This window comes from Phyllobates terribilis, unplaced genomic scaffold (genome assembly GCF_046119375.1).
Source record: "Phyllobates terribilis strain yellow unplaced genomic scaffold, ASM4611937v1 Scaffold_9__5_contigs__length_417890890, whole genome shotgun sequence".
Classification (NCBI taxonomy): Eukaryota; Metazoa; Chordata; class Amphibia; order Anura; family Dendrobatidae; genus Phyllobates; species Phyllobates terribilis.
In genome coordinates, this window is record NW_027362769.1 from 311000638 (window position 1) to 311072726 (window position 72089).

Here is a 72089-nt window from a genome sequence, read left to right on the forward strand (position 1 = left end):
AAAAAGTGAAATTTTCAAAAATCCAAAATATTGGCTGAAAACGACTAAATATGAAGGACTCAATGGGCGAATCGCTCTGGAACTGAAATCGGAATGCTCACTGACCTTTGCCCTATCTGAAAGTCTGATAAACGCCGGAAAAATGACTAAGTCCCAAAAATTTTTTTTCAACTTTTTTCAATTTTACCCGCGTGGGATATATTTTCTACCCACACACATTTGGAACTCTCCTGGGGTACCCTCACACATATTATTCCCTCATTTAGTGGATATTTTCACAAAAAAGTGAAATTTTCAAAAATCCAAAATAGTGGCTGAAAGCGACTAAATATCAAGGACTCATTGGGCGAATCGCTCTGGAACTGAAATCGGCATGCTCACTGCCATTTGCCCTATCTGAATGTCTGATAAACGCCGGAAAAATGACTAAGTCCAAAAAAAATTTTTTTTCAACTTTTTTCAATTTTACCCCCGTGGGATATAAATTCTACCCACACACATTTGGAACTCTCTTGGGGTACCCTCACACATATTATTCCCTCATTTAGTGGATATTTTCACAAAAAAGTGAAATTTTCAAAAATCCAAAATATTGGCTGAAAACGACTAAATATCAAGGACTCATTGGGCGAATCGCTCTGGAACTGAAATCGGAACGCTCACTGACCTTTGCCCTATCTGAAAGTCTGATAAACGCCGGAAAAATGACTAAGTCCCAAAAATTTTTTTTCAACTTTTTTCAATTTTACCCGCATGGGATATATATTCTACCCACACACATTTGGAACTCCTGGGGTACCCTCACACATATTATTCCCTCATTTAGTGGATATTTTCACAAAAAAGTGAAATTTTCAAAAATCCAAAATATTGGCTGAAAACGACTAAATATCAAGGACTCATTGGGCGAATCGCTCTGGAACTGAAATCAGAGCGCTCACTGACATTTGCCCTATCTGAAAGTCTGATAAATGCCGGAAAAATGACTAAGTCCCAAAAATTTTTTTTCAACTTTTTTCAATTTTACCCGCGTGGGATATATATTCTACCCACACACATTTGGAACTCTCCTGGGGTACCCTCACACATATTATTCCCTCATTTAGTGGATATTTTCACAAAAAAGTGAAATTTTCAAAAATCCAAAATAGTGGCTGAAAACGAATAAATATCAAGGACTCATTGGGCGAATCGCTCTGGAACTGAAATCGGAATGCTCACTGACATTTGCCCTATCTGAAAGTCTGATAAACGCCGGAAAAATGACTAAGTACAAAAAAATTTTTTTCAACTTTTTTCAATTTTACCCCCGTGGGATATATATTTTACCCACACACATTTGGAACCCTCCTGGGGTACCCTCACACATATTATTCCCTCATTTAGTGGATATTTTCACAAAAAAGTGAATTTTTCAAAAATCCAGAAAATTGGCTGAAAACGACTAAATATCAAGGACTCATTGGGCGAATCGCTCTGGAACTGAAATCGGAACGCTCAGTGACATTTGCCCTATCTGAAAGTCTGATAAATGCCGGAAAAATGACTAAGTCCCAAAAAAAATTTTTTTCAACTTTTTTCGATTTTACCCCCGTGGGATATATATTCTACCCACACACATTTGGAACTCTCCTGGGGTACCCTCACACATATTATTCCCTCATTTAGTGGATATTTTCACAAAAAAGTGAATTTTTCAAAAATACAGAAAATTGGCTGAAAACGAATAAATATCAAGGACTCATTGGGCGAATCGCTCTGGAACTGAAATCGGAACGCTCACTGACATTTGCCCTATCTGAAAGTCTGATAAACGCCGGAAAAATGACTAAGTCCAAAAAAAAAATTTTTCAACTTTTTTCAATTTTACCCCCGTGGGATATTCTACCCACACACATTTGGAACTCTCCTGGGGTACCCTCACACAAATTATTTCCTCATTTAATGGATATTTTCACAAAAAAGTGAAATTTTCAAAAATCCAAAATATTGGCTGAAAACGACTAAATATGAAGGACTCAATGGGCGAATCGCTCTGGAACTGAAATCGGAATGCTCACTGACCTTTGCCCTATCTGAAAGTCTGATAAACGCCGGAAAAATGACTAAGTCCCAAAAATTTTTTTTCAACTTTTTTCAATTTTACCCGCGTGGGATATATTTTCTACCCACACACATTTGGAACTCTCCTGGGGTACCCTCACACATATTATTCCCTCATTTAGTGGATATTTTCACAAAAAAGTGAAATTTTCAAAAATCCAAAATAGTGGCTGAAAGCGACTAAATATCAAGGACTCATTGGGCGAATCGCTCTGGAACTGAAATCGGCATGCTCACTGCCATTTGCCCTATCTGAATGTCTGATAAACGCCGGAAAAATGACTAAGTCCAAAAAAAATTTTTTTTCAACTTTTTTCAATTTTACCCCCGTGGGATATAAATTCTACCCACACACATTTGGAACTCTCTTGGGGTACCCTCACACATATTATTCCCTCATTTAGTGGATATTTTCACAAAAAAGTGAAATTTTCAAAAATCCAAAATATTGGCTGAAAACGACTAAATATCAAGGACTCATTGGGCGAATCGCTCTGGAACTGAAATCGGAACGCTCACTGACCTTTGCCCTATCTGAAAGTCTGATAAACGCCGGAAAAATGACTAAGTCCCAAAAATTTTTTTTCAACTTTTTTCAATTTTACCCGCATGGGATATATATTCTACCCACACACATTTGGAACTCCTGGGGTACCCTCACACATATTATTCCCTCATTTAGTGGATATTTTCACAAAAAAGTGAAATTTTCAAAAATCCAAAATATTGGCTGAAAACGACTAAATATCAAGGACTCATTGGGCGAATCGCTCTGGAACTGAAATCAGAGCGCTCACTGACATTTGCCCTATCTGAAAGTCTGATAAATGCCGGAAAAATGACTAAGTCCCAAAAATTTTTTTTCAACTTTTTTCAATTTTACCCGCGTGGGATATATATTCTACCCACACACATTTGGAACTCTCCTGGGGTACCCTCACACATATTATTCCCTCATTTAGTGGATATTTTCACAAAAAAGTGAAATTTTCAAAAATCCAAAATAGTGGCTGAAAACGAATAAATATCAAGGACTCATTGGGCGAATCGCTCTGGAACTGAAATCGGAATGCTCACTGACATTTGCCCTATCTGAAAGTCTGATAAACGCCGGAAAAATGACTAAGTACAAAAAAATTTTTTTCAACTTTTTTCAATTTTACCCCCGTGGGATATATATTTTACCCACACACATTTGGAACTCTCCTGGGGTACCCTCACACATATTATTCCCTCATTTAGTGGATATTTTCACAAAAAAGTGAATTTTTCAAAAATCCAGAAAATTGGCTGAAAACGACTAAATATCAAGGACTCATTGGGCGAATCGCTCTGGAACTGAAATCGGAACGCTCAGTGACATTTGCCCTATCTGAAAGTCTGATAAATGCCGGAAAAATGACTAAGTCCCAAAAAAAATTTTTTTCAACTTTTTTCGATTTTACCCCCGTGGGATATATATTCTACCCACACACATTTGGAACTCTCCTGGGGTACCCTCACACATATTATTCCCTCATTTAGTGGATATTTTCACAAAAAAGTGAATTTTTCAAAAATACAGAAAATTGGCTGAAAACGAATAAATATCAAGGACTCATTGGGCGAATCGCTCTGGAACTGAAATCGGAACGCTCACTGACATTTGCCCTATCTGAAAGTCTGATAAACGCCGGAAAAATGACTAAGTACAAAAAAATTTTTTTCAACTTTTTTCAATTTTACCCCCGTGGGATATATATTCTACCCACACACATTTGGAACTCTCCTGGGGTACCCTCACACATATTATTCCCTCATTTAGTGGATATTTTCACAAAAAAGTGAAATTTTCAAAAATCCAAAATAGTGGCTGAAAGCGACTAAATATCAAGGACTCATTGGGCGAATCGCTCTGGAACTGAAATCGGCACGCTCACTGACATTTGCCCTATCTGAAAGTCTGATAAACGCCGGAAAAATGACTAAGTCCAAAAAAAAATTTTTTTCAACTTTTTTCAATTTTACCCCCATGGGATATAAATTCTACCCACACACATTTGGAACTCTCTTGGGGTACCCTCACACATATTATTCCCTCATTTAGTGGATATTTTCACAAAAAAGTGAAATTTTCAAAAATCCAGAAAATTGGCTGAAAATGACTAAATATCAAGGACTCATTGGGCGAATCGCTCTGGAACTGAAATCGGAACGCTCACTGACATTTGCCCTATCTGAAAGTCTGATAAGCGCCGGAAAAATGACTAAGTCCAAAAAAAAAATTTTTTCAACTTTTTTCGATTTTACCCCCGTGGGATATATATTCTACCCACACACATTTGGAACTCTTCTGGGGTACCCTCACACATATTATTCCCTCATTTAGTGGATATTTTCACAAAAAAGTGAAATTTTCAAAAATCCAGAAAATTGGCTGAAAACGAATAAATATCAAGGACTCATTGGGCGAATTGCTCTGGAACTGAAATCAGAGCGCTCACTGACATTTGCCCTATCTGAAAGTCTGATAAATGCCAGAAAAATGACTAAGTCCAAAAAAAAATTTTTTTAAACTTTTTTCGATTTTACCCCCGTGGGATATATATTTTACCCACACACATTTGGAACTCTCCTGGGGTACCCTCACACATATTATTCCCTCATTTAGTGGATATTTTCACAAAAAAGTGAATTTTTCAAAAATACAGAAAATTGGCTGAAAACGAATAAATATCAAGGACTCATTGGGCGAATCGCTCTGGAACTGAAATCGGAACGCTCACTGACATTTGCCCTATCTGAAAGTCTGATAAACGCCGGAAAAATGACTAAGTCCAAAAAAAAAATTTTTCAACTTTTTTCAATTTTACCCCCGTGGGATATTCTACCCACACACATTTGGAACTCTCCTGGGGTACCCTCACACAAATTATTTCCTCATTTAATGGATATTTTCACAAAAAAGTGAAATTTTCAAAAATCCAAAATATTGGCTGAAAACGACTAAATATGAAGGACTCAATGGGCGAATCGCTCTGGAACTGAAATCGGAATGCTCACTGACCTTTGCCCTATCTGAAAGTCTGATAAACGCCGGAAAAATGACTAAGTCCCAAAAATTTTTTTTCAACTTTTTTCAATTTTACCCGCGTGGGATATATTTTCTACCCACACACATTTGGAACTCTCCTGGGGTACCCTCACACATATTATTCCCTCATTTAGTGGATATTTTCACAAAAAAGTGAAATTTTCAAAAATCCAAAATAGTGGCTGAAAGCGACTAAATATCAAGGACTCATTGGGCGAATCGCTCTGGAACTGAAATCGGCATGCTCACTGCCATTTGCCCTATCTGAATGTCTGATAAACGCCGGAAAAATGACTAAGTCCAAAAAAAATTTTTTTTCAACTTTTTTCAATTTTACCCCCGTGGGATATAAATTCTACCCACACACATTTGGAACTCTCTTGGGGTACCCTCACACATATTATTCCCTCATTTAGTGGATATTTTCACAAAAAAGTGAAATTTTCAAAAATCCAAAATATTGGCTGAAAACGACTAAATATCAAGGACTCATTGGGCGAATCGCTCTGGAACTGAAATCGGAACGCTCACTGACCTTTGCCCTATCTGAAAGTCTGATAAACGCCGGAAAAATGACTAAGTCCCAAAAATTTTTTTTCAACTTTTTTCAATTTTACCCGCATGGGATATATATTCTACCCACACACATTTGGAACTCCTGGGGTACCCTCACACATATTATTCCCTCATTTAGTGGATATTTTCACAAAAAAGTGAAATTTTCAAAAATCCAAAATATTGGCTGAAAACGACTAAATATCAAGGACTCATTGGGCGAATCGCTCTGGAACTGAAATCAGAGCGCTCACTGACATTTGCCCTATCTGAAAGTCTGATAAATGCCGGAAAAATGACTAAGTCCCCAAAATTTTTTTTCAACTTTTTTCAATTTTACCCGCGTGGGATATATATTCTACCCACACACATTTGGAACTCTCCTGGGGTACCCTCACACATATTATTCCCTCATTTAGTGGATATTTTCACAAAAAAGTGAAATTTTCAAAAATCCAAAATAGTGGCTGAAAACGAATAAATATCAAGGACTCATTGGGCGAATCGCTCTGGAACTGAAATCGGAATGCTCACTGACATTTGCCCTATCTGAAAGTCTGATAAACGCCGGAAAAATGACTAAGTACAAAAAAATTTTTTTCAACTTTTTTCAATTTTACCCCCGTGGGATATATATTCTACCCACACACATTTGGAACTCTCCTGGGGTACCCTCACACAAATTATTTCCTCATTTAGTGGATATTTTCACAAAAAAGTGAAATTTTCAAAAATCTAAAATATTGGCTGAAAACGACTAAATATGAAGGACTCAATGGGCGAATCGCTCTGGAACTGAAATCGGAATGCTCACTGACCTTTGCCCTATCTGAAAGTCTGATAAACGCCGGAAAAATGACTAAGTCCCAAAAATTTTTTTTCAACTTTTTTCAATTTTACCCGCGTGGGATATATATTCTACCCACACACATTTGGAACTCTCCTGGGGTACCCTCACACATATTATTCCCTCATTTAGTGGATATTTTCACAAAAAAGTGAAATTTTCAAAAATCCAAAATAGTGGCTGAAAGCGACTAAATATCAAGGACTCATTGGGCGAATCGCTCTGGAAATGAAATCGGCACGCTCACTGACATTTGCCCTATCTGAAAGTCTGATAAACGCCGGAAAAATGACTAAGTCCAAAAAAAAATTTTTTTCAACTTTTTTCAATTTTACCCCCATGGGATATAAATTCTACCCACACACATTTGGAACTCTCTTGGGGTACCCTCACACATATTATTCCCTCATTTAGTGGATATTTTCACAAAAAAGTGAAATTTTCAAAAATCCAGAAAATTGGCTGAAAATGACTAAATATCAAGGACTCATTGGGCGAATCGCTCTGGAACTGAAATCGGAACGCTCACTGACATTTGCCCTATCTGAAAGTCTGATAAACGCCGGAAAAATGACTAAGTCCAAAAAAAAAATTTTTTCAACTTTTTTCGATTTTACCCCCGTGGGATATATATTCTACCCACACACATTTGGAACTCTTCTGGGGTATCCTCACACATATTATTCCCTCATTTAGTGGATATTTTCACAAAAAAGTGAAATTTTCAAAAATCCAGAAAATTGGCTGAAAACGAATAAATATCAAGGACTCATTGGGCGAATTGCTCTGGAACTGAAATCAGAGCGCTCACTGACATTTGCCCTATCTGAAAGTCTGATAAATGCCAGAAAAATGACTAAGTCCAAAAAAAAATTTTTTTAAACTTTTTTCGATTTTACCCCCGTGGGATATATATTTTACCCACACACATTTGGAACTCTCCTGGGGTACCCTCACACATATTATTCCCTCATTTAGTGGATATTTTCACAAAAAAGTGAATTTTTCAAAAATACAGAAAATTGGCTGAAAACGAATAAATATCAAGGACTCATTGGGCGAATCGCTCTGGAACTGAAATCGGAACGCTCACTGACATTTGCCCTATCTGAAAGTCTGATAAACGCCGGAAAAATGACTAAGTCCAAAAAAAAAATTTTTCAACTTTTTTCAATTTTACCCCCGTGGGATATATATTCTACCCACACACATTTGGAACTCTCCTGGGGTACCCTCACACATATTATTCCCTCATTTAGTGGATATTTTCACAAAAAAGTGAAATTTTCAAAAATCCAAAATAGTGGCTGAAAGCGACTAAATATCAAGGACTCATTGGGCGAATCGCTCTGGAACTGAAATCGGCATGCTCACTGCCATTTGCCCTATCTGAATGTCTGATAAACGCCGGAAAAATGACTAAGTCCCAAAAATTTTTTTTCAACTTTTTTCAATTTTACCCGCATGGGATATATATTCTACCCACACACATTTGGAACTCCTGGGGTACCCTCACACATATTATTCCCTCATTTAGTGGATATTTTCACAAAAAAGTGAAATTTTCAAAAATCCAAAATATTGGCTGAAAACGACTAAATATCAAGGACTCATTGGGCGAATCGCTCTGGAACTGAAATCAGAGCGCTCACTGACATTTGCCCTATCTGAAAGTCTGATAAACGCCGGAAAAATGACTAAGTCCAAAAAAAAAATTTTTCAACTTTTTTCAATTTTACCCCCGTGGGATATATATTCTACCTACACACATTTGGAACTCTCCTGGGGTACCCTCACACATATTATTCCCTCATTTAGTGGATATTTTCACAAAAAAGTGAATTTTTCAAAAATACAGAAAATTGGCTGAAAACGAATAAATATCAAGGACTCATTGGGCGAATCGCTCTGGAACTGAAATCGGCATGCTCACTGCCATTTGCCCTATCTGAAAGTCTGATAAATGCCGGAAAAATGACTAAGTCCAAAAAAAATTTTTTTTCAACTTTTTTCAATTTTACCCCCGTGGGATATAAATTCTACCCACACACATTTGGAACTCTCTTGGGGTACCCTCACACATATTATTCCCTCATTTAGTGGATATTTTCACAAAAAAGTGAAATTTTCAAAAATCCAAAATATTGGCTGAAAACGACTAAATATGAAGGACTCAATGGGCGAATCGCTCTGGAACTGAAATCGGAATGCTCACTGACCTTTGCCCTATCTGAAAGTCTGATAAACGCCGGAAAAATGACTAAGTCCCAAAAATTTTTTTTCAACTTTTTTCAATTTTACCCGCGTGGGATATATATTCTACCCACACACATTTGGAACTCTCCTGGGGTACCCTCACACATATTATTCCCTCATTTAGTGGATATTTTCACAAAAATGTGAAATTTTCAAAAATCCAAAATAGTGGCTGAAAGCGACTAAATATCAAGGACTCATTGGGCGAATCGCTCTGGAACTGAAATCGGCATGCTCACTGCCATTTGCCCTATCTGAAAGTCTGATAAACGTCGGAAAAATGACTAAGTCCAAAAAAAATTTTTTTTCAACTTTTTTCAATTTTACCCCCGTGGGATATATATTCTACCCACACACATTTGGAACTCTCCTGGGGTACCCTCACACATATTATTCCCTCATTTAGTGGATATTTTCACAAAAAAGTGAAATTTTCAAAAATCCAAAATATTGGCTGAAAACAACTAAATATGAAGGAATCAATGGGCGAATCGCTCTGGAACTGAAATCGGAATGCTCACTGACCGTTGCCCTATCTGAAAGTCTGATAAACGCCGGAAAAATGACTAAGTCCAAAAAAAATTTTTTTTCAACTTTTTGCAATTTTACCCCCGTGGGATATAAATTCTACCCACACACATTTGGAACTCTCTTGGGGTACCCTCACACATATTATTCCCTCATTTAGTGGATATTTTCACAAAAAAGTGAAATTTTCAAAAATCCAAAATATTGGCTGAAAACGACTAAATATCAAGGACTCATTGGGCGAATCGCTCTGGAACTGAAATCGGAACGCTCACTGACCTTTGCCCTATCTGAAAGTCTGATAAACGCCGGAAAAATGACTAAGTCCCAAAAAATTTTTTTCAACTTTTATCAATTTTACCCGCGTGGGATATATATTCTACCCACACACATTTGGAACTCTCCTGGGGTACCCTCACACATATTATTCCCTCATTTAGTGGATATTTTCACAAAAAAGTGAAATTTTCAAAAATCCAAAATATTGGCTGAAAACGACTAAATATGAAGGACTCAATGGGCGAATCGCTCTGGAACTGAAATCGGAATGCTCACTGACATTTGCCCTATCTGAAAGTCTGATAAACGCCGGAAAAATTACTAAGTCCCAAAAATTTTTTTTCAACTTTTTTCAATTTTACCCGCGTGGGATATATATTCTACCCACACACATTTGGAACTCTCCTGGGGTACCCTCACACATATTATTCCCTCATTTAGTGGATATTTTCACAAAAAAGTAAAATTTTCAAAAATCCAAAATAGTGGCTGAAAGCGACTAAATATCAAGGACTCATTGGGCGAATCGCTTTGGAACTGAAATCGGCACGCTCACTGACATTTGCCCTATCTGAAAGTCTGATAAACGCCGGAAAAATGACTAAGTCCAAAAAAAAATTTTTTTCAACTTTTTTCAATTTTACCCCCATGGGATATATATTCTACCCACACACATTTGGAACTCTTCTGGGGTACCCTCACACATATTATTCCCTCATTTAGTGGATATTTTCACAAAAAAGTGACATTTTCAAAAATCCAGAAAATTGGCTGAAAACGAATAAATATCAAGGACTCATTGGGCGAATTGCTCTGGAACTGAAATCAGAGCGCTCACTGACACTTGCCCTATCTGAAAGTCTGATAAATGCCGGAAAAATGACTAAGTCCCAAAAAAAATTTTTTTCAACTTTTTTCGATTTTACCCCCGTGGGATATATATTCTACCCACACACATTTGGAACTCTCCTGGGGTACCCTCACACATATTATTCCCTCATTTAGTGGATATTTTCACAAAAAAGTGAATTTTTCAAAAATACAGAAAATTGGCTGAAAACGAATAAATATCAAGGACTCATTGGGCGAATCGCTCTGGAACTGAAATCGGCATGCTCACTGCCATTTGCCCTATCTGAAAGTCTGATAAATGCCGGAAAAATGACTAAGTCCAAAAAAAATTTTTTTTCAACTTTTTTCAATTTTACCCCCGTGGGATATAAATTCTACCCACACACATTTGGAACTCTCTTGGGGTACCCTCACACATATTATTCCCTCATTTAGTGGATATTTTCACAAAAAAGTGAAATTTTCAAAAATCCAAAATATTGGCTGAAAACGACTAAATATGAAGGACTCAATGGGCGAATCGCTCTGGAACTGAAATCGGAATGCTCACTGACCTTTGCCCTATCTGAAAGTCTGATAAACGCCGGAAAAATGACTAAGTCCCAAAAATTTTTTTTCAACTTTTTTCAATTTTACCCGCGTGGGATATATATTCTACCCACACACATTTGGAACTCTCCTGGGGTACCCTCACACATATTATTCCCTCATTTAGTGGATATTTTCACAAAAATGTGAAATTTTCAAAAATCCAAAATAGTGGCTGAAAGCGACTAAATATCAAGGACTCATTGGGCGAATCGCTCTGGAACTGAAATCGGCATGCTCACTGCCATTTGCCCTATCTGAAAGTCTGATAAACGTCGGAAAAATGACTAAGTCCAAAAAAAATTTTTTTTCAACTTTTTTCAATTTTACCCCCGTGGGATATATATTCTACCCACACACATTTGGAACTCTCCTGGGGTACCCTCACACATATTATTCCCTCATTTAGTGGATATTTTCACAAAAAAGTGAAATTTTCAAAAATCCAAAATATTGGCTGAAAACAACTAAATATGAAGGAATCAATGGGCGAATCGCTCTGGAACTGAAATCGGAATGCTCACTGACCGTTGCCCTATCTGAAAGTCTGATAAACGCCGGAAAAATGACTAAGTCCAAAAAAAATTTTTTTTCAACTTTTTGCAATTTTACCCCCGTGGGATATAAATTCTACCCACACACATTTGGAACTCTCTTGGGGTACCCTCACACATATTATTCCCTCATTTAGTGGATATTTTCACAAAAAAGTGAAATTTTCAAAAATCCAAAATATTGGCTGAAAACGACTAAATATCAAGGACTCATTGGGCGAATCGCTCTGGAACTGAAATCGGAACGCTCACTGACCTTTGCCCTATCTGAAAGTCTGATAAACGCCGGAAAAATGACTAAGTCCCAAAAAATTTTTTTCAACTTTTATCAATTTTACCCGCGTGGGATATATATTCTACCCACACACATTTGGAACTCTCCTGGGGTACCCTCACACATATTATTCCCTCATTTAGTGGATATTTTCACAAAAAAGTGAAATTTTCAAAAATCCAAAATATTGGCTGAAAACGACTAAATATGAAGGACTCAATGGGCGAATCGCTCTGGAACTGAAATCGGAATGCTCACTGACATTTGCCCTATCTGAAAGTCTGATAAACGCCGGAAAAATTACTAAGTCCCAAAAATTTTTTTTCAACTTTTTTCAATTTTACCCGCGTGGGATATATATTCTACCCACACACATTTGGAACTCTCCTGGGGTACCCTCACACATATTATTCCCTCATTTAGTGGATATTTTCACAAAAAAGTAAAATTTTCAAAAATCCAAAATAGTGGCTGAAAGCGACTAAATATCAAGGACTCATTGGGCGAATCGCTTTGGAACTGAAATCGGCACGCTCACTGACATTTGCCCTATCTGAAAGTCTGATAAACGCCGGAAAAATGACTAAGTCCAAAAAAAAATTTTTTTCAACTTTTTTCAATTTTACCCCCATGGGATATATATTCTACCCACACACATTTGGAACTCTTCTGGGGTACCCTCACACATATTATTCCCTCATTTAGTGGATATTTTCACAAAAAAGTGAATTTTTCAAAAATACAGAAAATTGGCTGAAAATGAATAAATATCAAGGACTCATTGGGCGAATCGCTCTGGAACTGAAATCGGAACGCTCACTGACATTTGCCCTATCTGAAAGTCTGATAAACGCCGGAAAAATGACTAAGTCCAAAAAAAAAATTTTTCAACTTTTTTCAATTTTACCCCCGTGGGATATATATTCTACCCACACACATTTGGAACTCTCCTGGGGTACCCTCACACATATTATTCCCTCATTTAGTGGATATTTTCACAAAAAAGTGAATTTTTCAAAAATACAGAAAATTGGCTGAAAACGAATAAATATCAAGGACTCATTGGGCGAATCGCTCTGGAACTGAAATCGGAACGCTCACTGACATTTGCCCTATCTGAAAGTCTGATAAATGCCGGAAAAATGACTAAGTCCAAATAAATTTTTTTCAACTTTTTTCAATTTTACCCACGTGGGATATATATTCTACCCACACACATTTGGAACTCTCCTGGGGTACCCTCACACATATTATTCCCTCATTTAGTGGATATTTTCACAAAAAAGTGAAATTTTCAAAAATCCAAAATATTGGCTGAAAACGACTAAATATGAAGGACTCAATGGGCGAATCACTCTGGAACTGAAATCGGAATGCTCACTGACCTTTGCCCTATGTGAAAGTCTGATAAATGCCGGAAAAATGACTAAGTCCCAAAAATTTTTTTTCAACTTTTTTCAATTTTACCCGCGTGGGATATATATTCTACCCACACACATTTGGAACTCTCCTGGGGTACCCTCACACATATTATTCCCTCATTTAGTGGATATTTTCACAAAAAAGTGAAATTTTCAAAAATCCAAAATAGTGGCTGAAAGTGACTAAATATCAAGGACTCATTGGGCGAATCGCTCTGGAACTGAAATCGGCATGCTCACTGCCATTTGCCCTATCTGAAAGTCTGATAAACGCCGGAAAAATGACTAAGTCCAAAAAAAATTTTTTTTCAACTTTTTTCAATTTTACCCCCGTGGGATATAAATTCTACCCACACACATTTGGAACTCTCTTGGGGTACCCTCACACATATTATTCCCTCATTTAGTGGATATTTTCACAAAAAAGTGAAATTTTTAAAAATCCAAAATATTGGCTGAAAACGACTAAATATCAAGGACTCAATGGGCGAATCGCTCTGGAACTGAAATCGGAACGCTCACTGACCTGTGCCCTATCTGAAAGTCTGATAAACGCCGGAAAAATGACTAAGTCCCAAAAATTGTTTTTCAACTTTTTTCAATTTTACCCGCGTGGGATATATATTCTACCCACACACATTTGGAACTCTCCTGGGGTACCCTCACACATATTATTCCCTCATTTAGTGGATATTTTCACAAAAAAGTGAATTTTTCAAAAATCCAGAAAATTGGCTGAAAACGAATAAATATCAAGGACTCATTGGGCGAATCGCTCTGGAACTGAAATCGGAACGCTCACTGACATTTGCCCTATCTGAAAGTCTGATAAATGCCGGAAAAATGACTAAGTCCAAAAAAATTTTTTTCAACTTTTTTCAATTTTACCCCCGTGGGATATATATTCTACCCACACACATTTGGAACTCTCCTGGGGTACCCTCACACAAATTATTTCCTCATTTAGTGGATATTTTCACAAAAAAGTGAAATTTTCAAAAATCCAAAATATTGGCTGAAAACGACTAAATATGAAGGACTCAATGGGCAAATCGCTCTGGAACTGAAATCGGAATGCTCACTGACCTTTGCCCTATCTGAAAGTCTGATAAACGCCGGAAAAATTACTAAGTCCCAAAAAATTTTTTTCAACTTTTTTCAATTTTACCCGCGTGAGATATATATTCTACCCACACACATTTGGAACTCTCCTGGGGTACCCTCACACATATTATTCCCTCATTTAGTGGATATTTTCACAAAAAAGTGAAATTTTCAAAAATCCAAAATAGTGGCTGAAAGCGACTAAATATCAAGGACTCATTGGGCGAATCGCTCTGGAACTGAAATCGGCACGCTCACTGACATTTGCCCTATCTGAAAGTCTGATAAACGCCGGAAAAATGACTAAGTCCAAAAAAAAAATTTTTTCAACTTTTTTCAATTTTACCCCCATGGGATATAAATTCTACCCACACACATTTGGAACTCTCTTGGGGTACCCTCACACATATTATTCCCTCATTTAGTGGATATTTTCACAAAAAAGTGAAATTTTCAAAAATCCAGAAAATTGGCTGAAAATGACTAAATATCAAGGACTCATTGGGCGAATCGCTCAGGAACTGAAATCGGAACGCTCACTGACATTTGCCCTATCTGAAAGTCTGATAAACGCCGGAAAAATGACTAAGTCCAAAAAAAAAATTTTTTCAACTTTTTTCGATTTTACCCCCGTGGGATATATATTCTACCCACACACATTTGGAACTCTTCTGGGGTACCCTCACACATATTATTCCCTCATTTAGTGGATATTTTCACAAAAAAGTGAAATTTTCAAAAATCCAGAAAATTGGCTGAAAACGAATAAATATCAAGGACTCATTGGGCGAATTGCTCTGGAACTGAAATCAGAGCGCTCACTGACATTTGCCCTATCTGAAAGTCTGATAAATGCCGGAAAAATGACTACGTACAAAAAAAAAATTTTTCAACTTTTTTCAATTTTACCCCCGTGGGATATATATTGTACCCACACACATTTGGAACTCTCCTGGGGTACCCTCACACATATTATTCCCTCATTTAGTGGATATTTTCACAAAAAAGTTAATTTTTCAAAAATCCAGAAAATTGGCTGAAAATGACTAAATATCAAGGACTCATTGGGCGAATAGCTGTGGAGCTGAAATCGGAATGCTCACTGACATTTGCCCTATCTGAAAGTCTGATAAACGCCGGAAAAATGACTAAGTCCCCAAAAAAATTTTTTAAAACTTTTTTTAATTTTATCTCCGTGGGATATATATTCTTCCCCCTTACATTTGGAACTCTCCTGGGGTACCCTCACACATATTATTCCCTCATTTAGTGGATATTTTCACAAAAAAGTGAAATTTTCAAAAATCTAAAATATTGGCTGAAAACGACTAAATATGAAGGACTCAATGGGCGAATCGCTCTGGAACTGAAATCGGAATGCTCACTGACCTTTGCCCTATCTGAAAGTCTGATAAACGCCGGAAAAATGACTAAGTCCCAAAAATTTTTTTTCAACTTTTTTTGATTTTACCCCCGTGGGATATATATTCTACCCACACACATTTGGAACTCTTCTGGGGTACCCTCACACATATTATTCCCTCATTTAGTGGATATTTTCACAAAAAAGTGAAATTTTCAAAAATCCAGAAAATTGGCTGAAAACTAATAAATATCAAGGACTCATTGGGCGAATTGCTCTGGAACTGAAATCAGAGCGCTCACTGACATTTGCCCTATCTGAAAGTCTGATAAATGCCGGAAAAATGACTACGTACAAAAAAAAAAATTTTTCAACTTTTTTCAATTTTACCCCCGTGGGATATATATTCTACCCACACACATTTGGAACTCTCCTGGGGTACCCTCACACATATTATTCCCTCATTTAGTGGATATTTTCACAAAAAAGTGAATTTTTCAAAAATCCAGAAAATTGGCTGAAAACGAATAAATATCAAGGACTCATTGGGCGATTTGCTCTGGAACTGAAATCAGAGCGCTCACTGACATTTGCCTTATCTGAAAGTCTGATAAACGCCGGAAAAATGACTAAGTCCAAAAAAAAAATTTTTCAACTTTTTTCAATTTTACCCCCGTGGGATATATATTCTACCCACACACATTTGGAACTCTCCTGGGGTACCCTCACACATATTATTACCTCATTTAGTGGATATTTTCACAAAAAAGTGAATTTTTCAAAAATACAGAAAATTGGCTGAAAACGAATAAATATCAAGGACTCATTGGGCGAATCGCTCTGGAACTGAAATCGGAACGCTCACTGACATTTGCCCTATCTGAAAGTCTGATAAATGCCGGAAAAATGACTAAGTCCAAAAAAATTTTTTTCAACTTTTTTCAATTTTACCCCCGTGGGATATATATTCTACCCACACACATTTGGAACTCTCCTGGGGTACCCTCACACAAATTATTTCCTCATTTAGTGGATATTTTCACAAAAAAGTGAAATTTTCAAAAATCTAAAATATTGGCTGAAAACGACTAAATATGAAGGACTCAATGGGCGAATCGCTCTGGAACTGAAATCGCAATGCTCACTGACCTTTGCCCTATCTGAAAGTCTGATAAACGCCGGAAAAATGACTAAGTCCCAAAAATTTTTTTTCAACTTTTTTCAATTTTACCCGCGTGGGATATATATTCTACCCACACACATTTGGAACTCTCCTGGGGTACCCTCACACATATTATTCCCTCATTTAGTGGATATTTTCATAAAAAAGTGAAATTTTCAAAAATCCAAAATAGTGGCTGAAAGCGACTAAATATCAAGGACTCATTGGGCGAATCGCTCTGGAACTGAAATCGGCACGCTCACTGACATTTGCCCTATCTGAAAGTCTGATAAACGCCGGAAAAATGACTAAGTCCAAAAAAAAATTTTTTTCAACTTTTTTCAATTTTACCCCCATGGGATATAAATTCTACCCACACACATTTGGAACTCTCTTGGGGTACCCTCACACATATTATTCCCTCATTTAGTCGATATTTTCACAAAAAAGTGAAATTTTCAAAAATCCAGAAAATTGGCTGAAAATGACTAAATATCAAGGACTCATTGGGCGAATCGCTCTGGAACTGAAATCGGAACGCTCACTGACATTTGCCCTATCTGAAAGTCTGATAAATGCCGGAAAAATGACTAAGTCCCAAAAAATTTTTTTCAACTTTTTTCAATTTTACCCCCGTGGGATATATATTCTACCCACACACATTTGGAACTCTCCTGGGGTACCCTCACACATATTATTCCCTCATTTAGTGGATATTTTCACAAAAAAGTGAAATTTTCAAAAATCCAAAATAGTGGCTGAAAGCGACTAAATATCAAGGACTCATTGGGCGAATCGCTCTGGAACTGAAATCGGAACGCTCACTGACATTTGCCCTATCTGAAAGTCTGATAAACGGCGGAAAAATGACTAAGTCCAAAAAAAATTTTTTTTCAACTTTTTTCGATTTTACCCCCGTGGGATATATATTCTACCCACACACATTTGGAACTCTCCTGGGGTACCCTCACACATATTATTCCCTCATTTAGTGGATATTTTCACAAAAAAGTGAATTTTTCAAAAATACAGAAAATTGGCTGAAAACGAATAAATATCAAGGATTCACTGGGCGAATCGCTCTGGAACTGAAATAGGAATGCTGACTGACCTTTGCCCTATCTGAAAGTCTGATAAACGCCGGAAAAATGACTAAGTCCCCAAAAAAATTTTTTTAAACTTTTTTTAATTTTATCTCCGTGGGATATATATTCTTCCCCCTTACATTTGGAACTCTCCTGGGGTACCCTCACACATATTATTCCCTCATTTAGTGGATATTTTCACAAAAAAGTGAAATTTTCAAAAATCCAAAATATTGGCTGAAAACGACTAAATATCAAGGACTCAATGGGCGAATCGCTCTGGAACTGAAATCGGAACGCTCACTGACCTTTGCCCTATCTGAAAGTCTGATAAACGGCGGAAAAATGGCTAAGTCCAAAAAAAAATTTTTTTCAACTTTTTTCACTTTTACCCACGTGGGATATATATATTACCCACACACATTTGGAACTCTCCTGGGGTACCCTCACACATATTATTCCCTCATTTAGTGGATATTTTCACAAAAGAGTGAAATTTTAAAAAATCCAGAAAATTGGCTGAAAACGACTAAATATCAAGGACTCATTGGACGAATCGCTCTGGACCTGAAATTGCAACGTTCACTGACCTTTCTCCTATCTGAAAGTCTGATAAACGCCGGAAAAATGACTAAGTCCAAAAAAAATTTTTTTTCAATTTTACCCCCGTGGGATATATATTCTACCCACACACATTTGGAACTCTCCTGGGGTACCCTCACACATATTATTCCCTCATTTAGTGGATATTTTCACAAAAAAGTGAAATTTTCAAAAATCCAGAACATTGGCTGAAAACGACTAAATATCAAGGACTCATTGGGCGAATCGCTCTGGAACTGAAATCGAAACGCTCACTGACATTTGCCCTATCTGAAAGTCTGATAAACGCCGGAAAAATGGCTAAGTCCAAAAAAAAATTTTTTTCAACTTTTTTCAATTTTACCCCCGTGGGATATATATTTTACCCACACACATTTGGAACTCTCCTGGGGTACCCTCACACATATTATTCCCTCATTTAGTGGATATTTTCACAAAAAAGTGAATTTTTCAAAAATCCAGAAAATTGGCTGAAAATGACTAAATATCAAGGACTCATTGGGCGAATAGCTGTGGAGCTGAAATCGGAATGCTCACTGACATTTGCCCTATCTGAAAGTCTGATAAACGCCGGAAAAATGACTAAGTCCCCAAAAAAATTTTTTAAAACTTTTTTTAATTTTATCTCCGTGGGATATATATTCTTCCCCCTTACATTTGGAACTCTCCTGGGGTACCCTCACACATATTATTCCCTCATTTAGTGGATATTTTCACAAAAAAGTGAAATTTTCAAAAATCTAAAATATTGGCTGAAAACGACTAAATATGAAGGACTCAATGGGCGAATCGCTCTGGAACTGAAATCGGAATGCTCACTGACCTTTGCCCTATCTGAAAGTCTGATAAACGCCGGAAAAATGACTAAGTCCCAAAAATTTTTTTTCAACTTTTTTTGATTTTACCCCCGTGGGATATATATTCTACCCACACACATTTGGAACTCTTCTGGGGTACCCTCACACATATTATTCCCTCATTTAGTGGATATTTTCACAAAAAAGTGAAATTTTCAAAAATCCAGAAAATTGGCTGAAAACTAATAAATATCAAGGACTCATTGGGCGAATTGCTCTGGAACTGAAATCAGAGCGCTCACTGACATTTGCCCTATCTGAAAGTCTGATAAATGCCGGAAAAATGACTACGTACAAAAAAAAAAATTTTTCAACTTTTTTCAATTTTACCCCCGTGGGATATATATTCTACCCACACACATTTGGAACTCTCCTGGGGTACCCTCACACATATTATTCCCTCATTTAGTGGATATTTTCACAAAAAAGTGAATTTTTCAAAAATCCAGAAAATTGGCTGAAAACGAATAAATATCAAGGACTCATTGGGCGATTTGCTCTGGAACTGAAATCAGAGCGCTCACTGACATTTGCCTTATCTGAAAGTCTGATAAACGCCGGAAAAATGACTAAGTCCAAAAAAAAAATTTTTCAACTTTTTTCAATTTTACCCCCGTGGGATATATATTCTACCCACACACATTTGGAACTCTCCTGGGGTACCCTCACACATATTATTACCTCATTTAGTGGATATTTTCACAAAAAAGTGAATTTTTCAAAAATACAGAAAATTGGCTGAAAACGAATAAATATCAAGGACTCATTGGGCGAATCGCTCTGGAACTGAAATCGGAACGCTCACTGACATTTGCCCTATCTGAAAGTCTGATAAATGCCGGAAAAATGACTAAGTCCAAAAAAATTTTTTTCAACTTTTTTCAATTTTACCCCCGTGGGATATATATTCTACCCACACACATTTGGAACTCTCCTGGGGTACCCTCACACAAATTATTTCCTCATTTAGTGGATATTTTCACAAAAAAGTGAAATTTTCAAAAATCTAAAATATTGGCTGAAAACGACTAAATATGAAGGACTCAATGGGCGAATCGCTCTGGAACTGAAATCGCAATGCTCACTGACCTTTGCCCTATCTGAAAGTCTGATAAACGCCGGAAAAATGACTAAGTCCCAAAAATTTTTTTTCAACTTTTTTCAATTTTACCCGCGTGGGATATATATTCTACCCACACACATTTGGAACTCTCCTGGGGTACCCTCACACATATTATTCCCTCATTTAGTGGATATTTTCATAAAAAAGTGAAATTTTCAAAAATCCAAAATAGTGGCTGAAAGCGACTAAATATCAAGGACTCATTGGGCGAATCGCTCTGGAACTGAAATCGGCACGCTCACTGACATTTGCCCTATCTGAAAGTCTGATAAACGCCGGAAAAATGACTAAGTCCAAAAAAAAATTTTTTTCAACTTTTTTCAATTTTACCCCCATGGGATATAAATTCTACCCACACACATTTGGAACTCTCTTGGGGTACCCTCACACATATTATTCCCTCATTTAGTCGATATTTTCACAAAAAAGTGAAATTTTCAAAAATCCAGAAAATTGGCTGAAAATGACTAAATATCAAGGACTCATTGGGCGAATCGCTCTGGAACTGAAATCGGAACGCTCACTGACATTTGCCCTATCTGAAAGTCTGATAAATGCCGGAAAAATGACTAAGTCCCAAAAAATTTTTTTCAACTTTTTTCAATTTTACCCCCGTGGGATATATATTCTACCCACACACATTTGGAACTCTCCTGGGGTACCCTCACACATATTATTCCCTCATTTAGTGGATATTTTCACAAAAAAGTGAAATTTTCAAAAATCCAAAATAGTGGCTGAAAGCGACTAAATATCAAGGACTCATTGGGCGAATCGCTCTGGAACTGAAATCGGAACGCTCACTGACATTTGCCCTATCTGAAAGTCTGATAAACGGCGGAAAAATGACTAAGTCCAAAAAAAATTTTTTTTCAACTTTTTTCGATTTTACCCCCGTGGGATATATATTCTACCCACACACATTTGGAACTCTCCTGGGGTACCCTCACACATATTATTCCCTCATTTAGTGGATATTTTCACAAAAAAGTGAATTTTTCAAAAATACAGAAAATTGGCTGAAAACGAATAAATATCAAGGATTCACTGGGCGAATCGCTCTGGAACTGAAATAGGAATGCTGACTGACCTTTGCCCTATCTGAAAGTCTGATAAACGCCGGAAAAATGACTAAGTCCCCAAAAAAATTTTTTTAAACTTTTTTTAATTTTATCTCCGTGGGATATATATTCTTCCCCCTTACATTTGGAACTCTCCTGGGGTACCCTCACACATATTATTCCCTCATTTAGTGGATATTTTCACAAAAAAGTGAAATTTTCAAAAATCCAAAATATTGGCTGAAAACGACTAAATATCAAGGACTCAATGGGCGAATCGCTCTGGAACTGAAATCGGAACGCTCACTGACCTTTGCCCTATCTGAAAGTCTGATAAACGGCGGAAAAATGGCTAAGTCCAAAAAAAAATTTTTTTCAACTTTTTTCACTTTTACCCACGTGGGATATATATATTACCCACACACATTTGGAACTCTCCTGGGGTACCCTCACACATATTATTCCCTCATTTAGTGGATATTTTCACAAAAGAGTGAAATTTTAAAAAATCCAGAAAATTGGCTGAAAACGACTAAATATCAAGGACTCATTGGACGAATCGCTCTGGACCTGAAATTGCAACGTTCACTGACCTTTCTCCTATCTGAAAGTCTGATAAACGCCGGAAAAATGACTAAGTCCAAAAAAAATTTTTTTTCAATTTTACCCCCGTGGGATATATATTCTACCCACACACATTTGGAACTCTCCTGGGGTACCCTCACACATATTATTCCCTCATTTAGTGGATATTTTCACAAAAAAGTGAAATTTTCAAAAATCCAGAACATTGGCTGAAAACGACTAAATATCAAGGACTCATTGGGCGAATCGCTCTGGAACTGAAATCGAAACGCTCACTGACATTTGCCCTATCTGAAGGTCTGATAAACGCCGGAAAAATGGCTAAGTCCAAAAAAAAATTTTTTTCAACTTTTTTCAATTTTACCCCCGTGGGATATATATTTTACCCACACACATTTGGAACTCTCCTGGGGTACCCTCACACATATTATTCCCTCATTTAGTGGATATTTTCACAAAAAAGTGAATTTTTCAAAAATCCATAAAATTGGCTGAAAACGACTAAATATCAAGGACTCATTGGGCGAATCGCTCTGGAACTGAAATCTGAACGCTCACTGACATTTGCCCTATCTGAAAGTCTGATAAACGCCGGAAAAATGACTAAGTCCAAAAAAAAATTTTTTCAACTTTTTTCAATTTTACCCCCGTGGGATATATATTCTACCCACACACATTTGGAACTCTCCTGGGGTACCCTCACACATATTATTCCCTCATTTAGTGGATATTTTCACAAAAAAGTGAAATTTTCAAAAATCCAAAATAGTGGCTGAAAGCGACTAAATATCAAGGACTCATTGGGCGAATCGCTCTGGAACTGAAATCGGAACGCTCACTGACATTTGCCCTATCTGAAAGTCTGATAAACGCCAGAAAAATGACTAAGTCCAAAAAAAAATTTTTTCAACTTTTTTCAATTTTACCCCCGTGGGATATATATTTTACCCACACACATTTGGAACTCTCCTGGGGTACCCTCACACATATTATTCCCTCATTTAGTGGATATTTTCACAAAAAAGTGAATTTTTCAAAAATCCAGAAAATTGGCTGAAAACGACTAAATATCAAGGACTCATTGGGCGAATCGCTCTGGAACTGAAATCGGAACGCTCACTGACATTTGCCCTATCTGAAAGTCTGATAAACGGCGGAAAAATGACTAAGTCCAAAAAAAATTTTTTTTCAACTTTTTTCGATTTTACCCCCGTGGGATATATATTCTACCCACACACATTTGGAACTCTCCTGGGGTACCCTCACACATATTATTCCCTCATTTAGTGGATATTTTCACAAAAAAGTGAAATTTTCAAAAATCCAGAACATTGGCTGAAAACGACTAAATATCAAGGACTCATTGGGCGAATCGCTCTGGAACTGAAATCGAAACGCTCACTGACATTTGCCCTATCTGAAAGTCTGATAAACGCCGGAAAAATGGCTAAGTCCAAAAAAAAATTTTTTTCAACTTTTTTCAATTTTACCCCCGTGGGATATATATTCTACCCACACACATTTGGAACTCTCCTGGGGTACCCTCACACATATTATTCTCTCATTTAGTGGATATTTTCACAAAAATTTAATTTTTCAAAAATCCAGAAAATTGGCTGAAAATGACTAAATATCAAGGACTCATTGGGCGAATAGCTCTGGAGCTGAAATCGGAACGCTCACTGACATTTGCCCTATCTGAAAGTCTGATAAACGCCGGAAAAATGACTAAGTCCCCAAAAAAATTTTTTTAAACTTTTTTTAATTTTATCTCCGTGGGATATATATTCTTCCCCCTTACATTTGGAACTCTCCTGGGGTACCCTCACACATATTATTCCCTCATTTAGTGGATATTTTCACAAAAAAGTGAAATTTTCAAAAATCCAAAATATTGGCTGAAAACGACTAAATATCAAGGACTCAATGGGCGAATCGCTCTGGAACTGAAATCGGAACGCTCACTGACCTTTGCCCTATCTGAAAGTCTGATAAACGGCGGAAAAATGACTAGGTCCAAAAAAAAATTTTTTTTAACTTTTTTCGATTTTACCCCCGTGGGATATATATTCTACCCACACACATTTGGAACTCTGCTGGGGTACCCTCACACATATTATTCCCTCATTTAGTGGATATTTTCACAAAAAAGTGAAATTTTCAAAAATCCAGAACATTGGCTGAAAGCGACTAAATATCAAGGACTCATTGGGCGAATCGCTCTGGAACTGAAATCGAAACGCTCACTGATATTTGCCCTATCTGAAAGTCTGATAAACGCCGGAAAAATGGCTAAGTCCAAAAAAAAATTTTTTTCAACTTTTTTCAATTTTACCCACGTGGGATATATATATTACCCACACACATTTGGAACTCTCCTGGGGTACCCTCACACATATTATTCCCTCATTTAGTGGATATTTTCACAAAAGAGTGAAATTTTAAAAAATCCAGAAAATTGGCTGAAAACGACTAAATATCAAGGACTCATTGGACGAATCGCTCTGGACCTGAAATTGCAACGTTCACTGACCTTTCTCCTATCTGAAAGTCTGATAAACGCCGGAAAAATGACTAAGTCCAAAAAAAATTTTTTTTCAATTTTACCCCCGTGGGATATATATTCTACCCACACACATTTGGAACTCTCCTGGGGTACCCTCACACATATTATTCCCTCATTTAGTGGATATTTTCACAAAAAAGTGAAATTTTCAAAAATCCAGAACATTGGCTGAAAACGACTAAATATCAAGGACTCATTGGGCGAATCGCTCTGGAACTGAAATCGAAACGCTCACTGACATTTGCCCTATCTGAAAGTCTGATAAACGCCGGAAAAATGGCTAAGTCCAAAAAAAAATTTTTTTCAACTTTTTTCAATTTTACCCCCGTGGGATATATATTTTACCCACACACATTTGGAACTCTCCTGGGTAGCCTCACACATATTATTCCCTCATTTAGTGGATATTTTCACAAAAAAGTGAAATTTTAAAAAATCCAGAAAATTGGCTGAAAACGAATAAATATCAAGGAATCATTGGGCGAATCGCTCTGGAACTGAAATCGGAACGCTCACTGATATTTCCCCTATCTGAAAGTCTGATAAACGCCGGAAAAATGACTAAGTCCAAAAAAAATTTTTTTCAACTTTTTTCATTTTTACCCACTGGGGATATATATTCTACCCACACACATTTGGAACTCTCCTGGGGTACCCTTACACATATTATTCCCTCATTTAGTGGATATTTTCACAAAACAGTGAAATTTTAAAAAATCCAGAAAATTGGCTGAAAACGACTAAATATCAAGGACTCATTGGACAAATCGCTCTGGAACTGAAATTGCAACGTTCACTAACCTTTGTCCAATCTGAAAGTCTGATAAACGCCGGAAAAATGACTAAGTCCAAAAAAAAATTTTTTTCAATTTTACCCCCGTGGGATATATATTCTACCCACACACATTTGGAACTCTCCTGGGGTACCCTCACACATATTATTCCCTCATTTAGTGGATATTTTCACAAATAAGTGAAATTTTCAAAAATCCAAAATATTGGCTGAAAACCACTAAATATCAAGGACTCAATGGGCGAATCGCTCTGGAACTGAAATCGCAACGCTCACTGACCTTTGCCCTATCTGAAAGTCTGATAAACGCCGGAAAAATGACTAAGTCCCAAAAATTTTTTTTAACTTTTTTCAATTTTACCCGCGTGGGATATATATTCTACCCACACACATTTGGAACTCTTCTGGGGTACCCTCACACATATTATTCCCTCATTTAGTGGATATTTTCACAAAAAAGTGAAATTTTCAAAAATCCAGAAAATTGGCTGAAAACGAATAAATATCAAGGACTCATTGGGCGAATCGCTCTGGAACTGAAATCGGAGCGCTCACTGACATTTGCCCTATCTGAAAGTCTGATAAACGCCGGAAAAATGACTAAGTCCCAAAAATTTTTTTTCAACTTTTTTCAATTTTACCCGCGTGGGATATATATTCTACCCACACACATTTGGAACTCTCCTGGGGTACCCTCACACATATTATTCCCTCATTTAGTGGATATTTTCACAAAAAAGTGAAATTTTCAAAAATCCAAAATATTGGCTGAAAACGACTAAATATCACGGACTCATTGGGCGAATCGCTCTGGAACTGAAATTGCAACGTTCACTGACCTTTGTCCTATCTGAAAGTCTGATAAACGCCAGAAAAATGACTAAGTCCAAAAAAATTTTTTTTTCAATTTGACCCCCGTGGGATATATATTCTACCCACACACATTTGGAACTCTGCTGGGGTACCCTCACACATATTATTCCCTCATTTAGTGGATATTTTCACAAAAAAGTGAAATTTTCAAAAATCCAGAAAATTGGCTGAAAACGATTAAATATCAAGGACTCACTGGGCGAATCGCTCTGGAACTGAAATCGGAACGCTCACTGACATTTGCCCTATCTAAAAGTCTGATAAACGCCGGAAAAATGGCTAAGTCCAAAAAAAAATTTTTTTCAACTTTTTTCAATTTTACCCACGTGGGATATATATTTTACCCACACACATTTGGAACTCTACTGGGGTACCCTCACACATATTATTCCCTCATTTAGTGGATATTTTCACAAAAGAGTGAAATTTTAAAAAATCCAGAAAATTGGCTGAAAACGAATAAATATCAAGGAATCATTGGGCGAATCGCTCTGGAACTGAAATCGGAACGCTCACTGATATTTCCCCTATCTGAAAGTCTGATAAACGCCGGAAAAATGACTAAGTCCCAAAAATTTTTTTTCAACTTTTTTCAATTTTACCCGCGTGGGATATATATTCTACCCACACACATTTGGAACTCTCCTGGGGTACCCTCACACATATTATTCCCTCATTTAGTGGATATTTTCACAAAAAAGTGAAATTTTCAAAAATCCAAAATATTGGCTGAAAACGACTAAATATCACGGACTCATTGGGCGAATCGCTCTGGAACTGAAATTGCAACGTTCACTGACCTTTGTCCTATCTGAAAGTCTGATAAACGCCAGAAAAATGACTAAGTCCAAAAAAATTTTTTTTTCAATTTGACCCCCGTGGGATATATATTCTACCCACACACATTTGGAACTCTGCTGGGGTACCCTCACACATATTATTCCCTCATTTAGTGGATATTTTCACAAAAAAGTGAAATTTTCAAAAATCCAGAAAATTGGCTGAAAACGATTAAATATCAAGGACTCACTGGGCGAATCGCTCTGGAACTGAAATCGGAACGCTCACTGACATTTGCCCTATCTAAAAGTCTGATAAACGCCGGAAAAAATGGCTAAGTCCGAAAAAAAATTTTTTTCAACTTTTTTCAATTTTACCCACGTGGGATATATATTTTACCCACACACATTTGGAACTCTACTGGGGTACCCTCACACATATTATTCCCTCATTTAGTGGATATTTTCACAAAAGAGTGAAATTTTAAAAAATCCAGAAAATTGGCTGAAAACGAATAAATATCAAGGAATCATTGGGCGAATCGCTCTGGAACTGAAATCGGAACGCTCACTGATATTTCCCCTATCTGAAAGTCTGATAAACGCCGGAAAAATGACTAAGTCCAAAAAAAAAATTTTTCAACTTTTTTCAATTTTATCCCCGTGGGATATATATTCTACCCACACACATTTGGAACTCTCCTGGGGTACCCTCACACATATTATTCCCTCATTTAGTGGATATTTTCACAAATAAGTGAAATTTTCAAAAATCCAAAATATTGGCTGAAAACGACTAAATATCAAGGACTCAATGGGCGAATCGCTCTGGAACTGAAATCGCAACGCTCACTGACCTTTGCCCTATCTGAAAGTCGGATAAACGCCGGAAAAATGACTAAGTCCCAAAAATTTTTTTCAACTTTTTTCAATTTTACCCGCGTGGGATATATATTCTACCCACACACATTTGGAACTCTTCTGGGGTACCCTCACACATATTATTCCCTCATTTAGTGGATATTTTCACAAAAAAGTGAAATTTTCTAAAATCCAGAAAATTGGCTGAAAACGAATAAATATCAAGGACTCATTGGGCGAATCGCTCTGGAACTGAAATCGGAGCGCTCACTGACATTTCCCCTATCTGAAAGTCTGATAAACGCCGGAAAAATGACTAAGTCCAAAAAAAAATTTTTTCAACTTTTTTCAATTTTATCCCCGTGGGATATATATTCTACCCACACACATTTGGAACTCTCCTGGGGTACCCTCACACATATTATTCCCTCATTTAGTGGATATTTTCACAAATAAGTGAAATTTTCAAAAATCCAAAATATTGGCTGAAAACGACTAAATATCAAGGACTCAATGGGCGAATCGCTCTGGAACTGAAATCGCAACGCTCACTGACCTTTGCCCTATCTGAAAGTCTGATAAACGCCGGAAAAATGACTAAGTCCCAAAAATTTTTTTTCAACTTTTTTCAATTTTACCCGCGTGGGATATATATTCTACCCACACACATTTGGAACTCTTCTGGGGTACCCTCACACATATTATTCCCTCATTTAGTGGATATTTTCACAAAAAAGTGAAATTTTCAAAAATCCAGAAAATTGGCTGAAAACGAATAAATATCAAGGACTCATTGGGCGAATCGCTCTGGAACTGAAATCGGAGCGCTCACTGACATTTGCCCTATCTGAAAGTCTGATAAACGCCGGAAAAATGACTAAGTCCCAAAAAATTTTTTTCAACTTCTTTCAATTTTAACCGCGTGGGATATATATTCTACCCACACACATTTGGAACTCTCCTGGGGTACCCTCACACATATTATTCCCTCATTTAGTGGATATTTTCACAAAAAAGTGAAATTTTCAAAAATCCAGAAAATTGGCTGAAAACGAATAAATATCAAGGACTCATTGGGCGAATCGCTCTGGAACTGAAATCGGAGCGCTCACTGACATTTGCCCTATCTGAAAGTCTGATAAATGCCGGAAAAATGACTAAGTCCAAAAAAATTTTTTTCAACTTTTTTCAATTTTACCCGCGTGGGATATATATTCTACCCACACACATTTGGAACTCTCCTGGGGTACCCTCACACATATTATTCCCTCATTTAGTGGATATTTTCACAAAAAAGTGAAATTTTCAAAAATCCAAAATATTGACTGAAAACGACTAAATATCAAGGACTCATTGGACGAATCGCTCTGGAACTGAAATTGCAACGTTCACTGACCTTTCTCCTATCTGAAAGTCTGATAAACGCCGGAAAAATGACTAAGTCCAAAAAAAAAATTTTTTCAACTTTTTTCTATTTTACCCCCGTGGGATATATATTCTACCCACACACATTTGGAACTCTCCTGGGGTACCCTCACACATATTATTCCCTCATTTAGTGGATATTTTCACAAAAAAGTGAAATTTTAAAAAATCCAGAAAATTGGCTGAAAACGAATAAATATCAAGGACTCATTGGGCGAATTGCTCTGGAACTGAAATCAGAGCGCTCACTGACATTTGCCCTATCTGAAAGTTTGATAAATGCCGGAAAAATAACTAAGTCCAAAAAAAAATTTTTTTCAACTTTTTTCGATTTTACCCCCGTGGGATATATATTCTACCCACACACATTTGGAACTCTCCTGGGGTACCCTCACACATATTATTCCCTCATTTAGTGGATATTTTCACAAAAAAGTGAATTTTTCAAAAATACAGAAAATTGGCTGAAAACGATTAAATATCAAGGACTCACTGGGCGAATCGCTCTGGAACTGAAATCGGAATGCTCACTGACATTTGCCCTATCTGAAAGTCTGATAAACGCCGGAAATATGACTAAGTCCAAAAAAAAAATTTTTCAACTTTTTTCAATTTTACCCCCGTGGGATATATATTCTACCCACACACATTTGGAACTCTCCTGGGGTACCCTCACACATATTATTCCCTCATTTAGTGGATATTTTCACAAAAGAGTGAAATTTAAAAAAATCCAGAAAATTGGCTGAAAACGAATAAATATCAAGGAATCATTGGGCGAATCGCTCTGGAACTGAAATCGGAACGCTCACTGATATTTCCCCAATCTGAAAGTCTGATAAACGCCGGAAAAATGACTAAGTCCCAAAAATTTTTTTCAACTTTTTTCAATTTTACCCGCGTGGGATATATATTCTACCCACACACATTTGGAACTCTTCTGGGGTACCCTCACACATATTATTCCCTCATTTAGTGGATATTTTCACAAAAAAGTGAAATTTTCAAAAATCCAGAAAATTGGCTGAAAACGAATAAATATCAAGGACTCATTGGGCGAATCGCTCTGGAACTGAAATCGGAGCGCTCACTGACATTTCCCCTATCTGAAAGTCTGATAAACGCCGGAAAAATGACTAAGTCCAAAAAAAATTTTTTTCAATTTTATCCCCGTGGGATATATATTCTACCCACACACATTTGGAACTCTGCTGGGGTACCCTCACACATATTATTCCCTCATTTAGTGGATATTTTCACAAATAAGTGAAATTTTCAAAAATCCAAAATATTGGCTGAAAACGACTAAATATCAAGGACTCAATGGGCGAATCGCTCTGGAACTGAAATCGCAACGCTCACTGACCTTTGCCCTATCTGAAAGTCTGATAAACGCCGGAAAAATGACTAAGTCCCAAAAATTTTTTTTCAACTTTTTTCAATTTTACCCGCGTGGGATATATATTCTACCCACACACATTTGGAACTCTCCTGGGGTACCCTCACACATATTATTCCCTCATTTAGTGGATATTTTCACAAAAAAGTGAATTTTTCAAAAATACAGAAAATTGGCTGAAAACGATTAAATATCAAGGACTCACTGGGCGAATCGCTCTGGAACTGAAATCGGAACGCTCACTGACATTTGCCCTATCTAAAAGTCTGATAAACGCCGGAAAAATGGCTAAGTCCAAAAAAAAATTTTTTTCAACTTTTTTCAATTTTACCCACGTGGGATATATATTTTACCCACACACATTTGGAACTCTACTGGGGTACCCTCACACATATTATTCCCTCATTTAGTGGATATTTTCACAAAAGAGTGAAATTTTAAAAAATCCAGAAAATTGGCTGAAAACGAATAAATATCAAGGAATCATTGGGCGAATCGCTCTGGAACTGAAATCGGAACGCTCACTGATATTTCCCCTATCTGAAAGTCTGATAAACGCCGGAAAAATGACTAAGTCCAAAAAAAAATGTTTTCAACTTTTTTCAATTTTATCCCCGTGGGATATATATTCTACCCACACACATTTGGAACTCTCCTGGGGTACCCTCACACATATTATTCCCTCATTTAGTGGATATTTTCACAAAAAAGTTAAATTTTCAAAAATCCAGAAAATTGGCTGAAAACGAATAAATATCAAGGACTCATTGGGCGAATTGCTCTGGAACTGAAATCAGAGCGCTCACTGACATTTGCCCTATCTGAAAGTCTGATAAATGCCGGAAAAATGACTAAGTCCAAAAAAAATTTTTTTTCAACTTTTTTCGATTTTACCCCCGTGGGATATATATTCTACCCACACACATTTGGAACTCTCCTGGGGTACCCTCACACATATTATTCCCTCATTTAGTGGATATTTTCACAAAAAAGTGAATTTTTCAAAAATACAGAAAATTGGCTGAAAACGATTAAATATCAAGGACTCATTGGGCGAATCGCTCTGGAACTGAAATCGGAACGCTCACTGACATTTGCCCTATCTAAAAGTCTGATAAGCGCCGGAAAAATGGCTAAGTCCAAAAAAAAATTTTTTTCAACTTTTTTCAATTTTACCCACGTGGGATATATATTTTACCCACACACATTTGGAACTCTACTGGGGTACCCTCACACATATTATTCCCTCATTTAGTGGATATTTTCACAAAAGAGTGAAATTTTAAAAAATCCAGAAAATTGGCTGAAAACGACTAAATATCAAGGACTCATTGGGCGAATTGCTCTGGAACTGAAATCAGAGCGCTCACTGACATTTGCCCTATCTGAAAGTCTGATAAATGCTGGAAAAATGACTAAGTCCAAAAAAAAATTTTTTTCAACTTTTTTCGATTTTACCCCCGTGGGATATATATTCTACCCACACACATTTGGAACTCTCCTGGGGTACCCTCACACATATTATTCCCTCATTTAGTGGATATTTTCACAAAAAAGTGAATTTTTCAAAAATACAGAAAATTGGCTGAAAACGATTAAATATCAAGGACTCACTGGGCGAATCGCTCTGGAACTGAAATCGGAATGCTCACTGACATTTGCCCTATCTGAAAGTCTGATAAACGCCGGAAATATGACTAAGTCCAAAAAAAAAATTTTTCAACTTTTTTCAATTTTACCCCCGTGGGATATATATTCTACCCACACACATTTGGAACTCTCCTGGGGTATCCTCACACATATTATTCTCTCATTTAGTGGATATTTTCACAAAAGAGTGAAATTTAAAAAAATCCAGAAAATTGGCTGAAAACGAATAAATATCAAGGAATCATTGGGCGAATCGCTCTGGAACTGAAATCGGAACGCTCACTGATATTTCCCCTATCTGAAAGTCTGATAAACGCCGGAAAAATGACTAAGTCCAAAAAAAAATTTTTTTCAATTTTACCCCCTTGGGATATATATTCTACCCACACACATTTGGAACTCTCCTGGGGTACCCTCACACATATTATTCCCTCATTTAGTGGATATTTTCACAAATAAGTGAAATTTTCAAAAATTCAAAATATTGGCTGAAAACGACTAAATATCAAGGACTCAATGGGCGAATCGCTCTGGAACTGAAATCGCAACGCTCACTGACCTTTGCCCTATCTGAAAGTCTGATAAACGCCGGAAAAATGACTAAGTCCCAAAAATTTTTTTTCAACTTTTTTCAATTTTACCCGCGTGGGATATATATTCTACCCACACACATTTGGAACTCTTCTGGGGTACCCTCACACATATTATTCCCTCATTTAGTGGATATTTTCACAAAAAAGTGAAATTTTCAAAAATCCAGAAAATTGGCTGAAAACGAATAAATATCAAGGACTCATTGGGCGAATCGCTCTGGAACTGAAATCGGAGCGCTCACTGACATTTGCCCTATCTGAAAGTCTGATAAACGCCGGAAAAATGACTAAGTCCCAAAAAATTTTTTTCAACTTCTTTCAATTTTAACCGCGTGGGATATATATTCTACCCACACACATTTGGAACTCTCCTGGGGTACCCTCACACATATTATTCCCTCATTTAGTGGATATTTTCACAAAAAAGTGAAATTTTCAAAAATCCAGAAAATTGGCTGAAAACGAATAAATATCAAGGACTCATTGGGCGAATCGCTCTGGAACTGAAATCGGAGCGCTCACTGACATTTGCCCTATCTGAAAGTCTGATAAATGCCGGAAAAATGACTAAGTCCAAAAAATTTTTTTTCAACTTTTTTCAATTTTACCCGCGTGGGATATATACTCTACCCACACACATTTGGAACTCTCCTGGGGTACCCTCACACATATTATTCCCTCATTTAGTGGATATTTTCACAAAAAAGTGAAATTTTCAAAAATCCAAAATATTGGCTGAAAACGACTAAATATCAAGGACTCATTGGACGAATCGCTCTGGAACTGAAATCGGAACGCTCACTGATATTTCCCCTATCTGAAAGTCTGATAAACGCCGGAAAAATGACTAAGTCCAAAAAAAAATGTTTTCAACTTTTTTCAATTTTATCCCCGTGGGATATATATTCTACCCACACACATTTGGAACTCTCCTGGGGTACCCTCACACATATTATTCCCTCATTTAGTGGATATTTTCACAAAAAAGTGAATTTTTCAAAAATACAGAAAATTGGCTGAAAACGATTAAATATCAAGGACTCATTGGGCGAATCGCTCTGGAACTGAAATCGGAACGCTCACTGACATTTGCCCTATCTAAAAGTCTGATAAGCGCCGGAAAAATGGCTAAGTCCAAAAAAAAATTTTTTTCAACTTTTTTCAATTTTACCCACGTGGGATATATATTTTACCCACACACATTTGGAACTCTACTGGGGTACCCTCACACGTATTATTCCCTCATTTAGTGGATATTTTCACAAAAGAGTGAAATTTTAAAAAATCCAGAAAATTGGCTGAAAACGAATAAATATCAAGGAATCATTGGGCGAATCGCTCTGGAACTGAAATCGGAACGCTCAGTGATATTTCCCCTATCTGAAAGTCTGATAAACGCCGGAAAAATGACTAAGTCCAAAAAAAATTTTTTCAACTTTTTTCAATTTTATCCCCGTGGGATATATATTCTACCCACACACATTTGGAACTCTCCTGGGGTACCCTCACACATATTATTCCCTCATTTAGTGGATATTTTCACAAAAAAGTGAAATTTTCAAAAATCCAGAAAATTGGCTGAAAACGAATAAATATCAAGGACTCATTGGGCGAATTGCTCTGGAACTGAAATCAGAGCGCTCACTGACATTTGCCCTATCTGAAAGTCTGATAAATGCCGGAAAAATGACTAAGTCCAAAAAAAAATTTTTTTCAACTTTTTTCGATTTTACCCCCGTGGGATATATATTCTACCCACACACATTTGGAACTCTCCTGGGATACCCTCACACATATTATTCCCTCATTTAGTGGATATTTTCACAAAAAAGTGAAATTTTCAAAAATCCAGAACATTGGCTGAAAACGACTAAATATCAAGGACTCATTGGGCGAATCGCTCTGGAACTGAAATCGGAATGCTCACTGACATTTGCCCTATCTGAAAGTCTGATAAACGCCGGAAATATGACTAAGTCCAAAAAAAAAATTTTTCAACTTTTTTCAATTTTACCCCCGTGGGATATATATTCTACCCACACACATTTGGAACTCTCCTGGGGTACCCTCACACATATTATTCCCTCATTTAGTGGATATTTTCACAAAAGAGTGAAATTTAAAAAAATCCAGAAAATTGGCTGAAAACGAATAAATATCAAGGAATCATTGGGCGAATCGCTCTGGAACTGAAATCGGAACGCTCACTGATATTTCCCCTATCTGAAAGTCTGATAAACGCCGGAAAAATGACTAAGTCCAAAAAAAAATTTTTTTCAATTTTACCCCCGTGGGATATATATTTTACCCACACACATTTGGAACTCTCCTGGGGTACCCTCACACATATTATTCCCTCATTTAGTGGATATTTTCACAAATAAGTGAAATTTTCAAAAATCCAAAATATTGGCTGAAAACGACTAAATATCAAGGACTCAATGGGCGAATCGCTCTGGAACTGAAATCGCAACGCTCACTGACCTTTGCCCTATCTGAAAGTCTGATAAACGCCGGAAAAATGACTAAGTCCCAAAAATTTTTTTTCAACTTTTTTCAATTTTACCCGCGTGGGATATATATTCTACCCACACACATTTGGAACTCTTCTGGGGTACCCTCACACATATTATTCCCTCATTTAGTGGATATTTTCACAAAAAAGTGAAATTTTCAAAAATCCAGAAAATTGGCTGAAAACGAATAAATATCAAGGACTCATTGGGCGAATCGCTCTGGAACTGAAATCGGAGCGCTCACTGACATTTGCCCTATCTGAAAGTCTGATAAACGCCGGAAAAATGACTAAGTCCCAAAAAATTTTTTTCAACTTCTTTCAATTTTAACCGCGTGGGATATATATTCTACCCACACACATTTGGAACTCTCCTGGCGTACCCTCACACATATTATTCCCTCATTTAGTGGATATTTTCACAAAAAAGTGAAATTTTCAAAAATCCAGAAAATTGGCTGAAAACGAATAAATATCAAGGACTCATTGGGCGAATCGCTCTGGAACTGAAATCGGAGCGCTCACTGACATTTGCCCTATCTGAAAGTCTGATAAATGCCGGAAAAATGACTAAGTCCAAAAAAATTTTTTTCAACTTTTTTCAATTTTACCCGCGTGGGATATATATTCTACCCACACACATTTGGAACTCTCCTGGGGTACCCTCACACATATTATTCCCTCATTTAGTGGATATTTTCACAAAAAAGTGAAATTTTCAAAAATCCAGAACATTGGCTGAAAACGACTAAATATCAAGGACTCATTGGGCGAATCGGTCTGGAACTGAAATCGGAACGCTCACTGACATTTGCCCTATCTGAAAGTCTGATAAACGCCGGAAATATGACTAAGTCCAAAAAAAAAATTTTTCAACTTTTTTCAATTTTACCCCCGTGGGATATATATTCTACCCACACACATTTGGAACTCTCCTGGGGTACCCTCACACATATTATTCCCTCATTTAGTGGATATTTTCACAAAAAAGTGAAATTTTCAAAAATCCAAAATATTGGCTGAAAACGACTAAATATCAAGGACTCATTGGGCGAATCGCTCTGGAACTGAAATTGCAACGTTCACTGACCTTTGTCCAATCTGAAAGTCTGATAAACGTCGGAAAAATGACTAAGTCCAAAAAAAATTTTTTTCAATTTTACCCCCGTGGGATATATATTCTACCCACACACATTTGGAACTCTCCTGGGGTAACCTCACACATATTATTCCCTCATTTAGTGGATATTTTCACAAATAAGTGAATTTTTCAAAAATCCAGAAAATTGGCTGAAAATGACTAAATATCAAGGACTCATTGGGCGAATCGCTCTGGAACTGAAATCGGAACGCTCACTGACATTTGCCCTATGTGAAAGTCTGATGAACGCCGGAAAAATGACTGAGTCCAAAAAAAATTTTTTTTCAACTTTTTTCAATTTTACCCCCGTGGGATATATATTCTACCCACACACATTTGGAACTCTCCTGGGGTACCCTCACACAAATTATTTCCTCATTTAGTGGATATTTTCACAAAAAAGTGAAATTTTCAAAAATCCAAAATATTGGCTGAAAACGACTAAATATCAAGGACTCATTGGGCGAATCGCTCTGGAACTGAAATTGCAACGTTCACTGACCTTTGTCCTATCTGAAAGTCTGATAAACGCCAGAAAAATGACTAAGTCCAAAAAAATTTTTTTTTCAATTTGACCCCCGTGAGATATATATTCTACCCACACACATTTGGAACTCTGCTGGGGTACCCTCACTCATATTATTCCCTCATTTAGTGGATATTTTCACAAAAAAGTGAAATTTTCAAAAATCCAGAAAATTGGCTGAAAACGAATAAATATCAAGGACTCATTGGGCGAATCGCTCTGGAACTGAAATCGGAGCGCTCACTGACATTTGCCCTATCTGAAAGTCTGATAAACGCCGGAAAAATGACTAAGTCCCAAAAATTTTTTTTCAACTTTTTTCAATTTTACCCGCGTGGGATATATATTCTACCCACACACATTTGGAACTCTCCTGGGGTACCCTCACACATATTATTCCCTCATTTAGTGGATATTTTCACAAAAAAGTGAAATTTTCAAAAATCCAAAATATTGGCTGAAAACGACTAAATATCAAGGACTCATTGGGCGAATCGCTCTGGAACTGAAATTGCAACGTTCACTGACCTTTGTCCTATCTGAAAGTCTGATAAACGCCAGAAAAATGACTAAGTCCAAAAAAATTTTTTTCAACTTTTTTCAATTTTACCCGCGTGGGATATATATTCTACCCACACACATTTGGAACTCTCCTGGGGTACCCTCACACATATTATTCCCTCATTTAGTGGATATTTTCACAAAAAAGTGAAATTTTCAAAAATCCAAAATATTGGCTGAAAACGACTAAATATCAAGGACTCATTGGGCGAATCGCTCTGGAACTGAAATCGGAGCGCTCACTGACATTTGCCCTATCTGAAAGTCTGATAAATGCCGGAAAAATGACTAAGTCCAAAAAAATTTTTTTCAACTTTTTTCAATTTTACCCGCGTGGGATATATATTCTACCCACACACATTTGGAACTCTCCTGGGGTACCCTCACACATATTATTCCCTCATTTAGTGGATATTTTCACAAAAGAGTGAAATTTTAAAAAATCCAGAAAATTGGCTGAAAACGACTAAATATCAAGGATTCATTGGGCGAATCGCTCTGGAACTGAAATTGCAACGTTCACTGACCTTTGTCCTATCTGAAAGTCTGATAAACGCCAGAAAAATGACTAAGTCCAAAAAAATTTTTTTTCAATTTGACCCCCGTTGGATATATATTCTACCCACACACATTTGGAACTCTGCTGGGGTACCCTCACACATATTATTCCCTCATTTAGTGGATATTTTCACAAAAAAGTGAAATTTTCAAAAATCCAGAAAATTGGCTGAAAACGAATAAATATCAAGGACTCATTGGGCGAATCGCTCTGGAACTGAAATCGGAGCGCTCACTGACATTTGCCCTATCTGAAAGTCTGATAAATGCCGGAAAAATGACTAAGTCCAAAAAAATTTTTTTCAACTTTTTTCAATTTTACCCGCGTGGGATATATATTCTACCCACACACATTTGGAACTCTCCTGGGGTACCCTCACACATATTATTCCCTCATTTAGTGGATATTTTCACAAAAAAGTGAAATTTTCAAAAATCCAAAATATTGGCTGAAAACGACTAAATATCAAGGACTCATTGGGCGAATCGCTCTGGAACTGAAATTGCAACGTTCACTGACCTTTGTCCTATCTGAAAGTCTGATAAACGCCAGAAAAATGACTAAGTCCAAAAAAATTTTTTTTTCAATTTGACCCCCGTGAGATATATATTCTACCCACACACATTTGGAACTCTGCTGGGGTACCCTCACACATATTATTCCCTCATTTAGTGGATATTTTCACAAAAAAGTGAAATTTTCAAAAATCCAGAAAATTGTCTGAAAACGAATAAATATCAAGGACTCATTGGGCGAATCGCTCTGGAACTGAAATCGGAGCGCTCACTGACATTTGCCCTATCTGAAAGTCTGATAAACGCCGGAAAAATGACTAAGTCCCAAAAATTTTTTTTCAACTTTTTTCAATTTTACCCGCGTGGGATATATATTCTACCCACACACATTTGGAACTCTCCTGGGGTACCCTCACACATATTATTCCCTCATTTAGTGGATATTTTCACAAAAAAAGTGAAATTTTCAAAAATCCAGAAAATTGGCTGAAAACGAATAAATATCAAGGACTCATTGGGCGAATCGCTCTGGAACTGAAATCGGAGCGCTCACTGACATTTGCCCTATCTGAAAGTCTGATAAATGCCGGAAAAATGACTAAGTCCAAAAAAATTTTTTTCAACTTTTTTCAATTTTACCCCCGTGAGATATATATTCTACCCACACACATTTGGAACTCTGCTGGGGTACCCTCACACATATTATTCCCTCATTTAGTGGATATTTTCACAAAAAAGTGAAATTTTCAAAAATCCAGAAAATTGTCTGAAAACGAATAAATATCAAGGACTCATTGGGCGAATCGCTCTGGAACTGAAATCGGAGCGCTCACTGACATTTGCCCTATCTCAAAGTCTGATAAACGCCGGAAAAATGACTAAGTCCCAAAAATTTTTTTTCAACTTTTTTCAATTTGACCCGCGTGGGATATATATTCTACCCACACACATTTGGAACTCTCCTGGGGTACCCTCACACATATTATTCCCTCATTTAGTGGATATTTTCACAAAAAAGTGAAATTTTCAAAAATCCAGAAAATTGGCTGAAAACGAATAAATATCAAGGACTCATTGGGCGAATCGCTCTGGAACTGAAATCGGAGCGCTCACTGACATTTGCCCTATCTGAAAGTCTGATAAATGCCGGAAAAATGACTAAGTCCAAAAAAATTTTTTTCAACTTTTTTCAATTTTACCCGCGTGGGATATATATTCTACCCACACACATTTGGAACTCTGCTGGGGTACCCTCACACATATTATTCCCTCATTTAGTGGATATTTTCACAAAAAAGTGAAATTTTCAAAAATCCAGAAAATTGGCTGAAAACGAATAAATATCAAGGACTCATTGGGCGAATCGCTCTGGAACTGAAATCGGAGCGCTCACTGACATTTGCCCTATCTGAAAGTCTGATAAACGCCGGAAAAATGACTAAGTCCCAAAATTTTTTTTTCAACTTTTTTCAATTTTACCCGCGTGGGATATATATTCTACCCACACACATTTGGAACTCTCCTGGGGTACCCTCACACATATTATTCCCTCATTTAGTGGATATTTTCACAAAAAAGTGAAATTTTCAAAAATCCAGAAAATTGGCTGAAAACGAATAAATATCAAGGACTCATTGGGCGAATCGCTCTGGAACTGAAATCGGAGCGCTCACTGACATTTGCCCTATCTGAAAGTCTGATAAATGACGGAAAAATGACTAAGTCCAAAAAAATTTTTTTCAACTTTTTTAAATTTTACCCGCGTGGGATATATATTCTACCCACACACATTTGGAACTCTCCTGGGGTATCCTCACACATATTATTCCCTCATTTAGTGGATATTTTCACAAAAAAGTGAAATTTTCAAAAATCCAAAATATTGGCTGAAAACGACTAAATATCAAGGACTCATTGGGTGAATCGCTCTGGAACTGAAATCGGAGCGCTCACTGACATTTGCCCTATCTGAAAGTCTGATAAATGCCGGAAAAATGACTAAGTCCAAAAAAATTTTTTTCAACTTTTTTCAATTTTACCCGCGTGGGATATATATTCTACCCACACACATTTGGAACTCTCCTGGGGTACCCTCACACATATTATTCCCTCATTTAGTGGATATTTTCACAAAAAAGTGAAATTTTCAAAAATCCAGAAAATTGGCTGAAAACGAATAAATATCAAGGACTCATTGGGCGAATCGCTCTGGAACTGAAATCGGAGCGCTCACTGACATTTGCCCTATCTGAAAGTCTGATAAATGCCGGAAAAATGACTAAGTCCAAAAAAATTTTTTTCAACTTTTTTAAATTTTACCCGCGTGGGATATATATTCTACCCACACACATTTGGAACTCTCCTGGGGTACCCTCACACATATTATTCCCTCATTTAGTGGATATTTTCACAAAAAAGTGAAATTTTCAAAAATCCAAAATATTGGCTGAAAACGACTAAATATCAAGGACTCATTGGGTGAATCGCTCTGGAACTGAAATCGGAGCGCTCACTGACATTTGCCCTATCTGAAAGTCTGATAAATGCCAGAAAAATGACTAAGTCCAAAAAAATTTTTTTCAACTTTTTTCAATTTTACCCGCGTGGGATATATATTCTACCCACACACATTTGGAACTCTCCTGGGGTACCCTCACACATATTATTCCCTCATTTAGTGGATATTTTCACAAAAAAGTGAAATTTTCAAAAATCCAAAATATTGGCTGAAAACGACTAAATATCAAGGACTCATTGGGCGAATCGCTCTGGAACTGAAATTGCAACGTACACTGACCTTTGTCCTATCTGAAAGTCTGATAAACGCCAGAAAAATGACTAAGTCCAAAAAAATTTTTTTTTCAATTTGACCCCCGTGAGATATATATTCTACCCACACACATTTGGAACTCTGCTGGGGTACCCTCACACATATTATTCCCTCATTTAGTGGATATTTTCACAAAAAAGTGAAATTTTCAAAAATCCAGAAAATTGGCTGAAAACGAATAAATATCAAGGACTCATTGGGTGAATCGCTCTGGAACTGAAATCGGAGCGCTCACTGACATTTGCCCTATCTGAAAGTCTGATAAATGCCGGAAAAATGACTAAGTCCAAAAAGATTTTTTTCAACTTTTTTCAATTTTACCAGCGTGGGATATATATTCTACCCACACACATTTGGAATTCTCCTGGGGTACCCTCACACATATTATTCCCTCATTTAGTGGATATTTTCACAAAAAAAGTGAATTTTTCAAAAATCCAGAAAATTGGCTGAAAACGAGTAAATATCAAGGATTCATTGGGCGAATCGCTCTGGAACTGAAATTGCAACGTTCACTGACCTTTGTCCTATCTGAAAGTCTGATAAACGCCAGAAAAATGACTAAGTCCAAAAAATTTTTTTTTTCAATTTGACCCCCGTGGGATATATATTCTACCCACACACATTTGGAACTCTGCTGGGGTACCCTCACACATATTATTCCCTCATTTAGTGGATATTTTCACAAAAAAGTGAAATTTTCAAAAATCCAAAATATTGGCTGAAAACGACTAAATATCAAGGACTCATTGGGCGAATCGCTCTGGAACTGAAATCGGAGCGCTCACTGACATTTGCACTATCTGAAAGTCTGATAAATGCCGGAAAAATGACTAAGTCCAAAAAAATTTTTTTCAACTTTTTTCAATTTTACCCGCGTGGGATATATATTCTACCCACACACATTTGGAACTCTCCTGGGGTACCCTCACACATATTATTCCCTCATTTAGTGGATATTTTCACAAAAGAGTGAAATTTTAAAAAATCCAGAAAATTGGCTGAAAACGACTAAATATCAAGGATTCATTGGGCGAATCGCTCTGGAACTGAAATTGCAACGTTCACTGACCTTTGTCCTATCTGAAAGTCTGATAAACGCCAGAAAAATGACTAAGTCCAAAAAAATTTTTTTTCAATTTGACCCCCGTTGGATATATATTCTACCCACACACATTTGGAACTCTGCTGGGGTACCCTCACACATATTATTCCCTCATTTAGTGGATATTTTCACAAAAAAGTGAAATTTTCAAAAATCCAGAAAATTGGCTGAAAACGAATAAATATCAAGGACTCATTGGGCGAATCGCTCTGGAACTGAAATCGGAGCGCTCACTGACATTTGCCCTATCTGAAAGTCTGATAAATGCCGGAAAAATGACTAAGTCCAAAAAAATTTTTTTCAACTTTTTTCAATTTTACCCCCGTGAGATATATATTCTACCCACACACATTTGGAACTCTGCTGGGGTACCCTCACACATATTATTCCCTCATTTAGTGGATATTTTCACAAAAAAGTGAAATTTTCAAAAATCCAGAAAATTGTCTGAAAACGAATAAATATCAAGGACTCATTGGGCGAATCGCTCTGGAACTGAAATCGGAGCGCTCACTGACATTTGCCCTATCTCAAAGTCTGATAAACGCCGGAAAAATGACTAAGTCCCAAAAATTTTTTTTCAACTTTTTTCAATTTGACCCGCGTGGGATATATATTCTACCCACACACATTTGGAACTCTCCTGGGGTACCCTCACACATATTATTCCCTCATTTAGTGGATATTTTCACAAAAAAGTGAAATTTTCAAAAATCCAGAAAATTGGCTGAAAACGAATAAATATCAAGGACTCATTGGGCGAATCGCTCTGGAACTGAAATCGGAGCGCTCACTGACATTTGCCCTATCTGAAAGTCTGATAAATGCCGGAAAAATGACTAAGTCCAAAAAAATTTTTTTCAACTTTTTTCAATTTTACCCGCGTGGGATATATATTCTACCCACACACATTTGGAACTCTGCTGGGGTACCCTCACACATATTATTCCCTCATTTAGTGGATATTTTCACAAAAAAGTGAAATTTTCAAAAATCCAGAAAATTGGCTGAAAACGAATAAATATCAAGGACTCATTGGGCGAATCGCTCTGGAACTGAAATCGGAGCGCTCACTGACATTTGCCCTATCTGAAAGTCTGATAAACGCCGGAAAAATGACTAAGTCCCAAAATTTTTTTTTCAACTTTTTTCAATTTTACCCGCGTGGGATATATATTCTACCCACACACATTTGGAACTCTCCTGGGGTACCCTCACACATATTATTCCCTCATTTAGTGGATATTTTCACAAAAAAGTGAAATTTTCAAAAATCCAGAAAATTGGCTGAAAACGAATAAATATCAAGGACTCATTGGGCGAATCGCTCTGGAACTGAAATCGGAGCGCTCACTGACATTTGCCCTATCTGAAAGTCTGATAAATGACGGAAAAATGACTAAGTCCAAAAAAATTTTTTTCAACTTTTTTAAATTTTACCCGCGTGGGATATATATTCTACCCACACACATTTGGAACTCTCCTGGGGTATCCTCACACATATTATTCCCTCATTTAGTGGATATTTTCACAAAAAAGTGAAATTTTCAAAAATCCAAAATATTGGCTGAAAACGACTAAATATCAAGGACTCATTGGGTGAATCGCTCTGGAACTGAAATCGGAGCGCTCACTGACATTTGCCCTATCTGAAAGTCTGATAAATGCCGGAAAAATGACTAAGTCCAAAAAAATTTTTTTCAACTTTTTTCAATTTTACCCGCGTGGGATATATATTCTACCCACACACATTTGGAACTCTCCTGGGGTACCCTCACACATATTATTCCCTCATTTAGTGGATATTTTCACAAAAAAGTGAAATTTTCAAAAATCCAGAAAATTGGCTGAAAACGAATAAATATCAAGGACTCATTGGGCGAATCGCTCTGGAACTGAAATCGGAGCGCTCACTGACATTTGCCCTATCTGAAAGTCTGATAAATGCCGGAAAAATGACTAAGTCCAAAAAAATTTTTTTCAACTTTTTTAAATTTTACCCGCGTGGGATATATATTCTACCCACACACATTTGGAACTCTCCTGGGGTACCCTCACACATATTATTCCCTCATTTAGTGGATATTTTCACAAAAAAGTGAAATTTTCAAAAATCCAAAATATTGGCTGAAAACGACTAAATATCAAGGACTCATTGGGTGAATCGCTCTGGAACTGAAATCGGAGCGCTCACTGACATTTGCCCTATCTGAAAGTCTGATAAATGCCAGAAAAATGACTAAGTCCAAAAAAATTTTTTTCAACTTTTTTCAATTTTACCCGCGTGGGATATATATTCTACCCACACACATTTGGAACTCTCCTGGGGTACCCTCACACATATTATTCCCTCATTTAGTGGATATTTTCACAAAAAAGTGAAATTTTCAAAAATCCAAAATATTGGCTGAAAACGACTAAATATCAAGGACTCATTGGGCGAATCGCTCTGGAACTGAAATTGCAACGTACACTGACCTTTGTCCTATCTGAAAGTCTGATAAACGCCAGAAAAATGACTAAGTCCAAAAAAATTTTTTTTTCAATTTGACCCCCGTGAGATATATATTCTACCCACACACATTTGGAACTCTGCTGGGGTACCCTCACACATATTATTCCCTCATTTAGTGGATATTTTCACAAAAAAGTGAAATTTTCAAAAATCCAGAAAATTGGCTGAAAACGAATAAATATCAAGGACTCATTGGGTGAATCGCTCTGGAACTGAAATCGGAGCGCTCACTGACATTTGCCCTATCTGAAAGTCTGATAAATGCCGGAAAAATGACTAAGTCCAAAAAGATTTTTTTCAACTTTTTTCAATTTTACCAGCGTGGGATATATATTCTACCCACACACATTTGGAATTCTCCTGGGGTACCCTCACACATATTATTCCCTCATTTAGTGGATATTTTCACAAAAAAAGTGAATTTTTCAAAAATCCAGAAAATTGGCTGAAAACGAGTAAATATCAAGGATTCATTGGGCGAATCGCTCTGGAACTGAAATTGCAACGTTCACTGACCTTTGTCCTATCTGAAAGTCTGATAAACGCCAGAAAAATGACTAAGTCCAAAAAATTTTTTTTTTCAATTTGACCCCCGTGGGATATATATTCTACCCACACACATTTGGAACTCTGCTGGGGTACCCTCACACATATTATTCCCTCATTTAGTGGATATTTTCACAAAAAAGTGAAATTTTCAAAAATCCAAAATATTGGCTGAAAACGACTAAATATCAAGGACTCATTGGGCGAATCGCTCTGGAACTGAAATCGGAGCGCTCACTGACATTTGCACTATCTGAAAGTCTGATAAATGCCGGAAAAATGACTAAGTCCAAAAAAATTTTTTTCAACTTTTTTCAATTTTACCCGCGTGGGATATATATTCTACCCACACACATTTGGAACTCTCCTGGGGTACCCTCACACATATTATTCCCTCATTTAGTGGATATTTTCACAAAAGAGTGAAATTTTAAAAAATCCAGAAAATTGGCTGAAAACGACTAAATATCAAGGATTCATTGGGCGAATCGCTCTGGAACTGAAATTGCAACGTTCACTGACCTTTGTCCTATCTGAAAGTCTGATAAACGCCAGAAAAATGACTAAGTCCAAAAAAATTTTTTTTCAATTTGACCCCCGTTGGATATATATTCTACCCACACACATTTGGAACTCTGCTGGGGTACCCTCACACATATTATTCCCTCATTTAGTGGATATTTTCACAAAAAAGTGAAATTTTCAAAAATCCAGAAAATTGGCTGAAAACGAATAAATATCAAGGACTCATTGGGCGAATCGCTCTGGAACTGAAATCGGAGCGCTCACTGACATTTGCCCTATCTGAAAGTCTGATAAATGCCGGAAAAATGACTAAGTCTAAAAAAATTTTTTTCAACTTTTTTCAATTTTACCCGCGTGGGATATATATTCTACCCACACACATTTGGAACTCTCCTGGGGTACCCTCACACATATTATTCCCTCATTTAGTGGATATTTTCACAAAAGAGTGAAATTTTAAAAAATCCAGAAAATTGGCTGAAAACGACTAAATATCAAGGATTCATTGGGCGAATCGCTCTGGAACTGAAATTGCAACGTTCACTGACCTTTGTCCTATCTGAAAGTCTGATAAACGCCAGAAAAATGACTAAGTCCAAAAAAATTTTTTTTCAATTTGACCCCCGTTGGATATATATTCTACCCACACACATTTGGAACTCTGCTGGGGTACCCTCACACATATTATTCCCTCATTTAGTGGATATTTTCACAAAAAAGTGAAATTTTCAAAAATCCAGAAAATTGGCTGAAAACTAATAAATATCAAGGACTCATTGGGCGAATCGCTCTGGAACTGAAATCGGAGCGCTCACTGACATTTGCCCTATTTGAAAGTCTGATAAATGCCGGAAAAATGACTAAGTCCAAAAAAATTTTTTTCAACTTTTTTAAATTTTACCCGCGTGGGATATATATTCTACCCACACACATTTGGAACTCTCCTGGGGTACCCTCACACATATTATTCCCTCATTTAGTGGATATTTTCACAAAAAAGTGAAATTTTCAAAAATCCAAAATATTGGCTGAAAACGACTAAATATCAAGGACTCATTGGGCGAATCGCTCTGGAACTGAAATCGGAGCGCTCACTGACATTTGCCCTATCTGAAAGTCTGATAAATGCCGGAAAAATGACTAAGTCCAAAAAAATTTTTTTCAACTTTTTTCAATTTTACCCGCGTGGGATATATATTCTACCCACACACATTTGGAACTCTCCTGGGGTACCCTCACACATATTATTCCCTCATTTAGTGGATATTTTCACAAAAAAGTGAAATTTTCAAAAATCCAAAATATTGGCTGAAAACGACTAAATATCAAGGACTCATTGGGCGAATCGCTCTGGAACTGAAATTGCAACGTACACTGACCTTTGTCCTATCTGAAAGTCTGATAAACGCCAGAAAAATGACTAAGTCCAAAAAAATTTTTTTTTCAATTTGACCCCCGTGAGATATATATTCTACCCACACACATTTGGAACTCTGCTGGGGTACCCTCACAAATATTATTCCCTCATTTAGTGGATATTTTCACAAAAAAGTGAAATTTTCAAAAATCCAGAAAATTGGCTGAAAACTAATAAATATCAAGGACTCATTGGGCGAATCCCTCTGGAGCTGAAATCGGAGCGCTCACTGACATTTGCCCTATCTGAAAGTCTGATAAATGCCGGAAAAATGACTAAGTCCAAAAAAATTTTTTTCAACTTTTTTCAAATTTACCCGCGTGGGATATATATTCTACCCACACACATTTGGAACTCTCCTGGGGTACCCTCACACATATTATTCCCTCATTTAGTGGATATTTTCACAAAAGAGTGAAATTTTAAAAAATCCAGAAAATTGGCTGAAAACGACTAAATATCAAGGATTCATTGGGCGAATCGCTCTGGAACTGAAATTGCAACGTTCACTGACCTTTGTCCTATCTGAAAGTCTGATAAACGCCAGAAAAATTACTAAGTCCAAAAAAATTTTTTTTTCAATTTGACCCCCGTGAGATATATATTCTACCCACACACATTTGGAACTCTGCTGGGGTACCCTCACACATATTATTCCCTCATTTAGTGGATATTTTCACAAAAAAGTGAAATTTTCAAAAATCCAGAAAATTGGCTGAAAACGAATAAATATCAAGGACTCATTGGGTGAATCGCTCTGGAACTGAAATCGGAGCGCTCACTGACATTTGCCCTATCTGAAAGTCTGATAAATGCCGGAAAAATGACTAAGTCCAAAAAAATTTTTTTCAACTTTTTTCAATTTTACCCGCGTGGGATATATATTCTACCCACACACATTTGGAACTCTCCTGGGGTACCCTCACACATATTATTCCCTCATTTAGTGGATATTTTCACAAAAAAGTGAAATTTTCAAAAATCCAAAATATTGGCTGAAAACGACTAAATATCAAGGACTCATTGGGCGAATCGCTCTGGAACTGAAATCGGAGCGCTCACTGACATTTGCCCTATCTGAAAGTCTGATAAATGCCGGAAAAATGACTAAGTCCAAAAAAATTTTTTTCAACTTTTTTCAATTTTACCAGCGTGGGATATATATTCTACCCACACACATTTGGAATTCTCCTGGGGTACCCTCACACATATTATTCCCTCATTTAGTGGATATTTTCACAAAAAAAGTGAATTTTTCAAAAATCCAGAAAATTGGCTGAAAACGAGTAAATATCAAGGATTCATTGGGCGAATCGCTCTGGAACTGAAATTGCAACGTTCACTGACCTTTGTCCTATCTGAAAGTCTGATAAACGCCAGAAAAATGACTAAGTCCAAAAAATTTTTTTTTTCAATTTGACCCCCGTGGGATATATATTCTACCCACACACATTTGGAACTCTGCTGGGGTACCCTCACACATATTATTCCCTCATTTAGTGGATATTTTCACAAAAGAGTGAAATTTTCAAAAATCCAGAAAATTGGCTGAAAACGAATAAATATCAAGGACTCATTGGGCGAATCGCTCTGGAACTGAAATCGGAGCGCTCACTGACATTTGCCCTATCTGAAAGTCTGATAAACGCCGGAAAAATGACTAAGTCCCAAAAATTTTTTTTCAACTTTTTTCAATTTTACCCGCGTGGGATATATATTCTACCCACACACATTTGGAACTCTCCTGGGGTACCCTCACACATATTATTCCCTCATTTAGTGGATATTTTCACAAAAAAGTGAAATTTTCAAAAATCCAGAAAATTGGCTGAAAACGAATAAATATCAAGGACTCATTGGGCGAATCGCTCTGGAACTGAAATCGGAGCGCTCACTGACATTTGCCCTATCTGAAAGTCTGATAAATGCCGGAAAAATGACTAAGTCCAAAAAAATTTTTTTCAACTTTTTTCAATTTTACCCGCGTGGGATATATATTCTACCCACACACATTTGGAACTCTCCTGGGGTACCCTCACACATATTATTCCCTCATTTAGTGGATATTTTCACAAAAAAGTGAAATTTTCAAAAATCCAAAATATTGGCTGAAAACGACTAAATATCAAGGACTCATTGGGCGAATCGCTCTGGAACTGAAATCGGAGCGCTCACTGACATTTGCCCTATCTGAAAGTCTGATAAATGCCGGAAAAATGACTAAGTCCAAAAAAATTTTTTTCAACTTTTTTCAATTTTACCCGCGTGGGATATATATTCTACCCACACACATTTGGAACTCTCCTGGGGTACCCTCACACATATTATTCCCTCATTTAGTGGATATTTTCACAAAAGAGTGAAATTTTAAAAAATCCAGAAAATTGGCTGAAAACGACTAAATATCAAGGATTCATTGGGCGAATCGCTCTGGAACTGAAATTGCAACGTTCACTGACCTTTGTCCTATCTGAAAGTCTGATAAACGCCAGAAAAATGACTAAGTCCAAAAAAATTTTTTTTCAATTTGACCCCCGTTGGATATATATTCTACCCACACACATTTGGAACTCTGCTGGGGTACCCTCACACATATTATTCCCTCATTTAGTGGATATTTTCACAAAAAAGTGAAATTTTCAAAAATCCAGAAAATTGGCTGAAAACTAATAAATATCAAGGACTCATTGGGCGAATCGCTCTGGAACTGAAATCGGAGCGCTCACTGACATTTGCCCTATCTGAAAGTCTGATAAATGCCGGAAAAATGACTAAGTCCAAAAAAATTTTTTTCAACTTTTTTCAATTTTACCCGCGTGGGATATATATTCTACCCACACACATTTGGAACTCTCCTGGGGTACCCTCACACATATTATTCCCTCATTTAGTGGATATTTTCACAAAAAAGTGAAATTTTCAAAAATCCAAAATATTGGCTGAAAACGACTAAATATCAAGGACTCATTGGGCGAATCGCTCTGGAACTGAAATCGGAGCGCTCACTGACATTTGCCCTATCTGAAAGTCTGATAAATGCCGGAAAAATGACTAAGTCCAAAAAAATTTTTTTCAACTTTTTTCAATTTTACCCGCGTGGGATATATATTCTACCCACACACATTTGGAACTCTCCTGGGGTACCCTCACACATATTATTCCCTCATTTAGTGGATATTTTCACAAAAGAGTGAAATTTTAAAAAATCCAGAAAATTGGCTGAAAACGACTAAATATCAAGGATTCATTGGGCGAATCGCTCTGGAACTGAAATTGCAACGTTCACTGACCTTTGTCCTATCTGAAAGTCTGATAAACGCCAGAAAAATGACTAAGTCCAAAAAAATTTTTTTTCAATTTGACCCCCGTTGGATATATATTCTACCCACACACATTTGGAACTCTGCTGGGGTACCCTCACAAATATTATTCCCTCATTTAGTGGATATTTTCACAAAAAAGTGAAATTTTCAAAAATCCAGAAAATTGGCTGAAAACTAATAAATATCAAGGACTCATTGGGCGAATCCCTCTGGAGCTGAAATCGGAGCGCTCACTGACATTTGCCCTATCTGAAAGTCTGATAAATGCCGGAAAAATGACTAAGTCCAAAAAAATTTTTTTCAACTTTTTTCAAATTTACCCGCGTGGGATATATATTCTACCCACACACATTTGGAACTCTCCTGGGGTACCCTCACACATATTATTCCCTCATTTAGTGGATATTTTCACAAAAGAGTGAAATTTTAAAAAATCCAGAAAATTGGCTGAAAACGACTAAATATCAAGGATTCATTGGGCGAATCGCTCTGGAACTGAAATTGCAACGTTCACTGACCTTTGTCCTATCTGAAAGTCTGATAAACGCCAGAAAAATTACTAAGTCCAAAAAAATTTTTTTTCAATTTGACCCCCGTTGGATATATATTCTACCCACACACATTTGGAACTCTGCTGGGGTACCCTCACACATATTATTCCCTCATTTAGTGGATATTTTCACAAAAAAGTGAAATTTTCAAAAATCCAGAAAATTGGCTGAAAACTAATAAATATCAAGGACTCATTGGGCGAATCGCTCTGGAACTGAAATCGGAGCGCTCACTGACATTTGCCCTATCTGAAAGTCTGATAAACGCCGGAAAAATGACTAAGTCCCAAAAATTTTTTTTCAACTTTTTTCAATTTTACCCGCGTGGGATATATATTCTACCCACACACATTTGGAACTCTCCTGGGGTACCCTCACACATATTATTCCCTCATTTAGTGGATATTTTCACAAAAAAAGTGAAATTTTCAAAAATCCAGAAAATTGGCTGAAAACGAATAAATATCAAGGACTCATTGGGCGAATCGCTCTGGAACTGAAATCGGAGCGCTCACTGACATTTGCCCTATCTGAAAGTCTGATAAATGCTGGAAAAATGACTAAGTCCAAAAAAATTTTTTTCAACTTTTTTCAATTTTACCCGCGTGGGATATATATTCTACCCACACACATTTGGAACTCTCCTGGGGTACCCTCACACATATTATTCCCTCATTTAGTGGATATTTTCACAAAAAAGTGAAATTTTCAAAAATCCAAAATATTGGCTGAAAACGACTAAATATCAAGGACTCATTGGGCGAATCGCTCTGGAACTGAAATCGGAGCGCTCACTGACATTTGCCCTATCTGAAAGTCTGATAAATGCCGGAAAAATGACTAAGTCCAAAAAAAATTTTTTCAACTTTTTTCAATTTTACCCGCGTGGGATATATATTCTACCCACACACATTTGGAACTCTCCTGGGGTACCCTCACACATATTATTCCCTCATTTAGTGGATATTTTCACAAAAAAGTGAAATTTTCAAAAATCCAAAATATTGGCTGAAAACGACTAAATATCAAGGACTCATTGGGCGAATCGCTCTGGAACTGAAATTGCAACGTACACTGACCTTTGTCCTATCTGAAAGTCTGATAAACGCCAGAAAAATGACTAAGTCCAAAAAAATTTTTTTTTCAATTTGACCCCCGTGAGATATATATTCTACCCACACACATTTGGAACTCTGCTGGGGTACCCTCACACATATTATTCCCTCATTTAGTGGATATTTTCACAAAAAAGTGAAATTTTCAAAAATCCAGAAAATTGGCTGAAAACGAATAAATATCAAGGACTCATTGGGCGAATCGCTCTGGAACTGAAATCGGAGCGCTCACTGACATTTGCCCTATCTGAAAGTCTGATAAATGCCGGAAAAATGACTATGTCCAAAAAAATTTTTTTCAACTTTTTTCAATTTTACCCGCGTGGGATATATATTCTACCCACACACATTTGGAACTCTGCTGGGGTACCCTCACACATATTATTCCCTCATTTAGTGGATATTTTCACAAAAAAGTGAAATTTTCAAAAATCCAGAAAATTGGCTGAAAACGAATAAATATCAAGGACTCATTGGGCGAATCGCTCTGGAACTGAAATCGGAGCGCTCACTGACATTTGCCCTATCTCAAAGTCTGATAAACGCCGGAAAAATGACTAAGTCCCAAAAATTTTTTTTCAACTTTTTTCAATTTGACCCGCGTGGGATATATATTCTACCCACACACATTTGGAACTCTCCTGGGGTACCCTCACACATATTATTCCCTCATTTAGTGGATATTTTCACAAAAAAGTGAAATTTTCAAAAATCCAGAAAATTGGCTGAAAACGAATAAATATCAAGGACTCATTGGGCGAATCGCTCTGGAACTGAAATCGGAGCGCTCACTGACATTTGCACTATCTGAAAGTCTGATAAATGCCGGAAAAATGACTAAGTCCAAAAAAATTTTTTTCAACTTTTTTCAATTTTACCCGCGTGGGATATATATTCTACCCACACACATTTGGAACTCTGCTGGGGTACCCTCACACATATTATTCCCTCATTTAGTGGATATTTTCACAAAAAAGTGAAATTTTCAAAAATCCAGAAAATTGGCTGAAAACGAATAAATATCAAGGACTCATTGGGCGAATCGCTCTGGAACTGAAATCGGAGCGCTCACTGACATTTGCCCTATCTGAAAGTCTGATAAACGCCGGAAAAATGACTAAGTCCCAAAAATTTTTTTTCAACTTTTTTCAATTTTACCCCCGTGGGATATATATTCTACCCACACACATTTGGAACTCTCCTGGGGTACCCTCACACATATTATTCCCTCATTTAGTGGATATTTTCACAAAAAAGTGAAATTTTCAAAAATCCAAAATATTGGCTGAAAACGACTAAATATCAAGGACTCATTGGGCGAATCGCTCTGGAACTGAAATCGGAGCGCTCACTGACATTTGCCCTATCTGAAAGTCTGATAAATGCCGGAAAAATGACTAAGTCCAAAAAAAATTTTTTCAACTTTTTTCAATTTTACCCGCGTGGGATATATATTCTACCCACACACATTTGGAACTCTCCTGGGGTACCCTCACACATATTATTCCCTCATTTAGTGGATATTTTCACAAAAAAGTGAAATTTTCAAAAATCCAAAATATTGGCTGAAAACGACTAAATATCAAGGACTCATTGGGCGAATCGCTCTGGAACTGAAATTGCAACGTACACTGACCTTTGTCCTATCTGAAAGTCTGATAAACGCCAGAAAAATGACTAAGTCCAAAAAAATTTTTTTTTCAATTTGACCCCCGTGAGATATATATTCTACCCACACACATTTGGAACTCTGCTGGGGTACCCTCACACATATTATTCCCTCATTTAGTGGATATTTTCACAAAAAAGTGAAATTTTCAAAAATCCAGAAAATTGGCTGAAAACGAATAAATATCAAGGACTCATTGGGCGAATCGCTCTGGAACTGAAATCGGAGCGCTCACTGACATTTGCCCTATCTGAAAGTCTGATAAATGCCGGAAAAATGACTAAGTCCAAAAAAATTTTTTTCAACTTTTTTCAATTTTACCCGCGTGGGATATATATTCTACCCACACACATTTGGAACTCTGCTGGGGTACCCTCACACATATTATTCCCTCATTTAGTGGATATTTTCACAAAAAAGTGAAATTTTCAAAAATCCAGAAAATTGGCTGAAAACGAATAAATATCAAGGACTCATTGGGCGAATCGCTCTGGAACTGAAATCGGAGCGCTCACTGACATTTGCCCTATCTGAAAGTCTGATAAACGCCGGAAAAATGACTAAGTCCCAAAAATTTTTTTTCAACTTTTTTCAATTTTACCCCCGTGGGATATATATTCTACCCACACACATTTGGAACTCTCCTGGGGTACCCTCACACATATTATTCCCTCATTTAGTGGATATTTTCACAAAAAAGTGAAATTTTCAAAAATCCAGAAAATTGGCTGAAAACGAATAAATATCAAGGACTCATTGGGCGAATCGCTCTGGAACTGAAATCGGAGCGCTCACTGACATTTGCCCTATCTGAAAGTCTGATAAATGCCGGAAAAATGACTAAGTCCAAAAAAATTTTTTTCAACTTTTTTAAATTTTACCCGCGTGGGATATATATTCTACCCACACACATTTGGAACTCTCCTGGGGTACCCTCACACATATTATTCCCTCATTTAGTGGATATTTTCACAAAAAAGTGAAATTTTCAAAAATCCAAAATATTGGCTGAAAACGACTAAATATCAAGGACTCATTGGGTGAATTGCTCTGGAACTGAAATCGGAGCGCTCACTGACATTTGCCCTATCTGAAAGTCTGATAAATGCCGGAAAAATGACTAAGTCCAAAAAAATTTTTTTCAACTTTTTTCAATTTTACCCGCGTGGGATATATATTCTACCCACACACATTTGGAACTCTCCTGGGGTACCCTCACACATATTATTCCCTCATTTAGTGGATATTTTCACAAAAAAGTGAAATTTTAAAAAATCCAGAAAATTGGCTGAAAACGACTAAATATCAAGGACTCATTGGACGAATCGCTCTGGAACTGAAATTGCAACGTTCACTGACCTTTGTCCTATCTGAAAGTCTGATAAACGCCAGAAAAATGACTAAGTCCAAAAAATTTTTTTTTTCAATTTGACCCCCGTGGGATATATATTCTACCCACACACATTTGGAACTCTCCTGGGGTACCCTCACACATATTATTCCCTCATTTAGTGGATATTTTCACAAAAAAGTGAATTTTTCAAAAATACAGAAAATTGGCTGAAAACGAATAAATATCAAGGACTCATTGGGCGAATCGCTCTGGAACTGAAATCGGAACGCTCACTGACATTTGCCCTATCTGAAAGTCTGATAAACGCCGGAAAAATGGCTAAGTCCAAAAAAAAATTTTTTTCAACTTTTTTCAATTTTACCCACGTGGGATATATATTTTACCCACACACATTTGGAACTCTTCTGGGGTACCCTCACACATATTATTCCCTCATTTAGTGGATATTTTCACAAAAGAGTGAAATTTTAAAAAATCCAGAAAATTGGCTGAAAATGACTAAATATCAAGGACTCATTGGACGAATCGCTCTGGAACTGAAATTGCAACGTTCACTGACCTTTCTCCTATCTGAAAGTCTGATAAATGCCGGAAAAATGACTAAGTCCAAAAAAATTTTTTTCAACTTTTTTAAATTTTACCCGCGTGGGATATATATTCTACCCACACACATTTGGAACTCTCCTGGGGTACCCTCACACATATTATTCCCTCATTTAGTGGATATTTTCACAAAAAAGTGAAATTTTCAAAAATCCAAAATATTGGCTGAAAACGACTAAATATCAAGGACTCATTGGGTGAATTGCTCTGGAACTGAAATCGGAGCGCTCACTGACATTTGCCCTATCTGAAAGTCTGATAAATGCCGGAAAAATGACTAAGTCCAAAAAAATTTTTTTCAACTTTTTTCAATTTTACCCGCGTGGGATATATATTCTACCCACACACATTTGGAACTCTCCTGGGGTACCCTCACACATATTATTCCCTCATTTAGTGGATATTTTCACAAAAAAGTGAAATTTTAAAAAATCCAGAAAATTGGCTGAAAACGACTAAATATCAAGGACTCATTGGACGAATCGCTCTGGAACTGAAATTGCAACGTTCACTGACCTTTGTCCTATCTGAAAGTCTGATAAACGCCAGAAAAATGACTAAGTCCAAAAAATTTTTTTTTTCAATTTGACCCCCGTGGGATATATATTCTACCCACACACATTTGGAACTCTGCTGGGGTACCCTCACACATATTATTCCCTCATTTAGTGGATATTTTCACAAAAAAGTGAAATTTTCAAAAATCCAGAACATTGGCTGAAAGCGACAAAATATCAAGGACTCATTGGGCGAATCGCTCTGGAACTGAAATCAGAGCGCTCACTGACATTTGCCCTATCTGAAAGTCTGATAAATGCCGGAAAAATGACTAAGTCCAAAAAAATTTTTTTTTCAACTTTTTTCGATTTTACCCCCGTGGGATATATATTCTACCCACACACATTTGGAACTCTCCTGGGGTACCCTCACACATATTATTCCCTCATTTAGTGGATATTTTCACAAAAAAGTGAATTTTTCAAAAATACAGAAAATTGGCTGAAAACGAATAAATATCAAGGACTCATTGGGCGAATCGCTCTGGAACTGAAATCGGAACGCTCACTGACATTTGCCCTATCTGAAAGTCTGATAAACGCCGGAAAAATGGCTAAGTCCAAAAAAAAATTTTTTTCAACTTTTTTCAATTTTACCCACGTGGGATATATATTTTACCCACACACATTTGGAACTCTTCTGGGGTACCCTCACACATATTATTCCCTCATTTAGTGGATATTTTCACAAAAGAGTGAAATTTTAAAAAATCCAGAAAATTGGCTGAAAATGACTAAATATCAAGGACTCATTGGACGAATCGCTCTGGAACTGAAATTGCAACGTTCACTGACCTTTCTCCTATCTGAAAGTCTGATAAACGCCGGAAAAATGACTAAGTCCAAAAAAAAATTTTTTTCAATTTTACCCCCGTGGGATATATATTCTACCCACACACATTTGGAACTCTCCTGGGGTACCCTCACACATATTATTCCCTCATTTAGTGGATATTTTCACAAAAAAGTGAAATTTTCAAAAATCCAGAAAATTGGCTAAAAAAGAATAAATATCAAGGACTCATTGGGCGAATCGCTCTGGAACTGAAATCGGAACGCTCACTGACATTTGCCCTATCTGAAAGTCTGATAAATGCCGGAAAAATGACTAAGTCCAAAAAAAATTTTTCAACTTTTTTCAATTTTACCCCCGTGGGATATATATTCTACCCACACACATTTGGAACTCTCCTGGGGTACCCTCACACATATTATTCCCTCATTTAGTGGATATTTTCACAAAAGAGTGAAATTTTCAAAAATCCAGAACATTGGCTGAAAACGAATAAATATCAAGGAATCATTGGGCGAATCGCTCTGGAACTGAAATCGGAGCGCTCACTGATATTTCCCCTATCTGAAAGTCTGATAAATGCCGGAAAAATGACTAAGTCCAAAAAAAAATTTTTTCAACTTTTTTCAATTTTACCCCCGTGGGATATATATTCTACCCACACACATTTGGAACTCTCCTGGGGTACCCTTACACATATTATTCCCTCATTTAGTGGATATTTTCACAAAAGAGTGAAATTTTAAAAAATCCAGAAAATTGGCTGAAAACGACTAAATATCAAGGACTCATTGGACGAATCGCTCTGGAACTGAAATTGCAATGTTCACTGACCTTTGTCCAATCTGAAAGTCTGATAAACGCCGGAAAAATGACTAAGTCCAAAAAAAAATTTTTTTCAATTTTACCCCCGTGGGATATATATTCTACCCACACACATTTGGAACTCTCCTGGGGTACCCTCACACATATTATTCCCTCATTTAGTGGATATTTTCACAAAAAAGTGAAATTTTCAAAAATACAAAATATTGGCTGAAAACGACTAAATATCAAGGACTCATTGGGCGAATCGCTCTGGAACTGAAATCGAAACGCTCACTGACATTTGCCCTATCTGAAAGTCTGATAAACGCCGGAAAAATGGCTAAGTCCAAAAAAAAATTTTTTTCAACTTTTTTCAATTTTACCCACGTGGGATATATATTTTACCCACACACATTTGGAACTCTTCTGGGGTACCCTCACACATATTATTCCCTCATTTAGTGGATATTTTCACAAAAGAGTGAAATTTTAAAAAATCCAGAAAATTGGCTGAAAATGACTAAATATCAAGGACTCATTGGACGAATCGCTCTGGAACTGAAATTGCAACGTTCACTGACCTTTCTCCTATCTGAAAGTCTGATAAACGCCGGAAAAATGACTAAGTCCAAAAAAAAAATTTTTTCAATTTTACCCCCGTGGGATATATATTCTACCCTCACACATTTGGAACTCTCCTGGGGTACCCTCACACATATTATTCCCTCATTTAGTGGATATTTTCACAAAAAAGTGAAATTTTCAAAAATCCAGAAAATTGGCTAAAAAAGAATAAATATCAAGGACTCATTGGGCGAATCGCTCTGGAACTGAAATCGGAACGCTCACTGACATTTGCCCTATCTGAAAGTCTGATAAATGCCGGAAAAATGACTAAGTCCAAAAAAAATTTTTCAACTTTTTTCAATTTTACCCCCGTGGGATATATATTCTACCCACACACATTTGGAACTCTCCTGGGGTACCCTCACACATATTATTCCCTCATTTAGTGGATATTTTCACAAAAGAGTGAAATTTTAAAAAATCCAGAAAATTGGCTGAAAACGAATAAATATCAAGGAATCATTGGGCGAATCGCTCTGGAACTGAAATCGGAACGCTCACTGATATTTCCCCTATCTGAAAGTCTGATAAACGCCGGAAAAATGACTAAGTCCAAAAAAAAATTTTTTCAACTTTTTTCAATTTTACCCCCGTGGGATATATATTCTACCCACACACATTTGGAACTCTCCTGGGGTACCCTTACACATATTATTCCCTCATTTAGTGGATATTTTCACAAAAGAGTGAAATTTTAAAAAATCCAGAAAATTGGCTGAAAACGACTAAATATCAAGGATTCATTGGGCGAATCGCTCTGGAACTGAAATTGCAACGTTCACTGACCTTTGTCCTATCTGAAAGTCTGATAAACGCCAGAAAAATGACTAAGTCCAAAAAAATTTTTTTTTCAATTTGACCCCCGTTGGATATATATTCTACCCACACACATTTGGAACTCTGCTGGGGTACCCTCACACATATTATTCCCTCATTTAGTGGATATTTTCACAAAAAAGTGAAATTTTCAAAAATCCAGAACATTGGCTGAAAGCGACAAAATATCAAGGACTCATTGGGCGAATCGCTCTGGAACTGAAATCAGAGCGCTCACTGACATTTGCCCTATCTGAAAGTCTGATAAATGCCGGAAAAATGACTAAGTCCAAAAAAATTTTTTTTTCAACTTTTTTCGATTTTACCCCCGTGGGATATATATTCTACCCACACACATTTGGAACTCTCCTGGGGTACCCTCACACATATTATTCCCTCATTTAGTGGATATTTTCACAAAAAAGTGAATTTTTCAAAAATACAGAAAATTGGCTGAAAACGAATAAATATCAAGGACTCATTGGGCGAATCGCTCTGGAACTGAAATCGGAACGCTCACTGACCTTTCTCCTATCTGAAAGTCTGATAAACGCCGGAAAAATGACTAAGTCCAAAAAAAATTTTTTTTCAATTTTACCCCCGTGGGATATATATTCTACCCACACACATTTGGAACTCTCCTGGGGTACCCTCACACATATTATTCCCTCATTTAGTGGATATTTTCACAAAAGAGTGAAATTTTCAAAAATCCAGAACATTGGCTGAAAACGCATAAATATCAAGGAATCATTGGGCGAATCGCTCTGGAACTGAAATCGGAGCGCTCACTGATATTTCCCCTATCTGAAAGTCTGATAAACGCCGGAAAAATGACTAAGTCCAAAAAAAATTTTTTTCAACTTTTTTCAATTTTACCCCCGTGGGATATATATTCTACCCACACACATTTGGAACTCTCCTGGGGTACCCTTACACATATTATTCCCTCATTTAGTGGATATTTTCACAAAAGAGTGAAATTTTAAAAAATCCAGAAAATTGGCTGAAAACGACTAAATATCAAGGACTCATTGGACGAATCGCTCTGGAACTGAAATTGCAATGTTCACTGACCTTTGTCCAATCTGAAAGTCTGATAAACGCCGGAAAAATGACTAAGTCCAAAAAAAAATTTTTTTCAATTTTACCCCCGTGGGATATATATTCTACCCACACACATTTGGAACTCTCCTGGGGTACCCTCACACATATTATTCCCTCATTTAGTGGATATTTTCACAAAAAAGTGAAATTTTCAAAAATACAAAATATTGGCTGAAAACGACTAAATATCAAGGACTCATTGGGCGAATCGCTCTGGAACTGAAATCGAAACGCTCACTGACATTTGCCCTATCTGAAAGTCTGATAAACGCCGTAAAAATGGCTAAGTCCAAAAAAAAATTTTTTTCAACTTTTTTCAATTTTACCCCCGTGGGATATATATTCTACCCACACACATTTGGAACTCTCCTGGGGTACCCTCACACATATTATTCCCTCATTTAGTGGATATTTTCACAAAAAAGTGAAATTTTCAAAAATCCAGAAAATTGGCTGAAAACGAATAAATATCAAGGACTCATTGGGCGAATTGCTCTGGAACTGAAATCAGAGCGCTCACTCACATTTGCCCTATCTAAAAGTCTGATAAATGCCGGAAAAATGACTAAGTCCAAAAAAAAATTTTTTTCAACTTTTTTTGATTTTACCCCCGTGGGATATATATTCTACCCACACACATTTGGAACTCTCCTGGGGTACCCTCACACATATTATTCCCTCATTTAGTGGATATTTTCACAAAAAAGTGAATTTTTCAAAAATACAGAAAATTGGCTGAAAACGAATAAATATCAAGGACTCATTGCGCGAATCGCTCTGGAACTGAAATTGGAATGCTCACTGACATTTGCCCTATCTGAAAGTCTGATAAACGCCGGAAAAATGACTAAGTCCAAAAAAAATTTTTTTTCAATTTTACCCCCGTGGGATATATATTCTACCCACACACATTTGGAACTCTCCTCGGGTACCCTCACACATATTATTCTCTCATTTAGTGGATATTTTCACAAAAAAGTGAATTTTTCAAAAATCCAGAAAATTTGCTGAAAACGACTAAATATCAAGGACTCATTGGACGAAGTGCTCTGGAACTGAAATCGGAACGCTCACTGACATTTGCCCTATCTGAAAGTCTGATAAACGCCGGAAAAATGACTAAGTCCCCAATAAAAATTTTTTAAACTTTTTTTAATTTTATCTCCGTGAGATATATATTCTTCCCACATACATTTGGAACTCTCCTGGGGTACCCTCACACATATTATTCCCTCATTTAGTGGATATTTTCACAAAAAAGTGAAATTTTCAAAAATCCAAAATATTGGCTGAAAACGACTAAATATCAAGGACTCAATCGGCGAATCGCTCTGGAACTGAAATCGGAACGCTCACTGACATTTGCCCTATCTGAAAGTTTGATAAACGCCAGAAAAATGACTAAGTCCCAAAAATTTTTTTTCAACTTTTTTCAATTTTACCCGCGTGGGATATATATTCTACCCACACACATTTGGAACTCTCCTGTGGTACCCTCACACATATTATTCCCTCATTTAGTGGATATTTTCACAAAAAAGTGAATTTTTCAAAAACCCAGAAAATTGGCTGAAAATGACTAAATATCAAGGACTCATTGGGCGAATCGCTCTGGAACTGAAATCGGAACGCTCACTGACATTTGCCCTATCTGAAAGTCTGATAAACGCCGGAAAAATGACTAAGTCCAAAAAAAATTTTTTTTCAACTTTTTTTGATTTTACCCCCGTGGGATATATATTCTACCCACACACATTTGGAACTCTCCTGGGGTACCCTCACACATATTATTCCCTCATTTAGTGGATATTTTCACAAAAAAGTGAATTTTTCAAAAATACAGAAAATTGGCTGAAAACGAATAAATATCAAGGACTCATGGGCGAATCGCTCTGGAACTGAAATCGGAACGCTCACTGACATTTGCCCTATCTGAAAGTCTGATAAACGCCGGAAAAATGGCTAAGTCCAAAAAAAATTTTTTTTCAACTTTTTTCAATTTTACCCACGTGGGATATATATTTTACCCACACACATTTGGAAAACTCCTGGGGTACCCTCACACATATTATTCCCTCATTTAGTGGATATTTTCAGAAAAGAGTTAATTTTTAAAAAATCCAGAAAATTGGCTGAAAACGACTAAATATCAAGGACTCATTGGACGAATCGCTCTGGAACTGAAATTGCAACGTTCACTGACCTTTCTCCTATCTGAAAGTCTGATAAACGCGGAAAAATGACTAAGTCCAAAAAAAATTTTTTTTCAATTTTACCCCCGTGGGATATATTTTCTACCCACACACATTTGGAACTCTCCTGGGCTACCCTCACACATATTATTCCCTCATTTAGTGGATATTTTCACAAAAGAGTGAAATTTTCAAAAATCCAGAACATTGGCTGAAAGCGAATAAATATCAAGGAATCATTGGGCGAATCGCTCTGGAACTGAAATCGGAACGCTCACTGATATTTCCCCTATCTGAAAGTCTGATAAACGCCGGAAAAATGACTAAGTCCAAAAAAAAATTTTTTCAACTTTTTTCAATTTTACCCCCGTGGGATATATATTCTACCCACACACATTTGGAACTCTCCTGGGGTACCCTTACACATATTATTCCCTCATTTAGTGGATATTTTCACAAAAGAGTGAAATTTTAAAAAATCCAGAAAATTGGCTGAAAACGACTAAATATCAAGGACTCATTGGACGAATCGCTCTGGAACTGAAATTGCAATGTTCACTGACCTTTGTCCAATCTGAAAGTCTGATAAACGCCGGAAAAATGACTAAGTCCAAAAAAATATTTTTTTCAATTTTACCCCCGTGGGATATATATTCTACCCACACACATTTGGAACTCTCCTGGGGTACCCTCACACAAATTATTTCCTCATTTAGTGGATATTTTCAGAAAAAAGTGAAATTTTCAAAAATCCAAAATATTGGCTGAAAATGACTAAATATCAAGGACTCAATGGGCGAATCGCTCTGGAACTGAAATCGGAACGCTCACTGACCTTTGCCCTATCTGAAAGTCTGATAAACGCCGGAAAAATGACTAAGTCCAAAAAAATTTTTTTCAACTTTTTTCAATTTTACCCGCGTGGGATATATATTCTACCCACACACATTTGGAACTCTCCTGGGGTACCCTCACACATATTATTCCCTCATTTAGTGGATATTTTCACAAAAAAGTGAAATTTTCAAAAATACAAAATATTGGCTGAAAACGACTAAATATCAAGGACTCATTTTGCGAATCGCTCTGGAACTGAAATCGAAACGCTCACTGACATTTGCCCTATCCGAAAGTCTGATAAATGCCGGAAAAATGACTAAGTCAAAAAAAAATTTTTTTTCAACTTTTTTCAATTATACCACCGTGGGATATATATTCTACCCACACACATTTGGAACTCTCTTGGGGTACCCTCACACATATTATTCCCTCATTTAGTGGATATTTTCACAAAAAAGTGAATTTTTCAAAAACCCAGAAAATTGGCTGAAAATGACTAAATATCAAGGACTCATTGGGCGAATCGCTCTGGAACTGAAATCGGAACGCTCACTGACATTTGCCCTATCTGAAAGTCTGATAAACGCCGGAAAAATTACTATGTCCAAAAAAAAAAAATTTCAACTTTTTTCAATTTTGCCCCCGTGGGATATATATTCTACCCACACACATTTGGAACTCTCTTGGGGTACCCTCACACATATTATTCCCTCATTTAGTAAATATTTTCACAAAAAAGTGAATTTTTCAAAAACCCAGAAAATTGGCTGAAAATGACTAAATATCAAGGACTCATTGGGCGAATCGCTCTGGAACTGAAATCGGAACGCTCACTGACATTTGCCCTATCTGAAAGTCTGATAAACGCCGGAAAAATGACTAAGTCCAAAAAAAAATTTTTTTCAACTTTTTTTAATTTTACCCCCGTGGGATATATATTCTACCCACACACATTTGGAACTCTCCTGGGGTACCCTCACACAAATTATTTCCTCATTTAGTGGATATTTTCACAAACAAGTGAAATTTTCAAAAATCCAGAAAATTGGCTGAAAACGACTAAATATCAAGGACTCATTGGGCGAAAAGCTCTGGAACTGAAATCGGAATGCTCACTGATATTTGCCCTATCTGAAAGTCTGATAAACGCCGGAAAAATTACTAAGTCCAAAAAAAAATTTTTTTCAACTTTTTTCGATTTTACCCCCTGGGATATATATTCTACCCACACACATTTGGAACTCTCCTGGGGTACCCTCACACATATAATTCCCTCATTTAGTGGATATTTTCACAAAAAAGTGAAATTTTCAAAAATACAGAAAATTGGCTGAAAACGAATAAATATCAAGGACTCATTGGGCGAATCGCTCTGGAACTGAAATCGGAACGCTCACTGACCTTTGCCCTATCTGAAAGTATGATAAACGCAGGAAAAATGACTAAGTCCAAAAAAAAAATTTTTTTCAACTTTTTTAGATTTTACCCCCGTGGGATATATATTCTACCCACACACATTTGGAACTCTCCTGGGGTACCCTCACACATATTATTCCCTCATTTAGTGGATATTTTCACAAAAAAGTGAAATTTTCAAAAATATAGAAAATTGGCTGAAAACGAATAAATATCAAGGACTCATTGGGCGAATCGCTCTGGAACTGAAATCGGAACGCTCACTGACATTTGCCCTATCTGAAAGTCTGATAAACGCCGGAAAAATTACTAAGTCCAAAAAAATTTTTTTTTAAACTTTTTTTAATTTTACCCCCGTGGGATATATATTCTACCCACACACATTTGGAACTCTCCTGGGGTACCCTCACACAAATTATTTCCTCATTTAGTGGATATTTTCACAAACAAGTGAAATTTTCAAAAATCCAGAAAATTGGCTGAAAACGAATAAATATCAAGGACTCATTGGGCGAATCGCTCTGGAACTGAAATCGGAACTCTCACTGACATTTGCCCTATCTGAAAGTGTGATAAACGCTGGAAAAATGACAAAGTCCAAAAAAAAAAATTTTCAACTTTTTTCAATTTTGCCCCCGTGGGATAAATATTCTACCCACACACATTTGGAACTCTCCTGGGGTACCCTCACACATATTATTCTCTCATTTAGTGGATATTTTCACAAAAAAGTGAATTTTTCAAAAATCCAGAAAATTGGCTGAAAATGACTAAATATCAAGGACTCATTGGGCGAATCGCTCTGGAACTGAAATCGGAATGCTGACTGACATTTGCCCTATCTGAAAGTCTGATAAACGCCGGAAAAATGACTAAGTCAAAAAAAAATGTTTTTTCAACTTTTTTCAATTATACCACCGTGGGATATATATTCTACCCACACACATTTGGAACTCTCCTGGGGTACCCTCACACATATTATTCCCTCATTTAGTGGATATTTTCACAAAAAAGTGAAATTTTCAAAAATCCAAAATATTGGCTGAAAACGACTAAATATCAAGGGCTCAATGGGCGAATCGGTCTGGAACTGAAATCGGAACGCTCACTGACCTTTGCCCTATCTGAAAGTATGATAAACGCAGGAAAAATGACTAAGTCCAAAAAAAAATTTTTTTCAACTTTTTTCAATTTTACCTCCGTGGGATATATATTCTACCCACACACATTTGGAACTCTCTTGGGGTACCCTCACACATATTATTCCCTCATTTAGTGGATATTTTCACAAAAAAGTGAATTTTTCAAAAACCCAGAAAATTGGCTGAAAATGACTAAATATCAAGGACTAATTGGGCGAATCGCTCTGGAACTGAAATCGGAACGCTCACTGACATGTGCCCTATCTGAAAGTCTGATAAACGCCGGAAAAATGACTAAGTCCAAAAAAAATTTTTTTCAACTTTTTTCGATTTTACCCCCGTGGGATATATATTCTACCCACACACATTTGGAACTCTCCTGGGGTACCCTCACACATATTATTCCCTCATTTAGTGGATATTTATTCTACCCACACACATTTGGAATTCTCTTGGGGTACCCTCACACATATTATTCCCTCATTTAGTAAATATTTTCACAAAAAAGTGAATTTTTCAAAAACACAGAAAATTGGCTGAAAATGACTAAATATCAAGGACTCATTGGGCGAATCGCTCTGGAACTGAAATCGGAACGCTCACTGACATTTGCCCTATCTGAAAGTCTGATAAACGCCGGAAAAATGACTAAGTCCAAAAAAAAATTTTTTTCAACTTTTTTTAATTTTACCCCCGTGGGATATATATTCTACCCACACACATTTGGAACTCTCCTGGGGTACCCTCACACAAATTATTTCCTCATTTAGTGGATATTTTCACAAACAAGTGAAATTTTCAAAAATCCAGAAAATTGGCTGAAAACGACTAAATATCAAGGACTCATTGGGCGAATCGCTCTGGAACTGAAATCGGAATGCTCACTGATATTTGCCCTATCTGAAAGTCTGATAAACGCCGGAAAAATGACTAAGTCCAAAAAAAAATTTTTTTCAACTTTTTTCGATTTTACCCCCTGGGATATATATTCTACCCACACACATTTGGAACTCTCCTGGGGTACCCTCACACATATAATTCCCTCATTTAGTGGATATTTTCACAAAAAAGTGAAATTTTCAAAAATACAGAAAATTGGCTGAAAACGAATAAATATCAAGGACTCATTGGGCGAATCGCTCTGGAACTGAAATCGGAACGCTCACTGACATTTGCCCTATCTGAAAGTCTGATAAACGCCGGAAAAATTACTAAGTCCAAAAAAAATTTTTTTTCAACTTTTTTTAATTTTACCCCCGTGGGATATATATTCTACCCACACACATTTGGAACTCTCCTGGGGTACCCTCACACAAATTATTTCCTCATTTAGTGGATATTTTCACAAACAAGTGAAATTTTCAAAAATACAGAAAATTGGCTGAAAACGAATAAATATCAAGGACTCATTGGGCGAATCGCTCTGGAACTGAAATCGGAACTCTCACTGACATTTGCCCTATCTGAAAGTGTGATAAACGCCGGAAAAATGACTAAGTCCAGAAAAAAAATTTTTCAACTTTTTTCAATTTTGCCCCCGTGGGATATATATTCTACCCACACACATTTGGAACTCTCCTGGGGTACCCTCACACATATTATTCCCTCATTTAGTGGATATTTTCACAAAAAAGTGAAATTTTCAAAAATCCAAAATATTGGCTGAAAACGACTAAATATCAAGGGCTTAATGGGCGAATCGTTCTGGAACTGAAATCGGAACGCTCACTGACCTTTGCCCTATCTGAAAGTATGATAAACGCCGGAAAAATGACTAAGTCAAAAAAAAATTTTTTTTCAACTTTTTTCAATTATACCACCGTGGGATATATATTCTACCCACACACATTTGGAACTCTCCTGGGGTACCCTCACACATATTATTCCCTCATTTAGTGGATATTTTCACAAAAAAGAGAATTTTTCAAAAACCCAGAAAATTGGCTGGAAATGACTAAATATCAAGGACTCATTGGGCGAATCGCTCTGGAACTGAAATCGGAATGCTCACTGACATTTTCCCTATCTGAAAGTCTGATAAACGCCGGAAAAATGACTAAGTCCAAAAAAAATTTTTTTCAATTTTTTTCAATTTTACCCCCGTGGGATATATATTCTACCCACACACATTTGGAACTCTCCTGGGGTACCCTCACACAAATTATTTCCTCATTTAGTGGATATTTTCACGAACAAGTGAAATTTTCAAAAATCCAGAAAATTGGCTGAAAACGACTAAATATCAAGGACTCATTGGGCAAATCACTCTGGAACTGAAAACGGAATGCTCACTGACATTTGCCCTATCCGAAAGTCTGATAAATGCCGGAAAAATGACTAAGTCAAAAAAAAATTTTTTTTAAACTTTTTTCAATTATACCACCGTGGGATATATATTCTACCCACACACATTTGGAACTCTCCTGGGGTACCCTCACACATATTATTCCCTTATTTAGTGGATATTTTCACAAAAAAGTGAAATTTTCAAAAATCCAAAATATTGGCTGAAAACGACTAAATATCAAGGGCTCAATGGGCGAATCGTTCTGGAACTGAAATCGGAACGCTCACTGACCTTTGCCCTATCTGAAAGTATGATAAACGCAGGAAAAATGACTAAGTCCAAAAAAAAAATTTTTTTCAACTTTTTTCAATTTTACCTCCGTGGGATATATATTCTACCCACACACATTTGGAACTCTCTTGGGGTACCCTCACACATATTATTCCCTCATTTAGTGGATATTTTCACAAAAAAGTGAATTTTTCAAAAACCCAGAAAATTGGCTGAAAATGACTAAATATCAAGGACTCATTGGGCGAATCGCTCTGGAACTGAAATCGGAACGCTCACTGACATTTGCCCTATCTGAAAGTCTGATAAACGCCGGAAAAATGACTAAGTCCAAAAAAAAAATTTTTTTCAACTTTTTTAGATTTTACCCCCGTGGGATATATATTCTACCCACACACATTTGGAACTCTCCTGGGGTACCCTCACACATATTATTCCCTCATTTAGTGGATATTTTCACAAAAAAGTGAAATTTTCAAAAATATAGAAAATTGGCTGAAAACGAATAAATATCAAGGACTCATTGGGCGAATCGCTCTGGAACTGAAATCGGAACGCTCACTGACATTTGCCCTATCTGAAAGTCTGATAAACGCCGGAAAAATTACTAAGTCCAAAAAAAATTTTTTTTCAACTTTTTTTAATTTTACCCCCGTGGGATATATATTCTACCCACACACATTTGGAACTCTCCTGGGGTACCCTCACACAAATTATTTCCTCATTTAGTGGATATTTTCACAAACAAGTGAAATTTTCAAAAATCTAGAAAATTGGCTGAAAACGACTAAATATCAAGGACTCATTGGGCGAATCGCTCTGGAACTGAAATCGGAACTCTCACTGACATTTGCCCTATCTGAAAGTGTGATAAACGCTGGAAAAATGACTAAGTCCAAAAAAAAAATTTTTCAACTTTTTTCAATTTTGCCCCCGTGGGATATATATTCTACCCACACACATTTGGAACTCTCCTGGGGTACCCTCACACATATTATTCTCTCATTTAGTGGATATTTTCACAAAAAAGTGAATTTTTCAAAAATCCAGAAAATTGGCTGAAAATGACTAAATATCAAGGACTCATTGGGCGAATCGCTCTGGAACTGAAATCGGAATGCTCACTGACATTTGCCCTATCTGAAAGTCTGATAAACGCCGGAAAAATGACTAAGTCAAAAAAAAATTTTTTTTCAACTTTTTTCAATTATACCACCGTGGGATATATATTCTACCCACACACATTTGGAACTCTCCTGGGGTACCCTCACACATATTATTCCCTCATTTAGTGGATATTTTCACAAAAAAGTGAAATTTTCAAAAATCCAAAATATTGGCTGAAAACGACTAAATATCAAGGGCTCAATGGGCGAATCGGTCTGGAACTGAAATCGGAACGCTCACTGACCTTTGCCCTATCTGAAAGTATGATAAACGCAGGAAAAATGACTAAGTCCAAAAAAAAATTTTTTTCAACTTTTTTCAATTTTACCTCCGTGGGATATATATTCTACCCACACACATTTGGAACTCTCTTGGGGTACCCTCACACATATTATTCCCTCATTTAGTGGATATTTTCACAAAAAAGTGAATTTTTCAAAAACCCAGAAAATTGGCTGAAAATGACTAAATATCAAGGACTCATTGGGCGAATCGCTCTGGAACTGAAATCGGAACGCTCACTGACATTTGCCCTATCTGAAAGTCTGATAAACGCCGGAAAAATGACTAAGTCCAAAAAAAAATTTTTTTCAACTTTTTTCGATTTTACCCCCGTGGGATATATATTCTACCCACACACATTTGGAACTCTCCTGGGGTACCCTCACACATATTATTCCCTCATTTAGTGGATATTTTCACAAAAAAGTGAAATTTTCAAAAATACAGAAAATTGGCTGAAAACGAATAAATATCAAGGACTCATTGGGCGAATCGCTCTGGAACTGAAATCGGAACGCTCACTGACATTTGCCCTATCTGAAAGTCTGATAAACGCCGGAAAAATTACTAAGTCCAAAAAAAAAATATTTCAACTTTTTTCAATTTTGCCCCCGTGGGATATATATTCTACCCACACACATTTGGAATTCTCTTGGGGTACCCTCACACATATTATTCCCTCATTTAGTAAATATTTTCACAAAAAAGTGAATTTTTCAAAAACACAGAAAATTGGCTGAAAATGACTAAATATCAAGGACTCATTGGGCGAATCGCTCTGGAACTGAAATCGGAACGCTCACTGACATTTGCCCTATCTGAAAGTCTGATAAACGCCGGAAAAATGACTAAGTCCAAAAAAAAATTTTTTTCAACTTTTTTTAATTTTACCCCCGTGGGATATATATTCTACCCACACACATTTGGAACTCTCCTGGGGTACCCTCACACAAATTATTTCCTCATTTAGTGGATATTTTCACAAACAAGTGAAATTTTCAAAAATCCAGAAAATTGGCTGAAAACGACTAAATATCAAGGACTCATTGGGCGAATCGCTCTGGAACTGAAATCGGAATGCTCACTGATATTTGCCCTATCTGAAAGTCTGATAAACGCCGGAAAAATGACTAAGTCCAGAAAAAAAATTTTTTCAACTTTTTTCGATTTTACCCCCTGGGAT